Source organism: Bubalus bubalis, chromosome 19 (assembly GCF_019923935.1).
Source record: "Bubalus bubalis isolate 160015118507 breed Murrah chromosome 19, NDDB_SH_1, whole genome shotgun sequence".
NCBI classification, from domain to species: Eukaryota; Metazoa; Chordata; class Mammalia; order Artiodactyla; family Bovidae; genus Bubalus; species Bubalus bubalis.
The window spans coordinates 40,883,233-40,955,321 of NC_059175.1; the positions used below are offsets into that span (position 1 = coordinate 40,883,233).

At 41.8% G+C, this 72,089-nt stretch overlaps 1 protein-coding gene across 1 annotated transcript; it reads right to left on the bottom strand.

Moving 5' to 3' along the window:
* Positions 1 to 23,939: 23,939 nt before the first annotated feature.
* SUB1 (SUB1 regulator of transcription) lies at positions 23,940 to 43,346 on the bottom strand. Its single transcript, XM_006055805.4, has 5 exons — positions 43,201 to 43,346; positions 40,572 to 40,644; positions 36,943 to 37,065; positions 25,954 to 26,062; positions 23,940 to 24,272 (listed from the first exon to the last, which is right to left on the bottom strand). The coding sequence occupies exons 2-5, from the start codon at positions 40,641 to 40,643 to the stop codon at positions 24,193 to 24,195; spliced, it is 384 nt and encodes a 127-aa protein (XP_006055867.1). The 5' UTR covers position 40,644; positions 43,201 to 43,346; the 3' UTR covers positions 23,940 to 24,192.
* Between the last annotated feature and the right edge of the window lie 28,743 nt (positions 43,347 to 72,089).

Here is a 72,089-nt window from a genome sequence, read left to right on the forward strand (position 1 = left end):
CCAGGCGTCCACTGCTCAGTCTAACCCAGACCCCACCGATCCCCTAGCATAGCCAGCCCCCAGCTCATTTTGCTTCCCTCTCTGGTTTCTGAAAGCCTTTGAGTCCGAGGCCTCTTATCTGCATCCAGGGTTGCTCTGTGGATCAGGGGAGGACAGTAACACCCACCCACATTCCAGGTCACTAATCCAAACCTGCACAGTCCAACACGCCAGCCACTGGCCTCACTGAGTGTTTAAAACATGGCTAAGGTGGCACAGACAGATTTTAGTTTAATTTTTTTATAATTGTTTAAAATAATAGCATATTGGTCAGTGCGGGTCTAGACCAAGAGAGATCATAAGATTGAAAGACTTTGTTACTCGCACAGGAGTGTTGGTCTATTATTAAGCTACTTAACTTCTCCGAGTCTCAATTTTCTCTTCTGTGGAAAGGGAAGATATCAGTAACAGCACTGTGGAAGTGAAATGAGTGTCTCCTATAAGCGCATGTACGGTAAACAACGTATAAGAGATTTTTCCTGCTTTTCTCCTTTTGGGAGCCTAGGCAAGCAGTCGGGCAAGCAACTGATCAAACTAGCTGGTTCTGTGCTGCAACCAGCCATATTCCCTCACACGTTTCCTTTCCACAGATAAGAAAATTGAGGCTCTGAGAAGTTAAGCAGCTTGATAAACGCCCCCATGCTCATGAGTGGCAGACATAAGACTGAAATCCAGGTCTCCTGACATCAAATTCTATGGTGATGTCACAGCGAGGACATTATAAAAAGAGAACACTGCTGCTGCTGCTGCTGCCAAGTCTCTTCAGTCGTGTCCGACTCTGTGCAACCCCATAGACGGCAGCCCACCAGGCTCCCCCGTCCCTGGGATTCTCCAGGCAAGAACACTGGAGCGGGTTGCCATTTCCTTCTCCCGGGGAATCTTCCCAGCCCAGGGATAGAACCCGCATCTCCTGTGACTCTGGCATTGGCAGGTGGATTCATTACCACTGAGCCACCTTGGAAATCCCTCACCCAGGGCAGAGCTGAATTTAAACCCCCACTGACAGCCCCAACACTCTGCCCTTTCTGGATCTTTCACTCCCCAGAGAGACACATGTAGGGAGGAAATACATGTTTTCTTTACTCAGTTCTCTCCTTCAGCCTTTCAATTTGTTATTTCTTTTCTGTTTGGAATCAACAACTGAGCAGTGATAGACTAAGTAGACTTCACCTTGTCCTTGACAAATCAAGAGAAGGTGTAAAGGACAAAGCAAGTGGGATGTGACTGAGAAGGGTGGGCAGTGGGAAGGCTGGTGAGGTCTTGGCCGAGGACCTGCTGTTGACTCCACGCCTCCCACTGCGTCTCCTCAAACCCAGGTACTTAGAGTGCCTGAGGCCTGAGGGGACCTGTGGTCTGGGTTGACCTCACTGCCCTTACCTTTGGACGGATGGCTCACCCTGGGCCTTGACCAGAAGCTGCAAGAGGGAGTGGCAGCAAGACAGAATTTGGAAGAAATCTGGGTTTGGAATACAATCTTTGAGCACACCCTCTCTCCTCGGCTTCCTGGGAGCAAATGCAAGACTTTGTTACAAATCATAAACGTATGAACAGTGAGAGGGAATTACTCATGGTCTTGGTTGTGCTGAGGTGAATTAAGGGCCATAGGCAGGAGCACTGAAGTGTTGGGGCAGACACAGCCCCCATAAATGGAGGACGTAACTCCCCACACAGGCAATAAGGTAGTGATGCTGTAATTAGTAAGGGGGTCTCTAGGGAGAATGCCCAGGCAATTGAGCCAGCCTCCTAGGGAGACTTCCCCCACACAACCCCTGGGGACCCCCAGGTGGATTTTACCTGGAAACTGATGGGTTTCCTCATGTCAAAAGAAGTGTAGATTCCTATTTAGCTCTCAAAGCATAAAACTAGGTGACCCCCCTGAACAAGAAACTCCAGCTTGATGTATGGAGAGTTACTTCAACTTCCCCACTTCCAAAAATAGAATTGTTTATCTCATGAAGTCACAGTGGCCTTCCATTGCTTCACATGTTTCAGCACAAAGCAGATCTAACGGGCGGGTCAGAGAAGGGGTCCCTGGGTTGGGTGTGAGCTTTGGCTGATTGACCTGTAAGGGTCTTACATAAATTAGAGAATATTGGAGCTAGAAAAGCACATCTTCAAAAGTAATCCTGGGACTTCTCTGGCGGCCCTGTGGTTGAGACGCTGCACCTCCATCTCAGGGGGCACATGTTCGATCCCTGCTCAGGGAACTAAGATCCCTCATGCAGAGCAACAGAAGGAAAAAAAAGTAATCCTTTGAGACAGATTGTTCTAAAGCTTCGGTCCACTTTTTTTCTTGACAACTAGACTTCTTTGTCTCTCTTTACTGAGCTAAAAGGCATTTCTCATCCCAAGGCCTGCTCCACAGACACCTCTGGCAACAGAGCTTCAGTTTTCAATGTCTCACAAGTCTTAGAGTCAGCAAGTTTCATGGAAATCCTCAGAAAGCAAGTTAGAGTCCACGGCACACCTCTGAGCATGTAAACGGGGTGAGGTTTCTTCAGTGGGTGAGGATGTGAGAAGAACCAAGAATAAAAAGATGCTTCTCTTCATGGCACAATCACTGACTGATCAGCTCTGAAGAAAAATCATAAAGAGAAAAAGAAAGGTGTGGAACTGGTTCTCGCATTCGTGTCTAGAGCACAGAGGAATCCAGTCAGGCTTCAGTAGGACCTAGTTTGTTGCCTGACGGCAAAAAGAGACTAGGTTTCACAAAAGTCTAAAGGTCTAGTTATACAAGGTCTTAGGTAATAGGCTTATCCTCTGAAAATACTAGGTTTAAATTTTTGTTTTCAGTTTTGGATAACTATAACCAAAAAGATAGATGATAAATGTTGGTGAGAATGTAGGAAGGTTGGAATCCACATACACTGTTAACGTGCTGCGTGCTGTGCTTAGTCACTCATTCGTGTCGGACTCTTTGCAACCCCATGGTCTGTAGCCCACCAGGCTCCTCCATCCATGGGATTCTCCAGGCAAGAACAGTGGAGTGGGTTGCCGTGACCTCCTCCAGGGGATCTTCCAGACCCAGGGACTGAACCGGTGCCTCTTTACGTCTCCTGCATTGGCAGGTGGGTTCATTACCACTAGCACCACCTGGGAAGCCCTGAGTTAACATATGACCCAACAATTCCACTCCTAGGAGATACCCAAGAGAACTGAAAATATATGTATGCAAAAACCTACAGACAAATGTCCATAACAACATTATTCACAATAGCCAAACAAACCAAATGCCCATCAACTTATAAATGAATAAACCAAAGTGGCATATATGCACACAGTGGAATATTATTTGCAATAAAAAGGAATAAAGTACTTATAAATGGTATAACATGAATGAACCTTGAAAACTTTAGAAAAAGCCAGACCCAGAAGTTTATACTTTGGGGAATTCCATTTATATGATATGTCCAAGATAAGCAAACCCAAAGAGACAACCAACAAACAGGGAAGTGGCAAATGGCTGTGGGGAAAGAAAAGGCATGACTCCTCTTGGGTACAAGATTATCCCCCCATCCAGCATGTCATACCAACTAGAACACTTTTTCTCTCCATTTATCCTGTGACTGGCTTCTCCATGAGGTCGCACCTCATTTGTCATGCATACAAAGTCCTTCTCTGACCAGTGGAACTAACATTGCTTTCTTCTCCAGGTTTCCATCCCTTTATGCAGTTGAATTTTTGCACCTCTTCTCATTTTCCAAAATTCTCCAGTGTATTTGTTCATTAGCTTGCTGTCTATCTCACCCACTAAAACTTCTCTGTCTGATACAGAGGCCATATTTCAAGAGTTCAGTGGCCACATGTGACCAGCAGCTGTTGCCTGTTGTGCAGAAAGCATCGCCCGCACCTCGGGAAGCTCTCTTGGGTAGTGCTGCACTAGACGGTAAGCACCATCAGAGCAGGGTCCTAATTTTCTTGGTCACTGCAAGATGTCTAGCATCTAGAACAGTACCTGGCACACGGTAGACTCAGTAAGGAATAAGCAATGACAATGAACTGAATGAATGAATGAACTGGAAGTGGAAAGGAGATAAGGGAATGCTGAAAACAGCCTGAACAGGACAGAAAATAAGAGTAAGAAAATGAGACATTTGTTCAGATTCTTCTCACCATTCTCTACTTCAATATTTCATGTGGAGACTGTTAACGATGATGGTCTCCATAGAGAACATTTTTATCTTAATTTCTTTCCTACATTTTCCTGTTGCAGAATGTGTCCAGTCTTATAATTTGACACAAAATAGCATACCATTGTGAAATACATAGAATGCAGTGAACTTTATGGATTTACTATTAATTTCATTTTCTCATCTATTCAGTGGAGAGTACTACTAACAAGGTAAAAATTTAGTTTGATAAAGAAACTTTGATGGGACTTTCCTGGTGGTCCAGCAGTTAACATTCTGCATTCTCAGTGTAGGGGTTCTGGGTTTGATCCCTGGTCAGAGAACTTGATTCCACACGCTACAGCTAAGATCCACTGCCGCCAAATAAATAAAAAAACAATAAATTTAAAAAGAGTCTTTGACTCTTGAAGAATTTTTAAATAATCCTTTGTTTCATCAAACTTACAATCTAAGAATTGCATTTATTTTATAGCTTTTTTTCTTTTACTAATATTGAATGCAAACTCCAAGAGATGGTGAGGACAGGGAAGCCTGGCATGCTACAGTCCATGGGGTCTCGAAGAGTCAGACATGACTTAGTGACTGAACAACAATACAAGACTCTAAGATAAAAATAAAATACTAAATAAGGAGGTGACATTCCATTGTTTTCCCAGTTCTCTGTTGTTTTTTGTTTTCTTTTGGTTTGGTTTGTGTTTTGTTGAGTTTGGGGGTATTTTTGCAAATTTTTACCCAAGATCTGATTGTAACTTTGCTACCACCTTCTGGCAAAATAATGAATATCTTATTATCCTTAATTAGAATTAATTTCCACAATTTTGTTTATTTGGTATTTTATGTTTATTTCATCCACACCTATCATAGCTAAAACCAAAAGCTGTTAAAAGGGAGGCTTCCCCGGTGGCTCAATGGTAACTAGGCAATACCACCTTAACCAAGCGGTCAAATTTGGCACCATTTAATGGGACAAATAAACATCATGTACCTCCTGATAAAATGTACCAAGATAGTTACTTCCCTACTTTGGTATCCTTGCCAAAAATGCAGAACTTAAATGCATCAGCATACATCAGATAACTCATATTGAGAGATATTCTACAAAATAACCAGCCAGTATGTTTCAAAATGTCAAGGTCCAGAATGATTGAGTAGGTGTTTCAAATTAGAGGAGACCCAGGAGGCAAAATGAAAAAATGCAAAAATGTGTGATCCTGGATTGACTCCTGGACCAAAAATAAGAACATGATGGAATGATAACACAATTTGATTAATGTCTGTAAGATTACATAACTGTACTATATAGGTATTAGTTTTCTGATGTTTATAATTATATGGTCATTATATTAGATACTGACGTTTTAAGGGCTTCCCTGGGTCTAGTGGTTGAGAATCAGCCTTCCAATGCAGGAGACACGGGTTGGATCCCTGGTCCAAGAAGATCCCATGTGCCACAGAGCAACTAAGACTTGTGCCGTAACTACTGAGCCAGCGCTCTAGAGCCCGGGAGCTGCAACCCACTGAGTTCACAAGCCACAACTACTGAAGCCCAAGTGCTAGAGCCCTGGCTCCCAAAAATGAGAAGTCCTTGCAATGAGAAGCCAGAGCACTGAAAGGAAGAGTAACCCCGTTTGCCACAACTAGAGAAAGCCTGTAGCAATGAAGACCCATAAATCTTTAAAAACAAAATTAAGGATCTGAGTGGAGTGCTTATAGAAATCTATAGTGTTGCTTCTGTATCTTTTTAAAGTCTGAAATTATTTCAAAAAGAATTTAAAGGTTTTTAAACTACAAATTGAGGTCTGTAGGGCCCTCATTAAGCCTCTGAGTTACTGTCACTTATAGAATTCCTGGTCACTTTCTCCTTATGTCTCAAAGATGACTTCACCCACTCAATATCCTAGTCTTTCTTTTCCCTGACCTATTCATCTAAAGCAAATTTTCTGCCTCTTCTCGGCCATCTCTGAAATCTTGAATTCAAGTACCCAAATTATAGCTTTTTACCCAAAGTCCCAGTCCAAAAATTCTTTGAGTTCACTGAGACATCCAGTCCACTAATAATACCATTTTTCCAGTATCCATCACCTACCCCTCCCCCCTACATCATATACTGCCCTCCTCCTTTACCCAACTTCCAGGTCCAACACTTAGATATTCTCTTGCAAACACTCAACTCCCTTGGCCATCTCAGCTTCTGTCCCACTCACCTGCAAGACTCAATACTCCTTAAACTATCTACAGAAACAGCTAACGTTGCTGGTGAGGAGTTGGGGTTGGGGGGTGTGGAATCTTACAAACATGCCGACTGGCCCATTTAAAACCACAAATACAAACGGACACTAATTCTCAAGTGGAAACTAACACCACCAGACACCCTCTTTTCAAAGTCTCAGTCCCAGTATTGGAATCAAGATCTTTGGTTATATTTTCATTGTTGGCATTCCAATAATCATTGGGAAAGGAAGACAGTCAAAGTGTGACACAGAATGTCTTTGTGATTTATTTCTTTTTCATCCAGATAATTGTATTGTATTGTCATGATGCAAACAGAAAAAAAAAATTTTCATCTGGACTTTGTAAAATGAATTCCAATCCTTTCACATCTTTTTTTTTTTTTTAATTATTATTATTTGCAGGCATCACCCAGATCACCCAGTCTTCTTAGCGATTCTTTCTGACATTGCTCCAAGATCACGTCCCAAATTCAGAAAGAACACTTGGAAATGATTTGTGTCTGTCATGTAAGAGATACCTATTTGGTCTCCAGCCTGTTTGGTACCTGGATTTCTGAAGTGGTAAGTGTCTTGCTGTTTGCTAATGAGATGACTGGGAGCTCCTGGACAGCCTCAGGGTGGGGGCTGGTTGCCAAGGGAACCAAACTAGTGATTAGAGAGTTGGAACTTTCAGCTCCACACCTTAATCTCTGGGGAGGAGAGATGAGCTGGAGATCAAGTTAATCACTATAGGCCAACGATTTAATCAGTTGTGTCTACAGTAATGGGGTCTTCATAAAAAATAAATAAAAATAAACCCTAAGCGAAGGGATGTGGCGAGCTTCTGGGTTGTTAAACACATGGAGGTGCCCGGAGGCCCTGTTCTCCACCCTGGGCATCTCCTCCATCTGGCTGTTCCTGAGTTGTATCCTTGTACAATGCACTGTAATCTAGTGAGTCAACTGTTATTCTGATTTCTGTGAGCTGTTCTAGCAAATTATCGGGCCTCTAGTTTATAGCTGGTCCATCAGAATCACAGGTGACAATCTGGACGTGTCAGCATCTGAAGTGGAGGAGGGAAGTCTTGAGGGCCTGAGCTCTTAAACCTCTAAGATCTGACTCTAATTCCAGGCAGTGTCAAAACTGATTTAAAGGACCCATAGTTGGTGTCTATAAATAACTGGAGAATTGCTTGCTGTAAGGGAGGAATAAAAATTTGTATTACGAGACCAGACGAGTTTTTCCACATGGCGTCCCTAACACCAGTGCCTAACACAAAGCGTGGTACTGGTCCAAAATGAATTAAGTACAGAAACTGAGAGTAGGTGCCCAGAAACACTTTACAGGAACTTGACATTGGTGCAACATCCAAGCTTGGGGTCAGCAGCAAAGGGCAGAGACCACTCAGGTATTTGTTTCCCTCTCAGGGGGAGCTGCCGGAGAAGGCAATGGCACCCCACTCCAGTACTCTTGCCTGGAAAATCCCATGGATGGAGGAGCCTGGTGGGCTGCAGTCTAGGGGGTCGCTAAGAGTCGGACACGACTAAGTGACTTCACTTTCACTTTTTACTTTCATGCATTGGAGAAGGAGATGGCAACCCACTCCAGTGTTCTTGCCTGGAGAATCCCAGGGACGGGGGAGCCTGGTGGGCTTCCGTCTATGGGGTCGCACAGAGTCGGACACGACTGAAGTGACTTAGCAGCAGCAGCAGCAGCAGCAGGGGGAGCTGCAGGCCTGAGCCAAGCAGGAGTCACAAACAGCAGGACCTGGAGCATATGCAAAAATCTAAAAAATGTAAGCATTTCCTTTTATAACTTGTAGTTTTGACAATGATGTTGATTTTTAATCAGGTTGTTTTTTTCAGTTTATGGTTTTATACTGCCACCTAAATTGGGAAAGTAATTTATAAAACAAATTAGCTTGTTTATTTTAAAAGATCTAATAGGAATGTTTACAATCATGATAGTAGATAAATTTTGGCAGTTTGGTTATTTACCAGTCATTTTTTTTTTTTTTTTAGTTTGAAATACTTTGCAACTTTCAGAAGAGTTGCAAGAATAGTACAAAGAATCCCCATAAAACCTTTAACCAATTTTTAATATTTCACTAATTTGCTTCATAATTTTGTGTGTACTTATTCATATAAAATCAGATGTTCTAATATGCTTATTGATGGAACAAAAAATGTGAATGACATAAAAGCTAATGGTTTAACATCAAGAATATTATCTTTATTATATGATTCTTTATTATATGATAATACAAAAGCTGATCATAAACAACTATTATCATTTGCTGAAGTACAGTGGTTACTGAAATGGGAAGTTTTGCTAAGAATGTTTGAACTCAGGAACAAACTCTTAATTTTAAAAGTTGGTTTCTTAAGTGGAAAAAGAATTTGAAAAGGAATAAATACATGTATATGTAGAACTGAATCACCTTGCTGTACACCTGAAACAAATACAACACTGTTAATCCACTGTGCTCCAATATAAAATAAAGAGTTTAAAAACATAAAAATAAAAGTTTGGTTTTGCTTTTTAAAGATATAATTTAAACAGCTATGTTTACTTATTTGCCTGATAGCTTCAGTACTTTAAATGATGTTAATGCTTTCATGCAACTTTTTCAATGGCAAATAAGATCTAATGGTTATAACTTGGAAAAACAAAATTTATAGACTGTAATAACATTTACCATAACTTAACATTTATCAATGAATACTTTAGATAATAGATGGAATGTTTTTAATTATGTTTTCATCAAAAGATGCAAATGTATCTTGATTTCATTTCTTTCATCAATATATAATTTACTTTTAACTATAACAATACAGAGTGAATTGTTAGAATTGACTACTTACGAAGAATTGAAGCTCAGTTATGGAAATATAGCTTCACTTGCTTCACTGTACATTAAGATAAAATGTAGTATCTTGAACCTGTCCCTGTGAACTGACTTCTCTACTATATATGATACGAAAACAGAACATAGGAACAGTTGATACATACATTAATCCCTGTCAGTAATACTGTCATCAATCCAATTTAGATTAGATAAGTTTTAATAAGTGAGAAACAAGTTCATTTAACACATTAAAAGCCTATTATTTCTACATAGTAAACATTGATACACACTTATATCAAATACTTAGTACAAAACTTAAACAATGATACATATAGTGTTTGTTCAACACTTCATTCAGGCATTTAACATGAGGAACTAGCAATTTCACTCTATTTAGTTCTGTTTACACTTGCAATGAATTGTGTGCACAGTTATTTTCTTTGCCCTATGTTCTGTTTGTTCTGATTATATTTATAAAATGCAATGTGTTGACTCATTAAAAAATCGCAACTTGTGTTTTCTGTGTACTTTTATATAACTTTTCTAATAATTTTTTGTTGTATTTTGCAAACGTATTAGCCACAGCCAATTGGAAATGATGAATGTTTCACTACAGATAATTTGTGCAGCATGGCTATGCCTTGGACATTCCCTAGATTACCACTAGATGGTGACCAAGGATCTTCTCCCTGACGGCTTGCATGATCTTTGGAATGGCTCCTCCAATTGAGAAAGAAGGCATTTCATGTGCTAAAGCTTCTCCAGTGTAGTCTGGCAGAATTGTCAGACCTTTCCTATTTGTAAAGCCCATACAGAAGGCAATTCAGTCTCCCTTGTATGGAATGTGCTGCGTGCTAAGTCGCTTCAGTCATGTTCAACGCTGTGCAACCCCATGGACTTAGCGAGAGTAGCTCGCCAGGCTCCTCTATCCATGGGATTCTCCAGGCAAGAATACTGGAGTAGGTTGCCATGACCTCCTCCAGTCTTCCCAACCCAGGGATCAAACCTGCGTTGGCAGGCAGGTTCTTTACTACTAGGGCCACCATATGTAAGTGTTGAGATTGACTGATACAAATGAAGATATGGATGTTCATATTAATATGTTTTGCCAATTATTGATAGGCTTCCCACATGCACAGGAGCTTATCCATACACCAAAACTATTGAAACAATTGCCATCACATCTTCCCATGACACTTACTGCCACTCACTCAGGAACCACTCACAGAAAGCTCCTGTATTTAAAAATAAGCTGTAGGAGTTCCCTGGTGGCCTGGTGGTTAGGATTCTGGACTGTCACTGACTGCCATGGCCCAGGTTCAATCCCTGCTTGGGGAATGGAGATCATGCAAGCCATGTGGTACGGCCAAAATAAATTAATTAAATAATAAAAATAAACTTGATGCTATTACAAAAGCACAAATGAAATAGGCCAAAGCTTCCCATTCACAGGTATGAGAACCCAACCCTAGTGAGCCTCCATAATCTACAATCAGAGCAATTCATTCCTTCAGCCACTGAAAGGGTGATAAAGACCTGCTTATCACCATTTTTATAAACTGCCAAGGCCTTTAGCTTTCAGCACATTCCTCCTCTGTAAAAAGATCTGTAACAATGGGGCAGAGGAGGCTTCCCTGGTGGCTCAGCGGTAAAGAATCTGCCTGCAATGCAGGAGAGCTGGGTTGAATCCCTGGGTTGGGGAATCCTCTGAAGAAAGACATGGCAACTCACTGCAGTATTCTTACCTGGGAAATGCCATGGACAGAGGAGCCTGGTGAGCTACAATCCATGGGGTCGCAAAGAGTCGGACAAGACTCAGCGACTAAACAACAATCATGGGGCAGACAAGAAGAATGAAAACCTGTCTGTGGCCGAAAGTTTATAACATCCCCTGTAATAAATTACTCAGGCTTCCAGGTCAGCCACTTGTGGCTGGACTCCTGATGTCCAGCTTGGTTTTCCTGCCTTGGGGACTTACGCTGTCCACTCTTCAAGGTGGCCAACATCTCCTATCACCTTTTGAGTGAACAGAAACTTCCTCATCGCCTTATCTAATTCTGACCTCATCTGTTTAAGCCATCTGGCAACCAGCTTTGGGAGTTGAACATGCTGGAAACCTCTGTCAAGGGCAGTGTGTGGCAGACTGGCAGCCCCTGGTAATGACCCCTGCACAGCAGAAGGCAGTCACCCACTGATGGCAGTAGTCACGTTCCCGTGACAGCCATGAGCCGCTGTGGTACCGAGATGGGACAAAGAGAATATGTAGCTGTGTACTAGAGAGGAGTTTGCCTCATTAAATTAGGGGGCCCAAACTTTGAAAAACTCTTCCTTCTTGGATTGATGATTTCTAGTTGATGATTTTAGGAAATGTTTACTTTTTTAAAGGTTTTTAAAGTTAATTACCATTTATTTATTTGGCTGTGTTGGGTCTTCATTGCCAGGCAGGCTTTTCTCTAGTTGGGTGCACGGGCTTCTTTTACTGGGGAGCACAGGCTCTAGGGCGTTCAGGCTTCAGTAGCTGCGGTACCCAGGCCCCAGAGCTCAGACTCAGTAGCTGTGGTACATGGGCTTAGTTGTCCCTTGACACATGGGATTCTCCGAGACCAAGGATCCAACCTGTGCCTCCTGAACTGGCAGGTGGATTCCTATCCACTGTGCCACCAGGGATACCCAGGAAATGTTTACTTGTGGCCATTGATATGATTGTTTTTAGAAGCCACATAGTGCAAGAGGAACAAACACTCTAAGTGAATCAAGTCTTTTGCAAGGTCAAAGACCAAGGTTTAAAGACATACTTCCTTTGATTCTAATCTAGAGGTCTGGGCAACAGAGACTCTTCATCCCCAAAACAGTTCTCTCTGTTAATTGTATTTGCCAATTACCAGTCAGTTTCCCATTAGATTATTCACAAAAGTGTGGGTAAAGATCAGGAAAACCAGAGGGTAACCATGCTCTAACCCTGGGCTGCTAATAATAGAGGAGCTGTCACATCCCACCACCAAAAGGTGAAGGACAAGAGCAGTTACGGGAAACCCAACAGAAGAAACTCACAGGCAAGCAGCAGTGATGAGAAACACTGCCAGCCCGATGTGACCCCAACTCCACCTCACTTCCATCAGGGACCAAATCCAACCAGAAACAAGAGAGCACAGCCTACTGATGTAATCTATCTATATCAGCCTCCCAGGATAGAGAACAAGGTGCAATGGATCTGGAGAGGTAGAACATATTGTTATGTACATATATGTATACAGCTATATGTGTGTGCATCTGTGTCTCAGTCTCTGGGTGTATGTACATATGCACTCCAGAAGACAGGTAGGTGGGTAGGCAGAGATAGATACATAGACAGGGATGAGATAGAGACAGAGCTAGAGCTACCACCCAAGACTTTTTGCCTTCAGCATCCTTTCTGGTCCTTCATCTAATGGAAAGATCGAGCCCCTGTCACAGAGTGGGCATGAAGTTCTATCAGCTACCATGTCAGTACTAGTTGCTATCCATTTTCTTATATTCCCATCTAGAGAAAGGGGAGGGAGACAAGAATTTACACAAAACAGTTATGATACTCCTGACATCAAAAGGCCTTTGTTGGTCGTTGTAGCTGCCTTTTCCCACAGCCCATTCTATGTGCCCCTTAACCTTTCCCAGCATCTTGGCTGGATCAGGATTACTTACCAGATGGCGAGTCCAGACTCTTCATTGCTACAGTGTTTAAGTCCTTTTCTCTAAAGGTCATTGCAGTTTTTCACTCACCAGGACAACTGATCAAGGGAGTATAAAATATCAATAACTGCCCAAGACAATTCATCAAGGGAGTATAGTAAATGATCAATAAATCCCCTGGTTTCCAAACATAGTTCTCCACAGCCATCAATCAATTCAATCTTACAAAACCTCACTTCTCTGCCTCTGATTGGTCAGTGGCATGAGAAGCCCAAAGGGCAAACTCCACTGCCAATACATGGGAACCATTCTTCCCTTCCACACTAGGTCCCCAAAACTTACATGCTTTTCAAAGAACTGCATAGAAAAGATGAGGGAAGAAGGTATTCGAATTTAAAATGGAGAGGCCTGGCAATCCCCACCTTAACTAACCTAGCGACCAGAGTAAAACAACATGGCCTAAGGTGCCTTCAAGTGTGAGACCTGAAGTGCAGATCCTCACCCATGTATCAGCAGTGTTCTTCACCCATGTATCAAGAGTAGTGTTCTTCACCCATGTATCAAGAGTAGTGTTCCTCACCCATGTATCAAGAGTAGTGTTCCTCACCCATGTATCAATGGAAGTGTTCCTCACCCATGTATCAGCAATGTTCCTCACCATGTATCAATAGTAGTGTTCCTCACCATGTATCAATAGTAGTATTCCTCACCATGTATCAATAGTAGTGTTCTTCACCCATGTATCAATAGTAGTGTTCCTCACCATGTATCAATAGTACTGTTCCTCACCATGTATCAATAGTAGTGTTCCTCACCCATGTATCAGCAGTGTTCCTCACCCATGTATCAATAGTATCCCTCATCCATGTATCAATAGCATTCCCCACCTGTGTATCAGTAGTATTCTTCACCCATTTATCAACAGTGTTCCTCAACCATGTATCAGCAGTGTTCCTCACCCATTTATCAACAGTGTTCCTCACCCATGTATCAGCAGTGTTCCTCACCTATGTATCAGTAATGTTCCTCACTCATGTATTAATAGTATTCCTCACCCATGTATCAAGTATCCCTCATCCATGTATCAATAGCATTCCACCCGTGTATCAGTAGTATTCTTCACCCATTTATCAATAGTGTTCCTCACCCATGTATCAGCAGTGTTCCTCACCCATTTATCAGCAGTGTTCCTCACCCATGTATCAGCAGTGTTCCTCACCCATGTATCAGCAGTGTTCCTCACCCATGTATCAGCAGTGTTCCTCACCCATGTATCAGCAGTGTTCCTCACCCATGTATCAGCAGTGTTCCTCACCCATGTATCAGCAGTGTTCCTCACCCATGTATCAACAGTATTTCTCACCCATGAATTAGTAGTGTTCTTCACCCATGTAACAATAGTAGTGTTCCTCATCCATGTATTAATAGTATTCCTCACCCATGTATTTATAGTAGTGTTGCAAAAGACATTTCACCTGAATTGAGCCATGAGGAAACAGACAAATCCAGAATGTGGGATATCCTACAAGACACTTGGCTTGGACTCTCTTAAAAAAAATCAGTGTTATTGAAAACATAAATAGTAGGTAATTATTCTATATTAAAAAGACTAATAACCAAATGAGTGGCATGAACCTTGATTAGATACCGCATCAGGGGAAGAAACAACATTTAGGGGAAAAATTGGGGATAGTTAAACTGATTTTTAGGTAAAATTACCAAATTTTTTTAAGTTGTGAGAATAGTGGGATTCGGTAGAACAAAGTCTTTATTCTTGCGAAAGAAGCTGAAGTTCAACGGCTCTGTTCAGGAAGAGCATAAGCACAACTGTCTGGACCATGAACTTATCTACTGTTTCTTTCCATGGAGCACCGCCTTTATTTGCAAGAACAGCTGACAAATTACGATTACTCTGACTTGTAGAGTTAGTAGACATTTCTCAAAAATGAACAAACTGAACCCAACACTTCAAGGAAAACGACAGATAGAATTTCTTGCCAATGGTGTAACTCAAACTTTTAAGCAAAAATTACATAGTGCAACTGATCTTTAAAAACTACCACTTGTCAAGTTTTGCGGTTGTTATCAAAGTGAAAGTCGCTCAGTCCGTCTGACTCTTTGCAACCCCATGGACTATACAGTCCAAGGAATTCTCCAAGCCAGAATACTGGAGTGGGTAGCCTTTCCCATCTCCTGGGAAGGAGCCTTTCCCTTCTTCCCAACCCAGGGATCAAACCCAGGTCTCCCGAGTTGCAGGCGGATTCTTTACCAGCTGAGCCACAAGGGAAGTCCAATTGTTATCAAAGAGTATCCATAATTATCGAAAACTCTATTAAAATACTGCTCCCTTTTGCAACTACACTTTTCTGGGAGGCTGAATTTTTTTTTCACATACTTTGACTTCAACAACATATCACGAATAGTTCAGCAAAAAAGAGAGAATGTTCAGCAAAAGAAGCAAATAGGTGAAGGATATAATGGTGTTTGTTCCTTTTACTATTTTTTCAACTTATCTGTAGGTTAGAAAAGTTGCAAAATAACACGTGTGGAGGGAGAAATTCAAGTCCAAGTTCATGGGGATGGACCACAAACATTAAGTGGTCACTAAATAGAGAGGCCACTCCCATCTATGTGTGTTAGACCCCCTGGTCTAACACACTTAGCAGCTACTCCCCCAAATGCTCTCTAGGCTCCTCCAGTAGACTGGAGAAATCATCAGATATCTTCCTCTGTTTCTATAGGCTTTCTCCAGGAGAAGCCCTGGAATTCTAGCGGAAATGTTAGGATCTAATGCTGGTTATAGAACTGGAGGCAGTAGCGGGTGGTGTGGCCTGCTTCTGCAGGCAACAGAGGTCCAGGGAAATCTGGGGCCCAAATGGCATCTCCTTTCCCAACCAGTGCCCTTCACAGGTTCACAGGACTGGGCATTAATCGGTGCTACAACTCTGCAGTCCTTACAACCATCCTGGGCTTGTCCCAGAACCACTGTGACCACAGATGACAGACCCTTTCAAAGCTGCCATCGAGGCTCTCTAGCTCCTCATGTGTCTTAATGTTTGTATTCACAGCTTTTACTTTTTCTTTCCCTCGGTGCTGGAGGCCTGGGTTGGACACCTGGGTTCAATCCCTGGGTTGGGAAGATCCCCTGAAGGAGGGCATGGCAACCCACTCCAGTAGTCTTGCCTGGAGAATCCCCATGGACAGAGGAGCCTGGCAGGCTACCGTCCACGGGGCTGCAAAGAGTCGGACATGACTGAGTGACTAAGCACAGCACAGGTGCTTTCCCGAGAGTGTCAAAAGTGAGGTGTCCGCAAAATCTTTACAGTTAGAGCTAGCCATATTCATTCAGGTGCCACAGCCATTTGGTCTACAAAGTCTTGCTCTCTGACTAGAAGCTTCCATGCTGCCACACTGCTAAGTTTGAGTGGTTGTAGCCTCACCACATACCACAGTGACTCTTGTCCCACTGCCCCCACCCGTCCTCTGCACATCTCAGAATACAATCCTGAGCATCAGCTTCCTGGGGTCGTTTCTGGAGCCTATTACTGTAGCAGTCAGTGCCAACAGGAAAGCAGGTGGTACGCTCAAATCACAACTCGAGCAGAGCTTGAGACCATTTATAAACATGAGAAGACTACAGGAAAAAGCAGCAGCAGCAACAGACTTTATTTCCTTGGGCTCCAAAATCACTGTAGACAGGGACCGTAGCCACGAAATTAAAAGATACTTGCTCCCTGGAAGTAAAGCTACAACAAACCTAGACAGCGTATTAAAAAAGCAGAGATACAACTTTGCCAACAAATCTGTATAGTCAAAGCTATGTTTTTTCAGGCCCTCCCAGGGGCTTTCCTGATAGCTAGTTGGTAAAGAATCCGCCTGCATTGCAGGAGACGTGGGTTCATCCCTGGGTTGGGAAGATCCCCTGGAGAAGGGAAAGGCTACCCACTGCAGTATTCTGGCCTGGAGAATTCCATGGACTGTATGCTCCATGGGGTCACAAAGAGTCGGACACAACTGAGCAACTTTCACTTTCACTCCCAGATGGCACGGTGGTAAAGAATCCACCTGCCAAATAGGAGACTCAGGAGACGCAGGTTCGATCCCTGGGTCAGGAAGACCCCTGGAGAAGGAAATGACAACCCACTCCAGTCTTTTTGCTTGGAAAATCCCATAGACAGAGGAGCCTGGCATGCTACAGTTCATGCGGTCACAAAAAGTCAGACACAACTTAGTGACTAAACCACCAACCCATGATTTTTCCAGTAGTCATGCACGAATGTGAGAGCTGGATCATAAACAAGACTGAGCACTGAAGAATTGAAGCTTTTGAATTGTAGTGCTGGAAAAGACTCTTGAGTCCCTTGGACTGCAAGGAGATTAAACCAGTCAATCCTGAAGGAAATCAACCCTGAAACATTCATTGGACGGGCTGATGCTGAAGCTCCAATACCTTGGTCATCTAATGCAAAGAGTTGACTCACTGGAAAAGACCCTGATGCTGGGAAAGATAGAAGGCAAAGGGATAAGGGGGCAGCAGAGGATGAGATGATCAGATGGCATCACCAACTCAATGGAAATGAATTTGAGCAAACCCTGGGAAGTAGTGGAGGACAGAGGAGCCTGAAGGGCTACAGTCCATGAGGTTGCAATTTCCTGGTGGGGTTCTGCACTGGCCAAAGTCAGCCAGGAGCCAGAAGGCAGGGGAGCCTGATGCCATGTCCATTCAGGCTAGCCAACCAGGGCCAGAGTGGAGAGTGGATCTGAAGGTGCCCAGTGCATGCAGAGTGTAAAGAGCCTCTAGGTTCCAATTTCATGCCCATTAAAAAGGTGGGAGGAAGAAAATCAAGTCTGATTTTACATAATTCTCTCCTCTTTCCCTTATAATGTTGTGTTAGTTCCAGGTGTACAGCAAAGTTATACATATACGTATATCCACTTTTTTTAGATTATTTCCCCATAAAGGTCTACAGAGTATTGAGTAGAGTTTCCCAGTATCTTCATGACAAATTGTAAGTTTTTCCTACATGATCACAAGGCCTATGGTGCCTCAAGTTGGTGGCCAACAGGAAATCCTAGTCACTATGCTCAAGAATAATTCAACCTACCTGTTTGAGGAGCTGTGGCTAGGGGCAACATCTAACTGGAGCAAACCAATACCAACTTTCTCAGAGTTTAACCTTGACTAAAGGGTTCAGTGAAGTCATCCACCCTGACACGCTACCAGGTGCTAAGGATGCAAGTATGGACAACAGCCCCTTCTACCACGGCTGGGAATGTGGGGAAATGATTTTTTTGTCTGCACTGGGTCTTCATTAGTGTGCTCAGGCTTTTCTCCAGTTGCGGCAAGAAGAGGCTTCTCTGGTTGCAGAGCACAGGCTCTAGGGCACACAGGCTTAGCTGCTCTGAGGCGTGTGGAATCCTCCCAGACCAGGGATGGAACCCATGTCCTGTGCAATGGCAGGCGGATTCTTAACCACTGACCTACCAGGGAAGTCGGAAATGATTTTAAGAAACTCTGAACAAGATGTGCTGGGTTAGGCGCTAATTCTACCTTATGAAGACAGTGAAAATCAAGATGAGGGTTACTTTGAGAGGGTCCATTGCTAAATCAATGACCCACAAGTCAATTCTGCCATCGTCCAAGGTCTATGCTACAGGAACACAGGTAAACACAACCTCAGGTTTTGGAATGAGCCAGATGTGGATTGCAATTCTGCTTCTTCCACTTACTGTGTTGCTGTGACCAAATCAACTGTTTTCTGGAAACCTCAATTTCTACCTATAAAATATGAGTAACAAAAGTACTCCTCATGGAATGATGACTATTAAATAGAAAAATTAGATTCTCAGTATCTGACATTGTCCATACTTCTCCATCTTGGCACTCAACAAATGGAAGTTATTATGCCACTGATAGTTTACAATAAGAGACGTTTTAAAGGGGATAAACTTCCAATACTTACAGGAAAGTTGTAAGCACTCCGTAGTCTTTTTTTGCTGCCTGGAGATTGCTCGAGTTAAAAAGGTTGCAAAAATCCAGACTATAATGTATTTTTAAATTTCTTTTAAAGTTATCACACCCATTAACCTTCTGGAGGCAGTTTTCTAGTGGAAGTGGCTTGCTGACAACACTACTTTGAATACTTCTTTTACAGCAAGTAATAGCTTTCTTTCTACTTAGAAATTCAAGAGCCATTGTTATGGGACTCCAATGTACTGAAAGTGTTCTCAACTGTTTCTAAGAGCTTTCTCTACCTACCAGTTAATGACTCTATAGTGAGCAAGAAGCATTTCTCCATATTCAGGGGGAAAAACGTGTCATAGATCAAAAAAGAATCTACTTATTAGTGCTTAAATACCAAAAGTCCTTTGTTTCTGAACCAAGTTTTAAGGAAAACCATATGGCTTCTAAAATTATTTTTCAGTTAGTAGTCTTCAAACCTCACCACCAAAAGGTACTTTCGAGCCTAGATCAAGGGCTGAAATTCTTAAATTCCTCAAAATCCTCAGATTTCTGCTATATATGTCTTCTCACTACCGTTTCATCTTTTTGGATCACTCAAAGTGTGAATAAATGAAAATGCTTTCTATATTCCAAGGCCAACTGTGAACAGAGGCAGCAGACCTCAAAGGTTCGTGACTGGCTCATGCACGAGGTTTGACCACGCTGCCCAAACTGTGTTGGACAAGTCCACGGTCTAAACTTGAGAAGCTCAAGTGTGTGTGTGGTGTGTGTGTTGGGGAGTAGCAGGGAGTGGTTTGACAGCCAAAATGATCAGATTTCTGATGTCAAAACAGGGTGAAGTACGTAACAAATTTTTTCTTTAGAATTATTAAAAGTACTCACAGTTAAGGTTGCACTGAGGAGTAAGTCACCAGAAAATAAAAGTGGAAAGTAATTGAAATTGCAGCTGAGGTCAATTCAAACATGCACTGAAACCAGCCAACTTCTGCACATCAGATGCTGCACACACTTTCAGTCACACATCTGCCCCTGATTCACATGCTTCCACAGCCACCCATTCCATCTTTCATTCACAACCAAGCTGTCTCCAACGCCTCAGTCAACCAGCTTCTAGGCCTTGTCCACCCTTGAGAACATCACTCAGGACCTACAAACTACCAAATCACCAGAGATGTCAATGTTGTAAAAGTGAAGGAAGTGAAGAACTGTGTCAAAGTGGAGACTAACAACCAAATGGGTTGTAAGCTTTTCCTATAAAGATATTATTGGAACAACTGGCAAAATTTGAATGGAATCTCTAGGTGAAGGGATATATGAGAATTCTCTGTATTGTTCTTGCAATAACTTATTTGGGAATTAGAAGGGGGCCAAACTGGAACTTCATATCACTTATGAGACACAGGAGCTACAATACACAGTATTTTAGCTAAGTTCTGGCTTGGAGGGTAGAAGCCCCTCGCATACAGCATTCTGTTATCAAGGTAGGATATAGTACCCAACTGCTGCGACTCAGGGAAAGTACTTATTTTCTACCAGAGTTTTTAAAAAGTAAGTGGCCTAAATCATTTCCAAGCTAAAATAAGTTACCAAACAAAAAAAGTATTCAAACTATCAACAGCCAGAGAGTGAAATAAGGAGAGAAAGGAATGCTTCATTTGAGGCAGAAAGAGTAGGTCCTTGTTAGTCCAGGACTAAATGGAGGTCTGGGAAGATTTGAACTCTGTGATGAACTGACATGAGGTCAGGGGGGAGTCCTGTGTGGCAAGATCTTTGACACAGAGGGCCGCAAGTCTTGAATAAACTGCTATATTGTAAATAATTCTGCATAATATTTTAACATTTCATGCTTCTCAAACTCCTTGTCTATACCATAACTGCTTTGAGCCATACCACAAAACTTCAAGGTCAGTGATTAACTGTGTAGATTCCAAGTACTATTTTCTTCTTGACTGGATTTTTGAGTCAATGTTTTATTAAAATTTACAGTTGATCAAGTGGAACAAGAGTTATAAGTAATCTTCCATGGATCTCTCTATCCCAGTGTAAGTTTCTCTAAATGGAAATTTAAACAATGAGAGATCTTAACTAAGCAGAACTACTAATCAAGAAGGGAAAAACAGTCTTTATAAATTAATTATAACAAGGAATAATCAGACTGCAAAGCACTCTCACAGGTAAAAGAGGCCATGTACACCTTAATATTTTTCATTTTACCATTTGGATCAAGTAAATGAAAACAGACAGGACCTTACCACCCAGTCCCAGAGGTCCTTAGAAGATTTAACACTCAAAGGCTAATTCACATTCCAAAGCATTCACACAGAAAAGGTGTCCTAGTTAACAAAATCTATTCAACAGATAACTTAGCCATTCACCTTTGGGTTTGTGAAACTGGGATGACACAGAGGGCACATTTCTTGTTTTTATTTCAACATTTAAAATATTCACAGATGCAGTATTATATTCATCGACATCTCCATGGAAGATGTACCAAACAAAGCAGACAGGTATTCCACAAGTACAGAATTACATATTTGTTAACCATGTGAATGTTTACCACTAGAGTTTATCTAGAAAAACACCACTTTAAAAAAGAAAAAAAAGCAAAAAGTGTTTTGAGTGTTTCTCTGAATTTCCATAAAAAGTGAGTTGCAAATAATTTCAGGAGACATCCTAAGTATTAGCACTTTTAAATTTCATAATTTCATAGTACTCTTCTAATATACCCCCATCAGGAACACATAATAATTAATACTCAGTTCTTTCACTTTTTCCCTCAATAGCCAAGCCAGGATGTACCCTTTTTTCCTGTCTTTCTTCCTAAACACATTATGTAGAATAGGCTGATCATCACAGCATTTTGACTGGCTAATGAGGTAGGAGCATTCTTTTTTCAAAAGAAGTTCTTAGGCATTTATGAAGCAAAACAAGAACAAAATTATAAGAGTTTTTTTCTAGTGGTTGTTCTTTAAATAAAATGCCAAGAGCCCTGGAAATTGGTCAGATGCTACTTGTAGTTTAAAAAGACATGGAAGAAAAATTCATTAGAGAGGTCCTGCTACTGCACACATTCAAGGGCTGGCGTGAATTCAATTCATTTTGGCATTACTAGGTAAGAAACCATTGCCTCAAAATGCCATACTTTCTTCCTGGAAGAAATCTTACCAAGAAGGTAAAGTTGAAACAGAAAACATTACCCTATCTTTTCTTTCCAGCACAAGTTATTTTCTCTTCTTTTAACCCAGTTCTCATCCCTTTCTAAACACACACGAGATTGATAATTTCTGTATATTATATATTCAGTAATATATCAAAATGAATTTACCAAGAACCTTACCAAAAATCTGCCAGAGAAACACTCCTTAGGTGAAAGTGTTAATGACAATGTTAAACAGCTAGAAAATGCCTAGGTAACAGATTTCAGCACCATCTCTGTACTAGCAGATTGTTTCAAAATGCACATACCTCCTAATTTCACATAAACCTAGGAAAGTTACTCATTATTCCCTTTTCATTTATACCAAAATCAGAGTTATATGTTCTAACTAGCCTTTCTGTATATATAATAAGGAATTTACAAATCTACCCAATTCAGTTACTATGTTCCCAAATGACGGGGAAGTTTTCAAACAAGTATGATTTGTCTAAAATATGTATTCTGAACACTTTGGTACCTATTATGTGATATAGGCTAAAATATCAGAAAGGAGGATTTATTTCCTCAAGTAATGCACATATTAGGGTTACTGCTTTAAAACATTTCTAAAAATATCTTAAAAATGTCAAAGAAACATAGCTGCCATAAAAAAAAACTCCATGTGGCCTGGCAGATGGTTTTGAAATAAGTCCTTGACAATTCTACTATAAAATGTTTTAGACGTAGTAATCAAACTTGGTATTATAGTGCAACTCTCTGATATGGCAGTAACCATTTGCAATTTGCTACCAGATGTCAGAAACAATTTTTCACGTCTTTAAACCTTTCTTGTTAACTGTTCTATCTAGAACTATGTCCTGTCAATGTGATTAAAATATCAGTATGTCATCGTCTAGGGTGAAGAGAATTCCTTCCTCTTCACTGCCGCCTTAACCTGTTACAGTTCCTTTACATTCTAAGGCACACCATGCCCTACTTATTGCTACAAAACCCCTGAAATCTGTGCCTCAGCCTATTTCTGCTTCATCATTATGGCTCAATGAAAATCAATTCAGAGTGCCTGCTAAAACTTAGTAACATTAAGTCCAGAATGCCATTGTCCAGTAGATGAACTGCAAAAGAACCAAGTCTACTGAAGCAAAGGCCAAAAATCACAAATATGTGCTCAATATGCTCTTTCCCCTAAAAACTGACATTTACTATGACAGTTAAGCTCAGTGATATCTCTGGCTGTCCATAATCCATACTCAATGTTATAAAATGTTAGGCCAGTAAGCTTTCATAATTTCTATTAAATCCTAGTCTAATGTAACAATATCTGATTTTATAGACATCATCCCATGGTGAGTATGCATAATAAGTGAAAGCAAATCAGACACCTAAGTTATTATTTTCTGCAGACTAAGCAATAAGATAACTACACAGAATACTACAGGTTATGACATACATTTACTTGCTCAGAGTTTTCAAACAAGCCATGTTGTTTATCAAACTATATCTCCTAATACTTAATACAGTAGAATTAGTGATTGTAGTTCTCATATATTTTACTTACAAGTACCTTATTGAGATAACTAACATTTTGACAGCTTCAGACTTTCCAAATTAGCACAACATATTCAAGAGAAAGAGCAAAGGCAAAATGAAAATTGAACATGACAAGATAGTTATTAGAAAGAAACAGAAGTGAAGAAAAAGGGGTAAGTGAAATATCACTGAGGTCGGGGGGGGGAAAAAAATCAAACAAGTCCAGACATCTGATTAGAACAGATCAACTATGAATTTCACAACTCAAAAGTTGATAAATTCAATGCAAAGCAAACCCTTTTGAATGGAAAGGCTGAGCTGAAACTAAAAGGTAGATAAACTGTTATTTTTGGCCTTAAACAGTACCAACTCTTCTGATCAAAGAAGGCCACAACAGTTAAGATTGTATTACTTGATTTTATTTTACACTAGGTGGTGGACACAAAAGCAATCCTCCTTAATAAAACTGACAATTAGCTTCACTCAGAACATTTTTAATAATGCACATTTAAAAAAAAGTATTCATCTTACAAATTTTTCTGCAATCCAAATATACAACAGCTTGGAAAACAATGTTTAGAAAACAAAAGCCAATGTAAAAAGACAGATTAAAACAACTAGAACAGTACAGGTTTTATATGGCTCTGATTTTACAGTTTTCTTACTGCATCATCAATGTCAGAAATCTGTTCCTTCAGCTGGCTCCATTGTTCAGGATTTAAAGATATACCTAAAAAAATGTTTAAAAATCAAAAGTTGAAAAATCTACTTAAGCTTTCTTGAGGATTTTCCACTTCCAACTAAAATACTGTTTTATCAAAATTGCCATTTCAAATGGCACAAGGGCACACTAAGAATCAAATCTCTTACATTTATTTGTCATATTCATCACAATTACCTTTGTAGGTCATCCTTCTATCCAGTTTTACTTTCAACACCACCTCCTACATAATGCCTATTACACCCAGTGAGAATAAATAATGATCTGAAGATTTGGCTCACAAATGCTTACAAACTAGCATTTTTTAGCTAGTTTGTAATCTAGCCATACATGGCCAAGCTTATATTTGGTTTGTGACACCCCATTTCTACAACCAGCTGTTTCCAACATTTGCTCAAAATTTCCACAGGAATTCAGCATGAATGACTTTGTGCTTTCTTCCAGAAGCACTCATTTCACTCTGGAAAAGTCCCTGAGACATGGGCCAAACAGAACTTCTTAGACCATGCATACTGGGTTAAGAGTGCACTCTGGAGTCATGCTGCCAAGGTTCAAATACCAGCCTCACTGTCACTAACTCCATTAAACCTCAGTTTCCTCACCTGTAAAAAGATGCTTATAACACAAATAGCTGTTGTGAAAAATTCGCCAATGTGAATAAAATCTCAGCATATCACCTGGCAAACATTTTAAAAATTAGCTAATGACATGTTGTTCCTATTTAAGATGAAAAAGTATGAACAGAAAGTACTTTGTATTTTAAACTTCTAGTGTTCTATCCCTTGACACATCTAAAGAGAGAAACTAGAAGTAGAAGAATTAATAAATTTCTCAGAAAACTACTAGGAGGCCGTGGAATTGAGAAGAGGGAGGAGAATGCATTGGGACGACACTGAGGAAGGATTAATCAATCACTTTAGTAAATGTTTACAGTAACAAGAAATTTGCCATTGGCTACGTTGGGGCAACTTGAATGATCAATCCAAAAGTGGCCTGAAGAAGAAAAGGGTGTGAAAACTCAAAGGTTTTAAGTTTAATAAAGTCAAAATTCAATGAGGCAAACATGGTGCTTTTCAAAATGGCATGCAGGCAAAATAGAAAAAAATAAGGAGGCATTTTTCATTAGCTAAGGATCAACCTAAAGCAGCTAACTAGCCAAATATAAGGATTTCTATTGGTATACAAATGTTCTCTTGCTATTTCGTGAAAGACAGTGTGCTTTTGTGATGATGTCATGCTTGGGACTGGATGAAGCACAAATGGAGGACAAAGTGGTTAAAGGGTATCACCCTAGAATATCCTTTGGAGATGAATCAGAAGTCAACACTGTAAATCAGGATTTTCCATTCCTGATGCTATACTTTCCCAATGTCCCCACTCTAGTTAGGAACTGAGATAATCTTCTTAAAGATACATTCAAATTAACAGTAAAGTGGCAACCAACTGAAGTGATGTTAGGGGTATTACTGGGGGAGGAGGAGGCATTTCAACAGCTATATTTAAGACATCTCATAAAGTAAGCTAAATGTCATGTCCAAAAAGGCTATAGAAGACAAAGAGAATCAACTTGAGAATCTTTCAGTGCCAACCTATTCACTGCCAACATTATTTCAATTTCAAATAAAGTCCAAACAATTTCAAGCTTACATAATTCCAATATTAGGACCAAATTTAGGAAATTAAACCTTACCTTTTCTTCCTGGTTTCATTTCACCTTCGGCATCCATCCAATATTCTCTGATATCAATTAAGACTTTCCCTTTAAAGTCCCGAACACTAACATACCTCATTTTCCCAATCTACAATAGAAAAAAAAAAACATAAAACAGCTGTTCAACAATGATATCCATATTTATATTCTCACTTGCTGCACACTCACTCTACTTTTAATCACAAAAATAATTACAGTTCTCGATATCAACACTACATCAAAGGAGCTATCACTGTTCAAAAAGAAATCTTTCTAAGAAGATGAAACAAAGTACATCTCACATTTCTAATCATTTTTACATTAAATGTGGGACATACATTAATGAAGTTACTTGGCTTTAAAAGAGAAGGAAATACTACCACATGGTACAACATGCATGACCCTTGAGATCTTATGCTAAGTGAAATAAGCCCATCACAGAAAGCTTCATCCTGGATGATTCCACTTAATATGAGCTACCTGGAGCAGTCAGGTCATATAGAAAGTAGAATGGTGGTTACCAGGGGTTAGGGATTGGGAGGGGAGAAGGCAATGGCAACCCACTCCAGTACTCTTGTCTGGAAAATCCCATGAAGGGAGGAGGCAGGTAGGCTGCAGTCCATGGGGTCGCTGAGAGTCAACAAGACTGAGGGACTTCACTTTCACTTTTCACTTTCATGCATTGGAGAAGGAAATGGCAACCTGCCGGGAGCCAGCGTGAGGAATTCCGCCCGTGGCAAAGGTCATGAGGAAGGAGGCTCGGCATACACAAAGGCGGGATAGAGCCTCAGGAGTCCCCCTGGATATTCTCGAGCATCTACCCCCAAAACCAGAGTCTGCCTACTTTACTGCTTTGTGCTCTCACCTCTGACTTTACGGGGGGCTGTCCCCCACCACCATCTCGCTCTCTCTGAAAAAGAGTTAACTTACAGCTCCAGTTAATAAAGTTCCTGGGTATAATAGGAGTGTTTAAATCCAAACCCCTCAGATGGCTAACTTGCCTGACAAGTTTACCCGGACTCCTACAGCTATGCATAGGATTGTTTACAGTCTCCCAACTGTGAGAGGCAGGGGAAGCTTAAGATATTCAAATAGCTTAGAGCCTCTCGGAGAGTTAGAAGCTGTCAGAATAAAACTAGCAGAAGATTTCATTGATGAGCCAATGCTTGCTGCCAAGTTTCCACATCCCCTGTTTTGTATCCTTGAATGTGTATTAATTAATATAGTTGGTATGTATAAAAAATAAGTAGTGGCCTTGGTGTTAGCAACTTTAGACCCTTAAGGTAATAAATTCTTTCCTTTGTTGTAAACCCACTGCACCTCTGCCCTATAGGAATGCAACTTTAACTAACACCTTCGGAGGATGGCGCCAAACTTTAAAATAATTACTCTTAGAGAAAAAAAGTCTTATGGTTGACAAACCTTTGTCCGAGTCATAAAATGTTAACAGGCCTTCTGGCCAGAAGATGATATAAATCACCTAAACCATTTGTATACGATAAGTTTGCAGAAAAGAAACCCTGGTTTCGATAAGGATCAAAGACTGATGACTTTGCATGATTTCACACCCCCTATTATCCTCTATGTGCAACTTATGGTATAAAAGCCCCTGTTGAAAATAAAGCTATGGGCCTTGCTCACCGAAGCTTGGTCTCCCCATGTAATTCTTTCTTTGACCTTCTGGCTGAATTTCCATCTGGAGCGCGGAGGCCCACCAAGCCTACTAATTTTGCCTGGGCGTCTAAGATATGACTGGGGAGGCCTTAGTGTCTCCTCTCCCTCGGGAGAACGGGAAGACGCCTGTGGCCTACGTGGGTGGTGCAAACTTCTTGTCTTGAAGTTTTATTGGTTTTCCACATAAACCAAGTTATTCAGCCTCTTTTCTCCACTGACTTTTCTCCACTGACTTTTCTCACTGAGCTATCCCTATTTAACCACACTTTATATTTCTAATTAATACTCAATTAAGCTATTGTTTCACCGACGCCATCTCCCCTTCGAATTCCCTGAATCCACCAGGGCAGGACCCCGGCAGCAACCCACTCCAGTGTTCTTGCCTGGAGAATCCCAGGGACAGAGGAGCCTGGTGGGCTGCCGTCTATGGGGTCGCACAGAGTCGGACACAACTGGAGCGACTTAGGAGCAGGGATAGGGAGAAAGGGAGAGTTGTTATGTAATAGTTTTACAAGATGAAAAGCTCTGGAAATCTGTTTCACAACAAATGTGAAAATATTTAACATTACTGTATGCTTAAAAATGGGGAAGATGGTTAAGTTTTATGTTAAGTATTTTTTTTTACAATAAAAATCATGAAAAAGCAAAATCTAGTATAAACTACAACCGTAGGAATCCACAGACTCAGCCAGCTACACTGGTTTAGCAACCATTCTAAATGTAAGAATCCAGAGTTCCAGTCAATGGGAACAAGAGAGCTTTTTCTTTTAGACATTCATTTCAAATGACATTTTAATACACTCTGCTTACAGTCTCAAACTGAGAACTTAGAACTTTTCATAGAAAACTATTTTTCAAAAATCTTCTATTGCTGCTTAACTACAAATGGCACAGGGAAGGAAAAGGTTTTACTCCACAGTGTCTACATGCACCTTCCAACGTATCTTATGCTGCTGTAATGTACTGTCTAGCGCTTAAGCTAAGAAATTACACTTTCTAATCAAAACCTCTACTATCTCTACCTACCTCTTACCCATTTTAAACCTACTCTTCAATCTTACTAACTTAAATAAAATACTAGCAATGATTTTGTGCCTAAGACACATCAAAAAGTTCCTTTCCTTACAAACCTGGGTCCCTTCATTATTAGTCCCTTTTATTGGGATTGTGCTAACACAAGTACACACTTATGGCTTTCATCTTGCCTATGATCCTCTCAAGCTGCTTTTTCTTATCTCAGATCTTATTCATTTTGCTTTAGTTTTTCTTTCTCAAATAAGTTTCTTGTCCTGTTGGTGTGACCCCTACTTTCAGGGTATGTCTCATGCTTTGTGGAGAAAATACAGTCCATTGAGCATGGTTAAATGCCTTAAATCTCTTACCCACATAATCATGAATTCATAAGTTTTATACCTTTTGTATCCCATTTCTTGCATATATAGTTGATTCTTGAAACAAGGCAGGGGGGTTAATCCAAGCATAAATTATAGTCAGGCCCTCCATATCTGAGGATTAAACCAACCACAAACCATGAAGTATTTAGTATTGAAAACTATCCATGTATAACTGGACCCAGGCAGTTCAAATCTGCACTGTATTGTACATTCTTTCCCTTTCCATTGGTTTCGTATCTACCGTTTCCAAACATGTTCCGTCTTCCCTTTCTAAAGTTACCAGTGATCTTATTGTCAGTATTAATGGCTTATTTTTTAGTCCTCTTTGTATCCCTACTGCCTGTCATATTGGGTTCCCAGCAAACTGTTTTAATGGATGAATGAAATAAGACCAAAATAATTATCACAGTGAAACTCTCAATAGTGATTTATAATATTGACTTCAACGAACTGACTTAAATGTAAAGTCATCTTAGGCACCTATAGCACTGAAGTGAACATCATTTCATTCTGGTTTTGTGGTAAACCCATGTGACAGATGAATAGATATAATTAAAATACACTAAAAACCTCCAAAATTAATACTGATTAGGTAAGTCAATTCTGCATTCAGTGTGGGCTTGAGTAGTAGAAGAGACTGCAAGTGGTGGAATCTGACCTTGAAAAACTACAAGCCATTAATTAAGGAAAAAGTGATGAAATAGACAAAGGGAAGGAGAAAATACAATACTGATGAGATTCAAGGATAGGCTGAATAGATGGAGCGAATACTGAAAAGGACTTGAAATGCCAGTAAGAGAGTTCTGCAAATACTGAAAAGGACTTGAAATGCCAATAAGAGAGTTCTGAAGCCTTTTATATAGGTCTCTGGAATAAGAACCAAAAAAGAAAGAAAAACAAAGGAGAAAACACCACCTTTTCTGCAAATCTTCCTTATATTACTGAGAAATATGATGTAGAAAACGGTTACAACTTTAAAATCTCACTAGGAAAAAAAGTTAAAGATCAAGACCAAAAGCAATCTATTTTTAAAAAGAGACAATATAAGTATATAAATGGCATTTTACAGTCTTAAATTAATAACAGTACTCCGTTATTTTATGTAAACAGCATGGTACAATACAGGTAACAATACAGCTGTTTAACACTACACACTGTTGGCTAGCTATGCTAACTTCTACCTCGGTCCCTGGAAACTTCTCATAAGCTTCCTCATCCACAATTTCAATGATGTGCGTAATTGTTTTTTGTTTGCCAAAGTGCAAGTGAAAGTGAAGTAGCTCAGTCCTGTCCGACTCTTTGTGACCCCATGGACGTAGCCTACCAGGCTTCTCGGTCCATGGGATTCTCCAGGCAAGAATACTGGAGTGGGTTGCCATTTCCTTCTCCAGGGGATCTTCCCGACCCAGGAATCCCAGGTCTCCCACATTGGAGGCAGATGCTTTAACCTCTGAGCCACCAGGGAAGCCCAAAGATGAACTTAAAGAGGTATTTTCTTCCTCCCAAACATGGCTGACCATCACATATTTAAACCTTTATGATTTTACAATTTGAAGTCCCTAAACATTTTTCAAATAACTTGTGATTGTAATAAATAAATTATTTAAAGTAGGGGAAAAGTATAGATTAATAAACTGATACTAAAATTTGGCAAAAATGCTTCAGAGAACATCAGCACCAAAGAACTGTGGGGGTGAAAAGGAAAAGAAAGCCTGATGACACAGAATGACATTGCTCCACCAAAATCTGAAACTTATTGTAACCAAAACTTACTGTGCATTTTGTATACTCTCCCTTAATATATCCAGCATCTACTTTAACACAAATCTCCAAATAAAGATGGACCCTACAGATAACTGCACTGTGTTTATTCCGTAACTTTTCATTCTCCCAGTCCAAAGCAGCAAATCCACAGTGCACACATTCATTCCAGAGCTTAAGTGATAGACATTACAGGGAAAAGAGAGAATGCCTTGCCCCTGACATCAGGAATAAACAAAGGTGTCTGCTCTTACCACTTCTTTTCAATACTGTTCTAGAAATAATAGCAATAAAGCCAGAAAAAGAAAAGGATGATATAAAAGCAAACAAAACCATCAACAGAGAAAATTCTAACACATCATTAAAAAATATATACTTAACATTTATAAAATATAGAATGTTATAATTTACATATATTATGTAATATATATATTTTTAGCAACGAATGACTAGAAAATGTTAGGAAACAATACATCTGAGATAGAATCAAAACACACAAAATGCTTTGGAATAAATTTGACAGAAGATATACCAGAAAAATTACAAAACAGAAATTCAAAAAGATCTAAATTAATGGAGAAAGATACCAATATGATCAAGTTGTAGATTTTTTCCAAACTGTTCTTCAGCTTTCCCGATCCCAATCAAAATCCCAGTAGACTTTTTGATAAAAACTGACAAACTGTTTATAAAATGTGTATGTAAATACAAAATACATAGAATAGCAAAAATAATAATTTTGCTATTATTAAGTTTGCTAATAATAATTCTGAAGGTGAAAAACAAGAACAATGTTAAAGGACTTACACTACCTGACTGCAAAATTCACCATAAAAGTACAGTAATTAAGACAGTGTGGTACTGAAGACAGGCATATAGATCAATGGAATACAACAGAGTTTAGAAATAGATATTTTATATATTTACTGATTTTCTTTATAAATATCCAAGGTGAGTCCACAGGAAAAGAATAGTCTTTTCAACAAACGGTAATAGAACAACTAGATTATCTGTACAGGGGTGAAAAATGAGTCTCAACAACTACCTCACACTACACACAGAGAAAATTAATTCTACTAGTTTTCTAATGAGCAGACCTATTCTATTAGTGACCTATTTCTAATTAGTGACCTATTCTCAAAAGATGAGTATTTAGTTGTTTTTTTTTTTTTAATCTTGTCTTACGGCTAATGCTTAAAATTCTCCAGGCCAGGCTTCAGCAATATGTGAACCGTGAACTTCCTGATGTTCAAGCTGGTTTTAGAAAAGGCAGAGGAACCAGAGATCAAATTGCCAACATCTGCTGGATCATGGAAAAAGCAAGAGAGTTCCAGAAAAACATCTATTTTTGCTTTATTGACTATGCCAAAGCCTTTGACTGTGTGGATCACAAGAAACTGTGGAAAATTCTGAAAGAGATGGGAATACCAGACCACCTGATCTGCCTCTTGAGAAATTTGTATGCAGGTCAGGAGGCAAGAGAACTGGACGTGGAACAACAGACTGGTTCCAAATAGGAAAAGGACTTCATCAAGGCTGTATATTGTCACCCTGTTTATTTAACTTATATGCAGAGTACATCATGAGAAACGCTGGGCTGGAAGAAGCACAAGCTGGAATCAAGATTGCCGGGAGAAATATCAGTAACCTCAGATATGCAGATGACACCACCCTTATGGCAGAAAGTGAAGAGGAACTCAAAAGCCTCTTGATGAAGGTGAAAGTGGAGAGTGAAAAAGTTGGCTTAAAGCTCAACATTCAGAAAACGAAGATCATGGCATCCAGTCCCATCACTTCATGGGAAATAGATGGGGAAACAGTGGAAACAGAGTCAGACTTTACTTTTCTGGGCTCCAAAATCATTGCAGATGGTGACTGCAGCCATGAAATTAAAAGACGCTTACTCCTTGGAAGGAAAGTTATGACCAACCTAGATAGCATATTCAAAAGCAGACATTACTTTGCCAACAAAGGTTTGTCTAGTCAAGGCTATGGTTTTTCCTGTGGTCATGTATGGATGTGAGAGTTGGACTGTGAGGAAGGCTGAGCACCGAAGAATCGATGCTTTTGAACTGTGGTGTTGGAGAAGACTCTTGAGAGTCCCTTGGACTGCAAGGAGATCCAACCAGTCCATTCTGAAGGAGATCAGCCCTGGGATTTCTTTGGAAGGAATGATGATAAAGCTGAAACTCCAGTACTTTGGCCACCTCATGCGAAGAGTTGACTCACTGGAAAAGACTGATGCTGGGAGGGACTGGGGGCAAGAGGAGAAGGGGACGACAGAGGATGAGATGGCTGGATGGCATCACTGACTCGATAGACATGAGTCTGAGTGAACTCCGGGAGTTGATGATGGACAGGGAGGCCTGGTGTGCCGCGCTTCATGGGGTCGCAAAGAGTCGGACACGACTGAGCGACTGATCTGATCTGATCTGATCTGATGGCTACTCCAAACAATTTTAATTTAGATTTGTCTTTGGTAAAGTGTACCTGATAGCCCAGATCCTTGAAGATTCTAGCAATCTCTAACAAAGTTCCACTCTGGAAGCTATTTTCTAGGCATTTTCTTGGTAAATGAAAAATATAGAAAACATACAGTACTATTTTTAAAATTAAATAAAACTTATTACGAATTTACAAAATACGAGAGTAACTGATTTTCCTTTTAAAAACCCCATCCTGCACCTTTCTAATAAATTATCAAACCATTATTACTACTAAAGTCCTCATTTTATATAACCAATGTACTCACTCTAACGTGCTTTGGATTCAAATTACAAGTCAGTATTAACCACCGAAATATTTTTCTACGGCCAAAATACCATTTCAAGGAAAAATCTCTAATGGCAATGAAATTAAATGTATTATCTCTTCAATCAATCAATCCTAAAGGAAATCAACCCTGAATATTCACTGGAAGGACTGATGCTGAAGCTCCAATACTTTGCCATCTGATGCAAAGAGTCAACTCATTGGAAAAGACCCTGATGCTGAGAAAACTTGAGGGCAGGAGGAGAAGGGGACAACAGAGGATGAGATGGTTAGATGGCATCAACTCAATGGACATTGAGTCTGAACAAGCTCCAGGAGATAGATGAGAGGACAGGGAAACCTGGTGTGATGCATTCCATGGGGTCACAAAGAATCAGACTCGACCTAGCAACTGAACAATAACAATTCTCTTAGAATGCCTACACAGACTACTTTCACAGGCTAGATCTTGAAAAGTCACTCTGAAAGTAAGGCCTATGTCCCTCCCAGAGGCACTTTCAAAAGAATGAGGAGTCTATAAATAGCCTTTCAGGCTTGAAGTGAAGTGAAGAAGCTCAGTCGTGTCCGACTCTTTGCGACCCCGTGGACTGTAGTCTACCAGGCTCCTCCATCCATGGGATTCTCCAGGCAACAATACTGGAGTGGGTTGCCATTTCCTTCTCCAGGGGATCTTCCCGACCCAGAAGTCGAACCCAGGTCTCCTGCATTGCAGGCAGACGCTTTACCTCTGAGCCACCAGGCCCTTTCAAATGAAGGTTTAAGAACTGAACTCACTTTTTTTTGGTGAGATAACCTCCCCATAATAAAAGAACTAGTTTTCCCAGCCTGCTCTAATAGAATAACATCTCTAAACATGGGTCCTAGTTTATCTGTACAAACAAGGGTAAGGTAGACAAGATAAAATCCACTAAGAGGCTACAGAGGCTCTATTATTATCCAAGTACAAGTAGGCATATAGCAAACAGAACTGATCAGAGAAAAGCCAAAGATAGCTGCCAAGTAAATACTTGAAAGAAGTCTGTATCTTTAGTATAAACATTAAGTTGAAATATTCCAAAGTAGTCCTTCATTCCACACAGGAGGAAAGGCTATGAAAGGAAGTGATACTCTCTTGCAGATTTTACATTTCATTCTGCCCCTTAAAATAGCTTTCCAGTGCACTTAGGAGAAAGTTCAACTCCTAAAAATGGCCTCCCAGTAGGAAAGCCCTGCAAGAGCTGACCCTTCACCTTCTTTACCAACTAGACCTCCTACCTACACTCTCAGCCAACCTTCCTGCACAATCCAAGCTCCTTCCCACTTCAAGGCATCTGCACAATGCCCTCTACTTTGAAAATGCTTTCCTCTCCCCCACACTTGGCACAGCTGGCTGCTCCTTTATGTCGTAAGCTTCAAATGTCACTTCCTCAGGAAAGATTCTGAGCATTTTCTCACTCATAATCATCTGCACTTTAACTTCTTAGCCCTTATCATAGTTTTAATCATATTATCTACTCAAATAAATGAGGGCCCTTTCATAATTCTTCCTTAAAAACAGCAATTTATGTTCTCTATCAAATTAGTCTACTCCTAGTACCTCTAAAATATACAAAAGTCAGAAGACTAAAGCCCATAAGTAAATAATCTGCACTTTGTCATTTTTTTACATACTTTTTAATTTTAAAATGTATGTATTTAAAATGTACAATTTGATTCAATATTCAGACACTCAGAGTGAAAAAACTACTAGTATATTCAAGCTAACACATTACCATTTTTTGCATGACTGGTACATCTGAAAATCCACTTGCTGCTGCTGCTGCTAAGTCGCTTCAGTCGTGTCTGACTCTGTGCGACCCCATAGACGGCAGCCCACCAGGCTCCCCCGTCCCTGGGATTCTCCAGGCAAGAACGCTGGAGTGGTTTGCCATTTCCTTCTCCAATGCATGAAAGTAAAAAGTGAAAGTGAAGATGCTCAGTCGTGTCCAACTCTTAGCGACCCCGTGGACTGCAGCCCACCAGGCTCCACCGTGCATGGGATTTTCCAGGCAAGAGTACTGGAGTGAAAATCCACTTAGTACAGTTCAAATGTTCAATACAGTGTTAAGTACCGTTATCATGTGTCTTATTTCTTAATCCAGACATATAACAAGGCAAAACTGAATAAAAACATCCAATTTCTAGTTTCCCATTCTCACCTTAATCCTGGTACTCTGTCTTTCAAGGACATCACTAACTTTTCAAAAGAGTGCACACACACACACAAGCCTCGCTTTCTAATAAAAACATGTTTGCATTCTCATCTTGTCCAACCTTCTGGCTTCAACTAATACTAACGTCTTCTTATCTTTTTTATGTTCCCACAAAACATTTACTTTTTTCTTGCTCCCATTACCACACTCTTCTTACTTTCCTTCACCTTCTCTTACCTATATCCTCTTTTTCCTTTCATCCTAAGTTATCACAAGACACGTACTCAATCACCTCCTCTTCCCCCTCTGGTTTATGCTTACTTCAGTGGAAGGCTTCAGTCAACCGTACTAATGTTTCCCACATGAACATTTCCCAACTAAATCCTCCAGGTGCTGACGGAAAGACACTTTACCACACTATAATCAGGTCCCAAAGGCCAAACTTGACCACCTTTGCCATTTGTCAGTGAAACCATCTCTACTGTCTCAAATTTGAAACCAGTCTTCACTGATTGCTTCATTCCTCCAGTCCACTCTTCCTCACTAGCTCTCTTAATCATCACTATTCCATCTGCCAGGAAAACCATCTAAGCCCTTATCACCTCACATCAATTTATCATCACTGCCTCTCCCATAAATCCTTCTTGTACCATGATGCTAATAATAAGTCTCCCTAAAACAAGATAAGAAACCCAAGGGAAAAAGCTGTATTAGTAATGTCATCAAAGCCCTCTAATGCATTTCCCTCACTATACTCAACCTTATTTCTAACCCCCCACCCCACCCAATATATAAACAGAAGGCTCATTTTCTCATTTACCTTTTCTGTTATCAAGCCAAAATTAGGCAGGTCATATTGCAGTCTCCCCTCTAGTAATGTTCTATCCACACTGCACAGCCCAATGCTAGACCTACCTCCTCCAATGTGCTCTATAAATGTGCAGTTTTCAATCTTTCTTTTTTTGATTCCTCTAACTTTTAAACTCCCTGTGTTTTAAATACAGAAAAACCACAGAACTCTAGATCGTAACAAAAATCTAGCATCATAGAAATTGCTTTCATTTCTACCAACTTCTTCTTATATTTCAAGGACTATCCTTAGTCAAGAGAATAATATACAGAAGAGATTAGTAGGCATTATCAGATGAGGTACTTTTCATATTCTTCAGATCAAGTTGGGTAACACTTCTTCTGGATTAAAGAAATACCAGTTTTACCTGAAACATGTTATCATCTCTGCTGCTGCTGCTCTGCTTGGAGGATGACAGCGCTCTGGAAGTTTCACCAGTTTTTTGCTTCTTTACAGGTTTTTCTGGAGCAACTTGCTTTTTCCTCTTTAGCTTGAAAGAAAAACAAAAATATGGTTAAAATTTGCATAAGAACAAAACGTATCTCAGCTTCAGAAGATTGCATTACTTTTTAAGACTTAGAGGATCAAAAGATTACATTAATAAAAAATGATAAATATATACACAGGCAAGTTTTAAGTTTTCCCTGACAACAGAACTATGCAACTAACATACCACTGTTATCTAGTACAATGCTTTCAAACTTTTGGGCTTCTTGGAAAACCAAGATACTTCAGGCATTAGAGTGGTATTCACCAGACCAAAAGTTATATTATAGATTGGGATCCCACATAAAATTTCTCTGTGAGGAAAAAAAGACTGTGGGGGGCTACTGTTGCTTTTAAATGCACTTAAAACTTTTGGAAACCACAAGTCTACTAGTTATTTTTTACAAAGAAAAACATACTAATTAGAAAGACAACAACCAATTTATGGTTATTTATGCCTGCCTATTCCAAAAGGGACTTGGACTTCCCTGATGGTTGTGATCCCACTGCAGGGGACTGGGGTTCAATCCCTGGTCAGGGAAATAGATCCATCCCACATGCCATAACTAAAAAAAAGAAGAAAAAAAAATTCTGCATGTCGCAGGAAGACAGAAAATCCCGAGTGCCACAACTAAGACTCACTGCAGCCAAATATATAAAATACTTTAAAAAAAAAAAAAGGATGAGAAAACCAAAAGAGACTTAAATTGGTTCAGGGAGTTTATGAGTAGGCAAAGCTAAGAAAGCTATTTTGTACCGGAGACCACAGGTTAACAACTCATCACAAAACTTCCTCATCACAAAAAAATCACTTTAGACAGCAATGTGTTAGACCAGCATTCAAAATCAAAACGTTTTAAAAGCAGCATTACTGTAAAAGCTTTTTATATAGACTCATTATTAAAAAAAAAATGGGTCTATATAAAAAGCTTTTCATGTTCAAAAGCAGAGACATTACTTTGCCAACAAAGGTTCGTCTAGTCAAGGTTATGGTTTTTCCTGTGGTCATGTATGGATGTGAGAGTTGGACTGTGAGGAAGGCTGAGCACCGAAGAATCGATGCTTTTGAACTGTGGTGTTGGAGAAGACTCTTGAGAGTCCCTTGGACTGCAAGGAGATCCAACCAGTCCATTCTGAAGGAGATCAGCCCTGGGATTTCTTTGGAAGGAATGATGCTAAAGCTGAAACTCCAGTACCTTGGCCACCTCATGCGAAGAGTTGACTCATTGGGAAAGACTCTGATGCTGGGAGGGATTGGGGGCAGGAGGAGAAGGGGACGACAGAGGAGGAGATGGCTGGATGGCATCACTGACTCGATGGACGTGAGTCTCAGTGAACTCCGGGAGTTGGGGATGGACAGGGAGGCCTGGCGTGCTGCGCCTCACGGGGTCGCAAAGAGTCGGACACGACTGAGCGACTGATCTGATCTGATAGACTCATTATCTTGCCTGGAAAATCCCATGGATGGAGGAGCCTGGTAGGCTGCTGTCCATGGGGTCACGAAGAGTCAGACACGATTGAGCGACTTAACTTTCACTTTTCACTTTGATGCATTGGAGAAGGAAATGGCAACCCACTCCAGTGTTCTTGCCTGGAGAATCCCAGGGACGGGGGAGCCTGGCGGGCTGCCGTCTATGGGGTCGCACAGAGTCGGACACAACTGAAGCGACTTAGCAGCAGCAGCATCCTCAAAAAGAGCCAACAGTCCATGAAAATCGGTAGAGTTCCCAATTCAAACAGTAGAGGGCAATCATGTTCCTTGAAGTGAAGTGAAGTGAAAGTGGCTCAGTCGTGTCCCAACTCTTTGGGACCCTGTGGACTATACAGTTCGTGGAATTCTCCAGGCCAGAATACTGGAGTGGGTAGCTGTTCCCTTCTCCAGGGGATCTTCCCAACCCAGGGATTGAACCCAGGTCTCCCGCATTGCGGGAAGATTCTTTACCAGCTGAGCCACCCCCTGGTTCCCTAAACCCAACACTGGAGGGGGTAGCCTATCCCTTTGCCAGCTGGTGGAGCTTCCCAACCCAGGTGGATTTTCCCAACCCAGGGAATGCAGGGGTCTCCTGCACTGCAGGCAGATTCTTTACCAACTGAGCTATCAGGGAAGCTCCTTAGTTCCTTAGTGGAAGGTATAAATTATTACTGTTTTACCAAATTATATGATACTAGGCAAAATAAAATGTATATCTTTATGTACACAGACTTAAAGAGTGGATTCATCTAATGGAAGTACTTGCAGGAGTAATAGTACTATTTGGGATAAATAGCAAAAATTAGCTCACTAAGCAATTACTCTTTTTATCAGTTCTTTTTTTTTTTTTTTTTTTTTTTCTTTTTATCAGTTCTGTATAGTCCGTGTAGACTGGTGCATTCCCTGCACGTAAAAGCTCAATAAAGAAATCTGTTAAATGAATGTAATGTGTTCAAATGATATACTGTGTGCAAATTAAAAACTAAAAGACATTTCCTTCTCAAATATAGCTATGCATGCTCTTTGAAGCTTTTTTCAATCTTCCAAGCAAAATTATGATATGTATTTCAAGATTCTCATAGAAGCTCTCTTTTAACTAATACTATTAACTGAGCTCAGAACACAACTATGTAAGCTACTAGGAGATAAAGGACAGTTCTGTGTGGAAGAAGCCCTCACTACAGTGTGAGATGCTCAGTTCAGCAGAACGCACAGTTAAGCTTACAGCACAATTATCATCTAATGCAGAAAAACTCTTTTCTATCAAAATGGGTAATTTCATGCTAGCTTTGCTGAGTGCTGATTTAACTAAAAGGAGAGGATCAGAGTAAATAACATTCTAATTTAAAATGTACCAAGCCAAATTTTATGTAATCTTCAGAGGCTGGATAAACAAGGCTAAGAAGACTATCAAACCGATACCTGTTTTCAAAAAGTTCATATAATATGGCTCAACTACTATACAGAATGGGCTTCCCAGGTAGAAAATCTGTCTGCTAATGCAGGTAGAAAATCTGCCTGCGAATGCAGGAGACAAGTTTGATTTCAGGGTAGAGAAGATCCCCTGGAGGAGGAAATGGCAACCCACTCCAGTATTTTTGCTTAGAAATCCCACGGACAGAGGAGCCTGGTGGGCTACAGTCCATGGGGTTGCAAAGAGGCAGACATGACTTAGAATGCCCAAGCACTATAAAGAACCCCTACAGTTTAAGAAGTCTACTAAGCAATAGCTACTAGTGGCTTTGGCCTAAACTTAGTGCTATTCCCCCGGGGTCTAAGGTAGTGGTTGTAAGGCTCCTAAAAAGCCTCAACAGGAAACTTTGAAGTCAGAAAACTTGCTCAAGTCTGACTTCAGGGCGTGGCCTGCAAGTATACCACAAGCATCTAGGCATTTCAGTCAAGTGGGTCAGGGGCCACCTGCACTTTCAGAAACATCCATCCAGGCTCTCATTTTAAGGTTCTGATACGCTTTGCTGTCCTTCAGAACCAATACTGCTGAATTAAGTATCACAAAAACGACCTGCTGTAGTAATAGTCACCTTTTTGTCAACTTCACTGTCAGAATCGCTACCAGAAGAGCTTGAAGAAACAAGTTCCTTTGACTTAGGCATTCTGAAAGAAAAATAGATTATGTAAATAATTCATAAACTTTTTCATTACCTTCAACTTAACTCTCCCCCAAAGATTCAAAAGTTCCACAGTTCATTCCACCATTGTGTGGCAGAGTTGTTACACTGAGCACATGCTATAGAAGTTATGCTCTAATCTAAAGCTCTTCCATGTTGAAAATAACATGCAGAGCGAAGAGGTCTAAACCCAGCAAGGAACTAAATGTCATACACATCTCATACTCCTACATCTCTTTCTTTCTCAAAGTCAGTGGGTCTTTTTATACTTCATTTTAGCAGGGTTAGATGCTTATGGATAGGAGTTAGATGTTTACAGATAGAGTAAATTGCAAAGAGACAGCTGACAGCAATCATTGTCAAACCAGGAAGAAATATGAACAATTCTTTGCTTTATATTTCCCACCAATGAGACTTACATACAATTATTCATTGCAGGAATTAATCCCAATGTACACATAGCATGGTGGACAACTGTACTATACAGCTGTCTGTATCTAATTAGTTTTACCATTATAATCATACTTTTCATGTTCTGTATAGATTAATTTTTTCGTTTTGACCATTCCAATCAAACGAGCAAGTTCTGATTCCAAGTTATACATAATTAATGTTCACTTACATTTCACACTTGATTTTCTACTCTGAAATATAACTAAAATTTGAAGAACCTGCTTACAGGAGGGGTAAATCCTTTCCTCCAATTCCTACTATGACCCTAGTTCCCTAGATTTTGGAGATCCCCCCAGACAGAGGTACATAGGCTAGTGTCTTCCCTGTGGAGTTTACAGAGTGCTTGAACCTAAAGCAGAGTCTTGTGCCTCTATGTTTCCCAAATTTCAAGGAATTTCATGCTCTACCTCTTTTCAAAGCACTTGTAATACCAAGTGGTAAAACTCCATATATTTTCACAGCAAGTATCTTTTGCTCCCTACACCTCCAATTCAGAAGAGACTGAGCCCTATTAATTCTATATGCCCTCAAGGGCCCAATATACACAACAGACACTGTAAATGTTTGCTGAATAAAAGAGAAAAAAAAAAAGACTTCAAACAACTATAAATAATTCAGCTTTGGACTAAACTTGCATCGCAATGGCATTCAATGTGTCTCACAAGAGGAGGTCAAGGTAAAAGAAATGGGCCATCCCTACTCTAGTCACTAAATTCAAAAAGCTCAAACCATGCCACCCAGCCATGTTGATTTTAACTGGCAATTTCTTGACAACAAGAAGAGTAAATTCAGAGGGGAGCCAGCAACGTTTACAACCACATTTTATACATTAATCCAGTTACTGCTCCACTTTACAGCCTCATCTCCAAAATCAATGTAGTTGCTTCTGTATGCTAGCTGCTAATAATGCCAAGAAGCTTTTTTTTAAGGTAATTAAATTGAACATAACCTATTTTTCACTTTGAAACGGTCAAGCATAACTACACCATCTGCTCATTAAAGGTGCCCGGGGTGGCTAAGATCATTTCAAAGAACCACCTCGTGTTTAACCCAAATAAGTCCCTCCGTCATGAAAACCAGGTAATGGTAACTAAACTACTCTTTGAACTACTAACAAAATATATTTTCACTTTTACTTAATGAGCCTTTACAGTTCGGGAGCGGGGAGTGGGGACGGCGTGGCTCGTAATTCAGGCAAAGTAATACTGAAAGCGCTCGTGCGGAATATACAGAAATAACAAAAACAGCTTAAAAAAAAAAAAAAAAGGAAATCGATCTTTGATAAAGGCCTGGGGGAAGAAGGATTAGAAAATAAGAGGTAAAAATAAACTAGAACTAAAGGGCACTACAATTCGGTACAACACGAGGGTGGTAAGCACCCAAACGGGGGAAGCGGGTCCCGGGATGCCAGCAAGCCGCCCGAACCCCGGGACTGGCGATGGCTGGGGCGGTGGGAGATAGGTTGGTCGGAGGGGGCGTAGGAGGCGGCGAAATGCAGAGGAGACGGAGTGGGAAGAGGAGGGACTTGCACCAAGCGCCATTTTCTTCCCTCGAAGAGCTCACTGCCCCCCAACACACCAGCCGTTCACTCCTCCACCCCCGGACTCCCTCGCCGCACCCTCGGCCTCCTCCGACCCGGTCCGCTCCCTCCCGCCCCTAGAGCGTCCCTGCTCCGGGGAGCAAGGATGAGGACACCAGAGAGGCAGGCCCCGCACGCGCCCCCGCCCGGGACCGGGCCGCTGCTGCATTGTCCCGGGGGCGCCCCGGGTCCCTTCTCGCGGCTCCTCGGCCCCGCCCGGCCGCACCCGCCGCCCGAGATCGCCTCACGCGCTACCCAGGGGCCGTTCCCGGGAGCCAGCTTCAGGCGCCAAGGGGCCTGAAACGTGTGGGGCTCGTAGTCGGGGACGTAGGAGGGGGTCCGGGAAGGCCGAGGAAGGGAAGGGGGCGATCAGGCAGCGCCGCCATTTCCTGCGGCCGTGGCCGACAAGGAACCCGGGCGTCAGGCGGATAGCGGCCCAGCTGGGAAGGTAGGGGTCGGCCGAGCGGTGCTTCGACGGGTAGGGGTGGGGGCGGGGTCCCCTGCACTCACGCTCCGCTCCAGTAGCCGAATTGCCTCCTGCTCTCTCACTAGCGACTGACAGAGAAACGGAAGTGACGACAGCAGAGAGACGCCGGCCCCGCCCCGCTGAGACTACGCACACGCGATGGGGCGTGGCTTCCTCGCCAAAAACCGACACCGAAACCCTTTCCAGGGCCTTAAAGGGCCCACCCCTCATCCTGAAGTGATACCGGGAAAGATGCAGCGAAGATTGGATTTGACTGTGAGTGAAAGAGGGGTCGAATTAAACATGAATGACGAGCACCGATGGTTTTTCCAGTAGTCATGTATAGATGTGAGAGTTGGACTATAAAGAAAGCTGAGCACCGAAGAATCGATGCTTTTGAACTGTGGTGTTGGAGAAGACTCTTGAGAGTCCCTTGGACTGCAAAGAGATCCGACCAGTCCATCCTTAAGGAAATCAGTCCTGAATACTCATTGGAAGGACTGATGCTGAAGCTGAAACTCCAATACTTGAGCCACCTGATGCGAAGAACTGACTCATTTGAAAAAACCCTGATTCTGGGAAAGATTGAAGGCGGGAGAAGAAGGGGACGACAGAGGATGAGAAGGTTGGATGGCATCACTGACTCAATGGACATGAGTTTGAGTAAACTCCGGGAGTTGGTGATGGACAGGGAGGCCTGGCGTGCTGCAGTCCATGGGGTCGCAAAGAGTCTGACATGACTGAGCGACTAAACTGATGAGCACCGTGCTTTGCACTTGTTCCGTACATATTTCTTGTATTAAAGTGAAATGTCTGAAAAAAGATCTGAAAAAGTATAACACTTCTGGCCCATTTTCCAAGAAATGATCCTTGCCCACTACCCCCTACTCTGGTATTTGATCCAGGCTGGTAGAATTAAAAGGAAGAAAGCCACAGTCGTAACGTTTAATTCCAGAAAGTGCAAAAAAGTCTTCCCAGAAGTCCTTACCACACACCCACACACTTATTCCTAAACTGAAGTTCTGGGAACTCCCTGGAAGTCCAGTGGTTAGGACTTGGCACTTTCACTGCCAGATGCCTGAAGTTCAATCCCTGGTCAGGGAACTAAGATCCTGCAAGTTGTGGGGCAAAAAAAAAAAAAAAAAAAAAAAAAATGTACCTAAACTGAAGTTCTGCAAATGTGAGTTCACAGAAGGCAAGAGATATCCGTGCCATAAGCAGGAATATGACTCATAGAGTCTTTGAATCTATATTTAATTAATGCCTATTATAGCCAAGAATACATATTCAACACACATTTATCAAGCATCCACTATGTTCCAGGCACTGCAGTGAGGCACTTCACATATAACACTCGTCCTAATAAGCACTTTCCAGTGTAGAAATGATTGTTCTCTCCATTTTATAAAGAAACCAAGGGTTTACAAGGTTAATAAGTTCTGCTGTAGGTGATACAGAGAATGAGTCATGAGTCAAACCCTGGATGCTGCAGGCTGAGGGAGACCTCAAACGCTCTAGCCCACTTCTATGCATGCAACATCAGGCTACATGACTACTTCTTAAAAATGAAATACTTGCTGTCTAGTTCCTTTTATGCAAAGCACAAAAAAAGCAAAAATAATCCATAGCGATCTAGGTCAGGTTAGCCTCAGGGGACTATCACTTGGAGTGAGTATGAAGGAATCTGCTGGGATGCTGAATATATCTTGGTCTGGGTGGTAATTAGATGAGCATTGTTCAATTGCTAAGTCATGTCCGTCTCTGTGACCCCATGGACTGCAGCACTCCGGGCTTCCTTGTCTTTCACTGTCTCCTGGAGTTTGTTCAAACTCATATCCATTGAGTCGCTGATGCTATCCAGTTCATCCTCTGCTGCCCTCTTCTCCTCTTGCCTTCAATCTTTCCCAGCATCAGGGTCTTTTCCAATGAGTCAGCTCTTCGCATCAGGTGGCCAAAGTATTGGAACTTCAACTTCAGCATCAGTGCTTCCAGTAAACTTTCAGGGTTGATTTCCTTTAGGATTGACTGGTTTGATCTCCTTGCTGTCCAAAGGACTCTCAAGTCTTCTCCAGCACCACAGTGCAAAAGCATCAATTCTTCAGCTCTCAGCCTTCTATATGGTCCAACTCACATGTGTACGTGATCACTGGAAAAACCATAGCTTTGATTATACAGACCTTAGCTGGCAAAGTGATGTATCTGCTGTTTAATACGCTGTCTAGGTTTTATCATACCTTTTCTTCCTAGGAGCAAGCATCTTCTAATTTCATGGCTGCAGTCACCATCCACAGTGATTTTGGAGCCCAAAAAAATAAAGTCTGCCTCTGTTTCCACTTTTTTCCCATTTATTTGCCATGAAGTGATGGGACCAAATGCCATGCTGTTCATTTTTTTTAATGTTGACTTTTTTTTTAGAAATTCATTGAACACATTTTTATTGAGCACCTACTATGTACACCAGACACTGACCCAGATGCTGGTGGTACAAATACAGCAGAAGAGAAAACGGACAAAAACCTCAGCCCTTACAGAGCTCCTGAAGTTTACATTCCTGTGAAATTAAGGCAAGAAAATTAATCCATGGAGAAAAGGACAAGTTATGAGCCAAAGAACAGTTCCTCTGAGGAGTTACAAAATGGATCCCTATTCTTGAAGTCATAAAGAAACAATGAAGCCCCTATGGGGTCAGTCAAAAAGACACGGCCCTGCTGAGCTCCCTGACCCAAGTCTGAGAAAGTAAGGGCTCACATTCTCCCCTTTACTACAATCTAAGGGTGGAGGTCAATGCACCGTGCTCTCTAGTAGGTCCACAAGGCCATGTAAGAGTCTTATCTCCAAACCAGAGGAAAGCAATGGTCCTGCAAATTTGTTTCAATCAAGACAAGAGTCTCTCAAATATGAAATTCAATGAAGATGAACAAAACTGCAAGTAATAAAAAAAAAAGAACCATGAAACAAAAATTGTTCACAGCATAATAATTGAGAACATAGAAAAGGTTTTTGCCTAAGAAAATATTTAATCCTTAGCCCAAAAGTAATAAAATAGAAAATTACTCTGAACTAGGGTGGCAATTTTAAATACACTCAGATAATTTTGATTTTAAATGTTCTGCTTTTCTAAAGTAAGACAAACTTGAAAGTATTTAGTCAAACTTAGTTTTCTGAAATGGTTTAATGTACAAGCCATTTCCTGATTGTCTCCTAATGATTTATTTAGTACCGTCTGAGCTCCTGCATCCTCATTGTTTAATCAGGCCCCAGCCTCTTAATATTCCACCAAGCCTGGACTGGTTTGGACCCAGACGTGGAACAGAGTGATTCTTTTGATGTTTACATGTATCTGTGTGTCTCCATTTCAAAGTTAAGTGTACATGGTTTAGAAGAACTTATTTTATAAGCACTCCACTTGGGAGACACATTGAGATTTAATGAAAGCCATATTGTCCTAGATAATGATGGTCTATGTCAGTGTCTCACCTGATAGGGGAATGTGGAAGCTCAGGGTTCATATGTTGGTTGTTCTGGGTTTTATTTGCTCGATTATGCCTGTAATCATATCATTCAGAAACCTAAAGTGCAGACGCATCTTGCTCCTAATGTGTCGTGTTGAATCCTACCTAACCCCATTTCCGCAGCTCCCTACTGTGACTGCATTCAAAAATACTCCTCTGTCTCCCCACTGAGATGCTTACAATTTAGTGCCTCTTAATAAGCAGTGGTTCTACTGCTTGATTGTAAATTGCAGTTGTATTTCTAATGAGTAAAGGAACCAGTGGTACAGCACTGTGAGGATTTCCTGCTACTTACCTGGTTTTGCTTCCAGCTGTGTGAATATTTGGTTCTTGCTATATTGTATAGTAATAGCTTTCCAAACTGAAGATTCGTGACTAATTTTTTTGGTATGGGTGATGCTGGACTCTTTATGATTTGAAATGTTATTCTACTTTTACAGTAAAACCTCACTGATTCCTCCTGGAATTGAAGATAATGACTTAAAGTTGAAGGGCTTGCTAAAGCAAATTAATTGTACGTAAGGAAGCCTGATGGGTCTGAACTACTTAAATGCTTTTTAAAAATCACCCTTTTTCCACTTGATATGCATAGTTTTTAATCACTCTCGTCAATTATATTAAAATACCTTCCATGACGATCTTTATGTGGCCACAGCTTTATTTAGATGCACTGAATTTGTGCTTTATACCTTATCAGGTATAAATAAGGTGTATACCTTATCAGATATACACACATATTTAATGGAGGATTTAAATTGTTTTTTTAATTTATGAACATTTTTCACCTAATCAAACTTGCCTTGCCACAATGAATTTTCAATTAACGATGTTTTATTGTAGCTTATTTTTCTCTCAATGCATCTTGCTGAGTCTGAGTCTTGCTGTAGTCTGTTTCCATTCTGCTTTTCAAATTGTTTCTTTCATTTACAGTCTCTTAAAGCCAATGAGCCCTGTTCTATTTTGTGAAGGCACAAAGACTTCTAGGAAACTTGTACAATGAATGTTGAGTTTTAAGCCAGCTTATTCACTCTCCTCTTTCACCCTCATCAAGAGATAGGCATATATAGATGTAATGCATGCACGCATGCATGCTAAGTCGCTTCAGTCATGTCCCACTTTGCAACCCCATGGACTGTAGCCCACCAGGCTCCTCTGTCCGTGCGATTCTTCCAGCAAGAATACTGGAGTGGTTTGCCATGCCCTCCTCTAGGGGATCTTCCCAACCCAGGAATCAAACCTCCATCTCTTCTGTCTCTTGCATTGGCAGGCGGGTTCTTTACCACTAGCACCACCTGGGAAGCCCATTCAGATGTAAAATTTCATTTGATACTTGGGTATTTTACAATATATAAGATAGACTTCAATGAGAAAAATGAAAAAGTCAAAAATAAAAATATGAAAATTAAACTGTAAAAAGATGAAACTCACTCAGGAACCACTGTTCCAGCATGGTAGCTTGCGAGCCTGGAGTTTACACACCAAAGGTAGTTAGGGAAGCACCCTCACTGACTATGACCAGCCAACTAGAGTTCCCTTGGGGCCAGTAGTGCCCTGGGGCTTTGTAGGAGGTGTTTGATTGGACTGAGCTTATGTAGTGGGGTAACTAGAGGATCATTGGGTGGCCTGGACGCTGAAAGCCATGGATATGGTTCTCTCTGGCTATGGAAAGACAAGAGTCCAGGAAACTGGGTGGAGTCATTTGACTCACGGTATCTGCTCCCTCCCCTCCAAGACGGGCTTCCCAGGTGGCACTAGTGGTAGAGAACCCACCAGGTGGTGCAAGAGACATAAGAGACGCAGGTTCCATCTCTGGGTCTGGAAGATACCCTGGAGGAGGAAATGGCAACCCTGCTCCACTGTCTTAGCCTGGAGAATCCCATGGACATAGGAGCCCGGGGGACTATGGTCCATGGGGTCACAAAGAGTGGGACAAGACTAAAGTCACTTAGAATGCACACATTCCTCCAAGATAGAAAGAGCTACAACTCTCTTTACTCAAGTTCAGGAAACTGCCCAAAGGTCCTTCCCCAGTTTATTCCCTCATTTCATAAACTGTGTATTGAGCATCTACCATATGCCAGAACTGCTCTGTGCTGAGAATTCAGGAATGAACAAAACTGACTGGTTCACTGTAAATTCATGGAGCAGACAATAAGCAAGTAAAGAATTAAATAGAGATGGTAATTTCAAATAAGTGCTATAAAAAATAAAGGAAAAACAAGATGAAGTAGTAAAGAGTGTTGGGGTGAAGTTAATTTAGATCCTGAAAGGGGTGAAATGGGAGTATTCAGGCAGGGACCCTAATGAAAAGAGACAGCCAGGCTAAAATTTAGGTGCTAGGGGTTCGAAGCAGAGAAAGCAGCATGTGCTAAGGCCCTAAGGTTGAGACGAGTTTAAATAACAGCATATTCTCCTGACGTAGAACCCCACTGGAGACCATGGGCTGAACAGAGGGGGAGCCCACACGGCAGCTCCCCATGCTCAATGCCAGGACTGCCCAAGCCCCAGGAAATGCCAGCTCTGCAGAGTTACCAGAGCCCAGTTCTAGCCTTTCTCCAAGACGGCACCACTACCTCTTCCTCCTCACCCATCACTCCTCTTAATTAGCACCAAGGAATCCCGTAGCTTCCCTCCTGTGGGTTCTGTGCCCAGAGGAATAGATTGTGCTAGCCAAGAGTTTGTTCTTTGAGGTATCAGTATATGTGAAATGGGCTTCCCTGGTAGCTCAGCTGGTAAAGAACCTGCCTGCAATGCAGGAGACCCCAGTTCGATTCCTGGGTCAGGAAGATCCCCTGCGAAGGGATAGGCTACCCACTCAAGTATTCTTGGGCTTTCCTGGTGGCTCAGCTGATAAAGAATCCACCTGCAATGCAGGAGACCTGGGTTCAGTCCCTCAGTTTGGAAGATCCCCTGGAGAAGGGAATGGCTACCCACTCCAGTATTCTGGCCTGGAGAATTCTATGGACTCTATAGTCCATGGGGTTGCAAAGAATTGGACACAACTGAGCAACTTTCACTTCACATACATGAAATGGTACAAGACTCTGTGTAATTGTCAAGTGAAAGCTACAACCACAAATACTATAAAATTTCACAGAGACCTGGGCCTCTGAACTGGAATAGACTGAGAATGCTTTGAAGAGGAAAACAGCCTTAAGCTTGACCAAGGAAGAGGAGAAAGAACCTTTGAAGTGGGAATAGAGGAAGACTCTGAGCTAGGTATGACCACAAAATGAGTAAGGTACATTGAGAGGCTATGAGCAGTGGAGTCTATCAGTGTAGAAAGAGAGCATGGAGGAACAATAGGAAATTCATCTGGAAAATCAGAGTGAAGCCAGATGGCAGAGGGCCCTTAATGAAGTGCAAGGAGTTTGGATTTTGTCACATGGAAAAAGAAAGGACTGAGATGCGGTTTGGGGTTCAAGGCAGGCAGCCCTAAAATGTGCCACTTTGTTGCATGGATTACTTTAAGTTAAAATAACTTAAGAAACAGCTAATACGTGAAGGACATTCTGACCCTCCTTTGTCCCCTTGTGAGCAGGAAATAAATCTCCCATGTGAAAAGTACCCTCCCTGGAGCAAGAGATAGAGAGGCATGCTTTATCACCAGAGACAGGGACTTCAAGGCCAAGAAGTTGTAGGAAAAACCTTGTTACTTCTTTACTAATTCACTATCCCAAGCCCAAACTTTTTTGTCTTGTCAGTTCTTCACAAATTTATTTTTCCTTTGTCTAAAAAGGATTAAAGAAATTGCCCGCTTTGGTCACTTCTTTAAATCTCCTATTCTATAAGCTCCTGCACATACAAATTAAATTTGGTTTTCTCCTATTAATCTGTCTTGTGTCAATTTAATTATTAGACCAGCCAGAAGAACCAAGAGGAACAGGGGGGAAATTTCCCCTCTTTGATAGGCTGAAAAAAGAAGAAAGAACTGGAAACTAGACACACTACAGAGGAGGTGGTTCTGTTATGGTAAAATGTGATGAATTCCTAGAATATCAAAGTCACTTTCATTTGCACATAGCCTGAGCTGATGGGTTTCCCAGGTGGCCCTAGTGGTAAAGAATCTGCCTGCCAATGCAAGAGATGAAAGAGTTGCAGGTTCAGACCCTGGGTCAAGAAGATCCCCTGAAGGAGGGCATGACAATCCACTCCAGTATTCTTGTCTGGAGAATCCCATGGACAGAGGAGCCTGGCAGGCTACAGTCCATAGGGTTGCAAAGAGGCTGACTGAGGCAACTTGGCACGCATGCGTGCCAGCTGAGCTGTCTGTGCCCCTGTCCAGGTCCAACAGAGGGAGCACTAGGAGTAATAAGGGAAAGGAAGGTCTGTTCTTCTAAACTTAAACCGCTGGGTCCAAATAATTCTGCTTTGAAATTCATTTGCCTGAATGCAGAGAGGAGAGAGGCAACCTTCCCTCTTTGCCGCTGATTATTGCACAGCTGTGGAACTGTGTGGTCTCAAGGCGGCCACCAAAAATAAACTCCTAGGTCCCAATGTGCAACAGGAAAGGACATGTACCTAGGAGAGAAAGGAGGCCATGGGCCCAGCAGGATGACACTTGGTAAAAACAGCATTCCATAGTGATCAGCAGGCCCTGGGTCCATCTCACTCCCTGCAGCAAGTGGTCCAAGAAGAGTCCTCTCAGGGCCACTATTGCAGAGAATGTATGGGGTGCAGAAGTCCAAAATATGAAGAGGGAGGACAAGTGGAGGGATGTTCAGAGATTTGGCAAAATAGAAGCAGAATCCTGAAGAGTTCAGAATACAAACCTGAAATGGCATGGAAGTCTTGGGGTGCGGGTGGGGGGGTGAAAAAAAAAGGTGAACAATTTTTCCAGTAGTCATGTATGGATGTGAGAGTTGGACCGTAAAGAAGGCTGAACACCAAAGAATTGATGATTTTGAACTGTGGTGTTGGAGAAGACTCTTGAGAATCCCTTGGACAGCAAGGAGATCAAACCAGTCAGTCTTAAAGAAAACCAACCCTGAATATTCACTGAAAGGACTGATGTGGAAGCTGAAGCTCCCTTCTCCAGTAAGAGGAGAAGGGGACGACGGAGGATGAGATGGTTGGATGCATCACTGACTCAGTGAATGTGAGTATGAGCAAGCACAGGGAGAGAGTGAAGGATAGGGAAGCCTGGCGTGCTGCAGTTCTTGGGGTCACAAAGTTGGACACGGCTTAGTGACTGAACAACAATGGAGCAATTAGATCCATGGTGCACATCCAGCCCACCCTTGAAGGAGAAGGCAGTTAAATCTTTTTTGGGAGAAGGAGAGGGTCTGTGTGAAGAGTTAAGGAACAAATAGACTACCGAAGATGGAGTCAAAGTCTGAGCATTAATGTGAAAATATCCCTCCCCAAACTCTTTTCCCCCCTTCTAGTGCTATTTGACTTTTTTTAAAATATAGGCAAAAATACAAATTAATTCCTTAAAAAAACATACTTTATGAAACTCCAAAATCACTGCAGATGGTGACTGCAGCCATGAAATTAAAAGATGCTTACTCCTTGGAAGGAAAGTTATGACCAACCTAGACAGCATATTCAAAAGCAGAGACCTTACTTTGCCAACAAAGGTCCGTCTAGTCAAGGCTACGGTTTTTCCAGTGGTCATGTATGGATGTGAGAGTTGGACTGTGAAGAAAGCTGAGCGCCGAAGAATCCACGCTTTTGAACTGTGGTGTTGGAGAAGACTCTTGAGAGTCACTTGGACTGCAAGGAGATCCAACTAGTCCATTCTAAAGGAGATCAGCTCTGGGTGTTCTTTGGAAGGAATGATGCTAAAGCTGAAACTCCAGTACTTTGGCCACCTCATGTGAAGAGTTGACTCATCGGAAAAGACTCTGATTCTGGGAGGGATTGGGGGCAGGAGGAGAAGGGGACGACAGAGGATGAGATGGCTGGATGGCATCACCGACTTGATGGACATGAGTTTGAGTGAACTCCAGGAGTTGGTGATGGACAGGGAGGCCTGGCATGCTGCAATTCATGGGGTCACAAAGAGTTGGACACGACTGAGCGACTGAACTGAACTGAAAGTAACCATGTATGACTACAGCCTGCCAGGCTCCTCAGTCCATGGGATTTTGCAGGTAAGAATATCCGAGTGGGTTGCCATTTCTTGTTCCAGGGAATCTTCCCTATCCAGGGATTGAACCCTTGTCTCCTGCAAGTCTCCTGCATTGGCAGGAGGATTCTTTTCCACCAAACTACCAGGGAAGTCCATTCTTCTTGTACTTGCTGGTTTGTTTGTTTTTTTTTTAAGTGCCTCTAGTTCAAAATAATGTTGATGTCAATATTAAGGCATATTTTGGGATGACATATTTGTTCTCCTTCAAAATCATGCTTAATGTTCCAGGTAAACCAAGCAGGCATAAATGAACATAGACTCCTCTGCACCTCCATCCCTTGCCCCTTTAACAGAAGTTTTCATTCAGTCTGTGTCACTGAGGGGACCAAGTGGTGTGCCTGTGGTAGATTTGGGTTTCATTTCTCTGAGCCTCAGGAGGTGGAGAATAGTTAAGGAAGTATGAATTTTTAGAAGCAGGGAGATATGATGCTTTGCATGCAAATGTAGCTGGTTCCGTTTTCCTGGGTTGTGGTTCCTGGCAAAACTATTGGGAAATCTTTGTTCAGAAGTGATTTATATTATTTTTAAGTAAATATAATGTCAAAAAAATTTACATTTGAGTAAAAGAGAAAGGAGAATTTTATTTACAGCAAAATAGGATTGCAGTTGCTTCCAAAACCTGCATGTATTTCTACAGAATGGTGATGGGAGTTGCTCCTTTCACAAAAAATTCCTAGAGGGAACCTTGGATATGAAAGGACTCGAGTTCCTGGTTCAAGTCTGGGTCTAGATACAGTGGATAATGCAAAAAGGAGGTCAGGGGGCTTCCCTTGTGCTACAGTGGTAAAGAATCTGCCTGCCAATGCAGGAGACACAGGTTTAATCTCTGATCTGGGAAGATCCCGCTTACCTCAGATCAACCAAGCCTGGGAGCCACAACTACTGAGACCACATGCCACCAAGTACTGACCCTTACTCCCTAAACCTGAACTCAGCAACAAGAGAAATCACTGCAATGAGAAGTGCTCGCACCGCAGCTAGAGAGTAGCCCCTACTAACCACAACTAGAGAAAAGTCCACACAGCAGTGAGGACCCAGCCCAGCCAAAACTAAGTAAATAAATTAAAATTTTAAAAAACAAAAAAAGGAGGCTAGGGACTTCTCTGGTGGTCCAGTGGTTAAGACTCTAACTTCCAGTGCAGGGGGTTTGGGTTCGAGCCCTTGTCGGAGAACTAAGATCCCACATGCCTGGTGGTGCCACCAAAAGAAAGAGAAGAAGGCTAAGGAAATGAATTGAAATTGGAGTATCCGTAGGTGGACCAGAAAGGAAGGCGGTTTGGGGAGCTGAGAGAAGAAAAAGAGCTAGGGAAAGCACTCAGTAACCACGGAAGACCAGAACTTCAGGAAGAGATGGCTATCAAGAAACTCCTAGAAACCGGCTAGAGAGTTTGGAGAAACTTTCAAATGGTTCCTCACACTTCACTGCACTGTTAATACCTTCTATTACTCATTCCTCCCAAAACTTCAGGAAAAGATTTAAACAAGCAGCAGGATATTATTTTGAAACATGACCCATTTTGGCTCCAGTTCCCAGCACTTCCTCCCTCCTGACCCTCTCTCCCCCACCCCCACTTTCTCACTCCCATCATTCCACAAAGAGAAGAATGTCAGAGCAGAGCAAGGGGGTCGGATTCTTGGCTTTCAGCTTTCAAAATCTTAGGATTCCAGGCATAAATTATAGATTTTAAATAACATGTAATTAGTCACATTCTAACCTGTCTGCCCCTACTCCCACTGGAGATTTTCCCACTAGGGAAATCTCCCACTAGGAGATTTTCCCTAGTCTGCAAAAGAAGAGAAATGGAATGTCTTTAGTGCCTTTGAGAAGCAGTTGTTCTCTGTCCCCAGGCCAGCCCTGGGGAAAGATCCCCAGAGAGTTCGGGGATTGGGAGCAAAGCAAATCATTGCCTATCTTTCCAGATGGGCACCCTCTCAGAGGTCCCCTGCACCCCCAGGGTGTGCGTGGAAATGTCTATGTGACACGTCAAGGATGGCAGGCCTAAGGCAGCCTCGCTGAATCCTGGAACCCCTCGGGGTCCTGTAGCACTCAGCAGGATATCTTCCTCACTCACCAAGAGTAGCAAAGATGTGGCGCCAACAGCCAGAAGATCCTGACAAAGAGATCTCACCAGCCTTGATCTGAATAGAGTGGACAGAAGAAAGAACATATCAACAAACGCCAAGATGAAGAAGTAAGAAGGACAAAAACCAGACAGTATGATCCCTTTTTCTTTTTTGACCATGCAACAGGGCATGTGGGATCTTAGTTCCCTGACCAGGGATCAAACTCACAAACCCTGCGTTGGAAGTGCAGAGTTTTAACCACTGGACCACCAAGGAAGTCCAAGTGAGGTCATTTTCTATTTGTGAAAACCAAAAAAAAGTCTCAGATTCATGATGGATGAGTAATTAAGACATTCATAAAATGAAGTCTTTATATGGATCACTAATTTGCCTTGGTGACAATTCAGAAAAAGAGGTTGGTGTAAATATGTTATTACTGTTTGAACAAGTGCATAACCTCCCAAGGAGACTGCTATGGCAAACAGTACATATAGGTATCATCTTGCTTAGGTAAATTTTTTGGATTGCTCATAACTTAACATGCATCCTATGTTGCTATGCCTGTGGCATATGAAACCAGTATGAAAATCTAATCCAAGCGTTCTCCTCTGTAGCTGGGGTCTGATGCAAGAGTTTGCCTGGCTGGGTAACCATCACATCCGGAGGGAGACTGTTCAGAAGCACCACGTGAACTATCGGATATAGGAAGCAGTACGTTAGTCACAGTGATTAAAAGGACAATCCAATCTGTCAAGGTCTCTGCTGAAACAAGAACTCAACCCACCAACAGCCCTGTTAAAGACACTTAACCCAAAACCTAAATTGAGAAAACTCAAAAAAGAAAAAAAAAATAAGAACAATCAGGCAACGCTTTAGAATACTGGAGTTCGGGATGTCTGACTCTGGACCATCACAGAAACCAACAGCCTAGGGTCAAGATGACAATGCCACTTCACCTCACTGAGAACTGTGGTCTTTTCAAAGTACAGTCTCTTTAGGAAACATGTTGTTCAAAAAAATCAGCTATTACTTTCAGTTTCAAAAATTCAACTATGATTAACCAAGTAAGACAAGTGTATTGCTTCTGGTGTCTCTGTTTTTAAAAGGCCTACTTTTTAGTAACACTTTTTATATGTGACATGCTTATCCCTCAGTGACTTCTGCTAGATTATCAGGCCTAGACTGTAAGAACTAAATAGTTTTGCTCTTCCACAGTAGGGCCCAGGCTATTGTTAGTTTTATATCCCCAGTAATGCTGAATGTGGAAAGTCATGTGTAAGTATGTGTAAGTCATGTATAAGTCCGACTAGGGTATAAAACCAATGAGGAAAACATGACCTGCACACAAAGGGACATAGCAAAGTGAAGAAATCAACACCATCATTTCTGTCTTATTTATTTTTGATGAAAAACATGAATGAATACTTTTTCTCACCCTATTTAAAAGGCTACTTTAGAAATAATGCAATTTGCACAATGTGGATGGACCGAGAGATTATCGAACTAAGTCAATCAGAAAGAGAAAGACAAATACCATTAAATATCACTTATATGTGAAGAGAAAGAAGGATTAGAAGTGCCCGAACTCTGTTATTGTCACTCAGAATTGATATGTGGGGACTATATAGAGTGACAGAAAAATGCTGAAGAGCAGAGACCGGAGGCCAAAAGTGGTCTTGACCAGAAAAGGGCTGGGGCAAGTAATTTCACCTCTTTGACCCTCACTTTCCTGTTCTGTCAAAGGTCGGACTAAATATTCCATGTGATTCAAGACAACTGTGTAACCAATTGTAACCAATGGGCTGTTTTTATTTTCATTTTTGTTTCTTTATTCTGCCAGCAAGTTTTACTTTGATTGTTCCTCTTTTTTTTACCATTTTGTCATTGAGTTACTTACATCCACAATTAAGCATTTCTTTTCTGTATCTGTTCATTCTCAGGCACCAGGTGTTAAAATAATGGAACTACAGACATAACCTGTTTTGTTGCATTTCACTTCAATGTGCTTTGCAGACATTGCATTCCTTACAAATTGAAGCGTGGGAACCCTGCATTGAGCAAATCTATCGATGCCCTTTTCCAATAACATTTGCTCACTTCATGTCTCTGTGCCATGTTTTGGTAATTCTCACAATATTTCAAACCCTCCACCAGCAAAAACATTACAACTTATTGAAGGTTCAGATGGTTAGCATTTTTTTCTAGCAATAAAGTATTTTAAATTAAGGTATGTACTTTTTTATATATAATGCTATTGCACACTTAATAGACTATGTATAATGTGAGCATGCAATGCAGGAGACCCCAGTTCAATTCCTGGGTCGGGAAGATCCAGTGGAGAAGGGATAGGCTACCCATTCCAGTACTCTTGGGCTTCCCTGGTGGCTCAGCTGGTAAACACTCTGCCTGCAATGCTGGAGACCTGAGTTCGATCCTGGGGTTGGGAAGATCCCCTGGAGAAGGAAAAGGCTACCCACTCTAGTATTCTGGTCTGGAGAATTCCATAGACTGTATAGTCCATGGGGTCACAACGAGTCGTACATGACTGAGTGATTTTCACTTAGTGTGAACATAACTTTTATATGCACTGGGAAACCAAAACATTCACATGACTTGCTTCATTGTGATATGCAATTTATTGCAGTGGTCTGGAACTGAACATGAAATATCTCTTGAGGTCGGCCTATCTTTCGATTTTGATGCAGTGCACGCTATTTCTTGTTCCTTCTAAGTTGACGGCAGTTCGCACCCTTAAGGAAGGACCCAAGCCGGAAGGATGCCCTCGTAGCCACAGCAGATGCAAAAGAGAACTGGACTGTTTCAGCGTAAGAGCAATGAACCGTCTCCAGAATAAGTACAGTACGGTGATTAACCTTTTGAAACAATGAACCAAGCAGAGTAACACAAATACTAAATTGGGCTGTCTTCCAGGATGACCTTTCTTTAAGAATGTAAAGTAGGCAAAGATGTATCTGCTTCTGCAGCTGTCAATCTGAACAGAATCAGACCAACTCCCCCTATGACACATCCCATCCGGTTGGACAGGTGTGGAAGGTAGGCATTCTTAGCCAAGAAGAAGAAGTAGGCTATTTTCACTTTGACTTGCCCTTCTTTGTATGTGCCCAAAATAGAGCTATTTATAAAATGTTCTGAAGTAAACGATTAATACAAGTGAGGAGCTTTCGAGGCACCCTCCTGAACACTGGTTCAGTTTCTTCTCTTGCAGCCATAAGAGCTGCAGCGACTGCCAGCAGGAGAACAAGAAGGAGGTCAGTGCAGGTGAGAGGAATGTGGAAATCGGAGCTCCGCCTCCCAAACTCCCCAGGGAATCCTCTCCTGGCCGTGGAGAAGAGCCCCACAGCCTCACCACTCCACAACAGCTCCCTCGTGTCGTCTTCAATACACAGCCAGGATTACTACCAACGTCATTATGGTGCTTGTTATTATTTTGTCTTTTTATTACTCTCAGGTGGGGGAAGCTGACATCCTGAGCTTAAATGTGGGACGCCAGTGATCATGCGCACACCCTTATACTAAATTAGGTTATCAAATTGTTGAATAAACAAGGACTGCCTCTCTACAGTAAGGGCCAATAACATCAATAAATACTGAGTGGGTCCTATGAACCAGATATTCTCAGCCATTCTGAGATAAAGGTTATTCATTCAAAAGATAATTAAAGTGACTGCTAATTGGGTATATGGCTTCTCTGTGGGGTGATGAAAATGCCCTGGAGTTAGTGGTGATTTCTGTACAACTTTATGAATACACTAAAAACCACTGAGCTGTATGCTTTAAAAGGTTGAATTTTATGGTATGTGAATTATACAGATCTCAGTTTTTTTAAAGGTAATTAAGGAGTGGCTAGTATGTGCCATAGACACTGTGCTAGGAACTGGGTAAAAGATATTAACTCTTTGAGCCTCCTACTGTATGTTGGATACTATGCAAAGTCCTTTTATTGAATCTTCATAAGCTCCCTAGAAGGAGGGAGTATTAGTATCCCATTTTATAGCTAAAGAAATGGATGTAGAGAGTCTTTTGCTTAAAATCAAAATTAGGTAGAATCACATGAAACTGCTATTTTGTAGACTACTTTTCTGTTCAAATGTCAGTTTCTTAGAGCTGAATCTAATAAGTACCTCTATCTGTCCAAGTTCATAATTACATACACCAGAAAACCACTCTAATGAGACTGCTAAGGCACTTCAGTCATCTCTGACTCTTTGCAACCCCATGGACTGTAGCCCACTAGGCTCCTCTGCCCATGGGATTCTCCAGACAAGAATACTAGAGTGGATTGCCATGCACTCCTCCAGGGCTAATGAGATTAGGCATTTGTAAAGAGCTAGAAGATGTTAAGTTCCCTGAATGACAGCATGCTTCTACTGTGTGAGACCACAGAGACTTTGAGTTCCATCTGCTGGGGTACCTGGCACCACTCATCCTGACCCACACACCAGGTCTACTGGACCCCAGAGCCTGTGCTGTTACTTGGTAATATACCTCCTTCAGGTTGTTTAGGACCCAATGAGAGATCCAGGCACAGTGTACTAGAATACTAGAATCAAAGATAGAACAAGTCCCACAAGAGTGGAGCCAACAATGAATCATAGGATTAACAAAACACAGAGCACAAAAACAGGGGCTTAACAAAAGAAGGGGTTTATTCTTCTCACAAAGCAAGAAGACTAGAGGTAAGCAGATCAGGGCTAGAACACTCTATGATTCCATTAGGGACCCAAGGTTAGTCTCCCTTTCCCCTCCACCATTCTTAGTATGTGGCATTCTGAGAAGATAAGTCCAAGGACAAAGGAGCATGCCAGATAAATCAACCTCAACTTCTCTTCTAAAGAGCCTTCTCTGAAGTCCCTCCCAGAAATGACCACTGGCAAGAAGAATCCATGGCTGCTTGTAGCCTTGAGAGAGACCGTGCAGTGTGCTTATTTTTAAGATAGTCACTTTTACCACCGTATACAAAATCACAGCTCTGTTTGTAATGGAAAGTGGAAAATGCACACCTAACATTGTCTGCTTATTTATAAAGGACGAAAGTTCAAAAGCCCAATAGGCAAGTTATTTGCAAAAGCCTATTACATGCTTCAATGCTGAAGAAGCTGAAGTTGAACAGTTCTATGAAGACCTACAAGATCTTTTAGAACTAACACCCAAAAACATGTCCTTTTCATTATAAGGGACTGGAATGCAAAAGTAGGAAGTCAAGAAACACCTGGAGTAACAGGCAAATTTGGCCTTGGAATACAGAATGAAGCAGGGCAAAGACTAATAGAGTTTTGCCAAGAAAATGCACTGGTCATAACACCCTCTTCCAACAACACAAGAGAAGACTCTAAACATGGACATCACCAGATGGTCAACACCGAAATCAGATTGATTATATTCTTTGCAGCCAAAGATGGAGAAGCTCTATACAGTCAGCAAAAGCAAGAGCAGGAGCTGACTGTGGCTCAGACCATGAACTCCTTATTGCCAAATTCAGACTGAAATTGAAGAAAGTAGGGAAAACCACTAGACCATTCAGGTATGACCTAAATCAAATCCCTTATGATTATACAGTGGAAGTGAGAAATAGATTTAAGGGCCTAGATCTGATAGATAGAGTGCCTGATGAACTATGGAATGAGGTTCGTGACATTGTACAGGAGACAGGGATCAAGACCATCCCCATGGAAAAGAAATGCAAAAAAGCAAAATGGCTGTCTGGGGAGGCCTTACAAAGAGCTGTGAAAAGAAAAGACGTGAAAAGCAAAGGAGAAAAGGAAAGATATAAACATCTGAATGCAGAGTTCTAAAGAATAGCAAGAAGAGATAAGAAAGCCTTCTTCAGTGATCAATGCAAAGAAATAGAGGAAAACAACAGAAAGGGAAAGACTAGAAATCTCTTCAAGAAAATCAGAGATACCAAAGGAACATTTCATGCAAAGATGGGCTCGCTAAAGGACAGAAATGGTATGGACCTAACAGAAGCAGAAGATATTAAGAAGAGATGGCAAGAATACACAGAAGAACTGTACAAAAAAGATCTTCACGACCCAGATGATCACGATGGTGTGATCACTGACCTAGAGCCCAGACATCCTGGAATATGAAGTCCAGTGGGCCTTAGAAAGCATCACTATGAACAAAGCTAGTGGAGGTGATGGAATTCCAGTGGAGCTATTCCAAATCCTGAAAGATGATGCTGTGAAAGTGCTGCACTCAATATGCCAGCAAATTTGGAAAACTCAGCAGTGGCCACAGGACTGGAAAGGTCAGTTTTTATTCCAATCCCAAACAAAGGCAATGCCAAAGAATGCTCAAACTACCGCACAATTGCACTCATCTCACATGCTAGTAAAGTAATGCTCAAAATTCTGCAAGCCAGGCTTCAGCAATATGTGAACCGTGAACTTCCTGATGTTCAAGCTGGTTTTAGAAAAGGCAGAGGAACCAGAGATCAAATTGCCAACATCCGCTGGATCATGGAAACAGCGAGAGAGTTCCAGAAAAGCATCTATTTCTGCTTTATTGACTATGCCAAAGCCTTTGACTGTGTGGATCACAATAAACTGTGGCAAATTCTGAAAGAGATGGGAATACCAGACCACCTGATCTGCCTCTTGAGAAATTTGTATGCAGGTCAGGAAGCAACAGTTAGAACTGGACATGGAACAACAGACTGGTTCCAAATAGGAAAAGGAGTTCATCAAGGCTGTATATTGTCACCCTGTTTATTTAACTTATATGCAGAGTACATCATGAGAAACACCGGGCTGGAAGAAACACAAGCTGGAATCAAGATTGCAGGGAGAAATATCAATAAACTCAGATACGCACATGACACCACCCTTATGGCAGAAAGTGAAGAGGAACTCAAAAGCCTCTTGATGAAGGTGAAAGTGGAGAGTGAAAAAGTTGGCTTAAAGCTCAACATTCAGAAAATGAAGATCATGGCATCCGGTCCCACCACTTCATGGGAAATAGATGGGGAAACAGTGGAAACCGTGTCAGACTTTATTTTTCTGGGCTCCAAAATCACTACAGATGGTGACTGCAGCCATGAAATTAAAAGACGCTTACTCCTTGGAAGGAAAGTTATGACCAACCTAGATAGCATATTCAAAAGCAGAGACATTACTTTGCCAACAAAGGTTCGTCTAGCCAAGGTTATGGTTTTTCCTGTGGTCATGCATGGATGTGAGAGTTGGACTGTGAAGAAAGCTGAGCGCCGAAGAATCCACGCTTTTGAACTGTGGTGTTGGAGAAGACTCTTGAGAGTCCCTTGGACTGCAAGGAGATCCAACCAGTCCATTCTGAAGGAGATCAGCCCTGGGATTTCTTTGGAAGGAATAATGCTAAAGCTGAAACTCCAGTCCTTTGGCCACCTCATGTGAAGAATTGACTCATTGGGAAAGACTGATGCTGGGAGGGATTGGGGGCAGGAGGAGAAGGGGACGACAGAGGATGAGATGGCTGGATGGCATCACTGACTTGATGGACATGAGTCTGAGTGAACTCCGGGAGTTGGTGATGGACATGGAGGCCTGGCGTGCTGCAATTCATGGGGTCGCAAAGAGTCAGACAGGACTGATCGACTGATCTGATCTGATCTGATCTGATTACATGGGTCAGCCAGAATTTGAACCCAGGTTTGATTGGTTCTAAACCAGTACTTTTAACCCTGGGCTACACTGATTCACGAGTACGTGGTCTAGAACACCATGTGTACTATTTACTAAACTACAAGGATAGTGTATTGGTTCCCTGGTGCTGCCATAAAAAATAGGCATAAACTTAGTGGTTTAAAACAACACAGATCGGGACTTCCCTGGTGGTCAGTGGTTAAGAACCCACCTGTCAATGAAGGGGACACAGGTTTGATCCCTGGTCCGAGAAGATTCCACACGCCATGGGGCAACTAAACCTGTGCACCACAACTACTGAGCCTGCGCTCTGCAATAAGAAAAGCCACCGCAATGAGAAGCCTGAGCCACTGGCTGCAACCAGAGAGTAACCCCCGCTCACCACCACTAGAGAAAACCCGCGCACAGCAACGTAGACGCAGTGCAGCTAAAAACAGATAAAAATTTAAAGACAAAATCACAGATGTCTTCTCTTGTAGCTTCAGAGTCCAGAAGTCTGAAACCAGTCTCACTGAGCTAAAGTCAAAGTATTGACGGGGCAGCTCCCTTCTGCAGTCTCTGAGGGGAGAATCTGTTTCCTTGTTTTCCTCACTTCTAGCTTCTGGAGGCTGCCCACATTCCTTGGCTCATAATTCCTGCTCAAATCACTCCAACCTCTGGCTTCCATCATCTCCTGCTTCTGTAGTCAAATTTCCCTCTGCCTCCCTTCTATAAGGACATCTGTGATCATCTTAGGAGCCCATCTGCATAATCCAGGATAAACTCCCATCTCAAGATCCTTAATCACATCTGCAAATCCCTTCTTTTACCACAAAAGGTAAAAGGCCCAGGTTCCAGGGATTAGGACATGGCCATTATTTTGTTGTTCTTGTTCAGTTGCTAAGTCATTTCCATATTTTTGTGACCCCATGGACTGCAGTACACCAGGCTCCTCTGTCCACTCTCTCCCAGAGTTTGCTCAAATTCATGTCCATTGAGTCGGTGGTGCTATCCAACCATCTCGTTCTCTGTTGCCCCCTTCTACTCTTGCCCTCAATCTTTTCCCAGCATCAGGGTCTTTTCCAATGAGTTGGCCAAAGTATCAGGGCTTCAACTTCACCATCAGTCTTAATCAATGAATATTCAGGGTTGATTTCCTTTAGGACTGACAAGTTTGATCTCCTTGCAGTCCATTATTTAACCTAACACAAATGGTAAGTTAGAAATTAATAATGTGCCAAGAAAAAGAGGATGACAACGTTGGCAAGTACCTTAAATAAGGAACAAACTGAGCACTACAGAGATTCAGAAGGTCAAAAGAAAGATACTGCTTGGATAGTCAGAAAGAGGAGTATATAAATGACTTTGAAGTGGAAAGATAGTACAGACAACTTAGAGAACCACATAAAATAATCCTGGACTAAGAATAGGCTCGGTGAGAGCTGGGAAGAAGAATGCGAGGCTAAGAGACCTTGTTAGGGTTTATTTCCAAAGCTGGACAAAAGGACGTTTGCCGTCACTCACAATCCTGGGGAATTTCACGTTTTGTATCCTCCTATGTCCTGCCAATGGCATGAGGCAGCTCCAGGCCCTTGTGAGGATTGGGCAATCTCAGGGTCAGGACTAGAATGAAACAAGAGTTGCCTGGGGCACTCTCAGGCTGGTGCTGCCCTGAACCTGAGCTTTCGGGACCTTGAGAGTGAGTGTCTCCATGAATTTTGTGCCCTGAGCAAACCACTCTCTCTTACTTTAGTCTCAGCCCTGGAAGCTTCTAGATAAGCAAGGCTTGCTTAGGCTCTGAGGAGTACAGCAAGGCCTAAGCCACATCAAGAAAGATATTGTAAGCAGTGTACTTTATCAAACTTCCTCCATCTTGACTCCTGACAGACACCTTTATTTCTGAGTCTAGACAATTTTGATGGAAGTTAAAGAGGAGAGTGAAAAAGCTGGCTTAAAACTCAACTTTCAAAAAATGAAGATCATGGCATTCAGTCCCACCACTTCATGGTAAATAGATGGGGAAACAAAGGAAACAGTGACAGACTTCATTTTCTTGGGCTCCAAAATCACTGCAGGTGGTGGCTGCAGCTATGAAATTAAAAGATGGCTTGCTCCTTGGAAGAAAAGCTATGACAAACCTAGACAGCATATTAAAAAGCAGAGACATTACTTTGTCAACAAAGATTCATATAGTTAAAGCTATGGTTTTTCCATTAGTCATGTATGAATGTGAAGAGTTGGACCATAAAGAAGGCTGAGCACCGAAGAATTGATGCTTTTGAACTGTGGTGCTGAAAGAGACTCTTGAGAGTCGCTTAGACTACAAGGAGATCAGTCAATCCTAAAGGAAATCAACCCTGAATATTCACTGGAAAGACTGATGTTGAAGCTGATACTTTGGCCACATGATGTGAAGGGCTGATTCATTAGAAAAGTCCCTGATACTGGGAAGGATTGAAGGCAGGAGAAGAAGGGGACAACAGAGGATGAGATGGTTGGATGGCATCACCAAACCGATGGCATCACCGACATGAGTTTGAGCAGGCTTCGGGAGTCAGTGATAGACAGGGAAGCCTGGTGTGCTGCAGTCCATGGAGTAGCAAAGAATTGGACACAACTGAGCAACTGAACGCAAGAATGACAGTTTTGATGAGGCAAGGCATCCTCTCACCCAGGGGAGCCCTCAAACAAAAGCTGGATGTCTGCTGCCATTTGCTTTAAGTTCACATTCTTCAAATTTCAAGTGCCTTTTTAAAAAAAATAATAATAATAAAGTAAAAGGAAGCCCCGGCCTGATGGAGTCTTCCCTGCACTGGGGCCTGCAGGACCCTTGCACACATCTCTCTGAGGACCAAAGGAGGCATATAGGAAGCCTGGCCATTCACACACCCATGTGACCTTGACCCCTTGGACTGCCTGTGCATAGCTCATTGGTTGATTCAGGGGCAAAACAGAGCAAGCTGGAAAACACAAGGGTTAAAGGTAGCAAAGTCTAAATAGGAGTATTTGTTTTTATTCCTTTTAAAAACGTGCCATTTCTCCTGAGGAGGCTGTCCTGGAGAAAGGAGAAGAGGGGCCAAGAATGCAGGAGAAAGAGAGAAGCCAGGGATGTTTGTAATTACACCTTAAGTTCATGTTTCCCACAAGGGCTGGGAAGAGGGGCCCCTCTGAAGAATTTGTTCTTGGGAATGTTTTCTCAACCCTGACAGTGTTGATATGGGGCCAGATAATTCTTTGCTGTGGGGGCTGTGCGCTGCCGGCTGTTTAGCAGCAACCCTGGTCTCTCCTCACTGTGGCATCCCTCCCCCAGTCCTGAGTGGTGCATTCCCGGGTGGCTCGGGGGTGAAGGAGACACAGGAGACGAGGGTTTGATCTCTGGCTGGGGAAGATCCTCTGGAGAAGGAAATGGCAACCCATTCCGGTATTCTTGCCTGAAGAATCCCATGGACAGGGGAACCTCTCAAGCTACAGTTCATGGGGTCGCAAAAGGCAGACAGGACTGAGTATACACACACAGAGAGTCACAAAAACCAAAACATGTCTCCAAACATTGCCAAGCATCCCCCTGCGGTGAGGGGGGTAAGATAGTCTCTGCTTGAGAATTCCACTTTTGGGGGGTTGCCAAGGATTTGGTTGACTTAAGCAGAGTAACTTGCCCATTATAGGACATTCCTGTGAATTCTGAATGAGAAGAAAGGAGATAGTATTCTTTCCATGACATATCACAGCATAGTAACTCATTCTAGTCATCCTAAAATGATATCTAAAAGAATATTACAACTGTTTATTTTTATATATTATATGAGATCTCTGACTTAGTAAGGAGGAATGATGGAGAGGCCCTGCTATACCCTTCACAAAGACTTCCAAACACCACATAACTCTCCGTCCACAAAACCTCACCCACAAATGTCCCCTCATTCTGTCCTTCTTGTCTAAAAAGTGATGTCAAGGGCTACAACTAATTATCTTTTAAAATTTATAATTCAGGGAATTTCAATGAAAATCATCATAGATGATTTATAGATGGTAATTCTTTATTACCATAGATGGTAATTTTTTAAAGTGCTGAATTATATATATATAGTTCAGCAAAGAAGTTCAGCAAAAATAATACATATATATATGTATATATATACACATACATATAGTTCGGCAAAGGAGATATATATAGTATTGGGCTTCCCTGGTGGCTCAGAGGGTAAAGAATCTGCCTGCAATGCAGGAGACCTGGTTCGATCCCTGGGTCAGGAAGATCCTGTGGAGAAGGGAATGGCTACCCACTCCAGTATTCTTGCCTGGAGAATCCCATGAACAAAGGAGCCTAGCAGGCTACCATCCTTGGGGTCACAAAGAATTAGACAGGACTGAGCAACTAAGCATGCTATTGCTTGTATGTTGCTATGGCAACCCACCTATAGGTACCAAAGATAATAGTAAAATGGATGGTGTTGGTCCACCTTCAAGTGCTTCCACATAGTCATTTCACTGGGTGCAGGAAATTGATTAGTAGCATGTCTTGTGCATCTGGCATCTATGATGGTTTAGGGATAATGGTCCCTTAACTGTCTCTGTGACCAGAGAGGATGTGCAAGGGGAGAAACTGCCTGTCAGCCTATCCCTCTCTGCAGCCCTATGTCCTGTCTCATGGCTTTCAAGGTAATCACATTGCTCAAAAGGAGGCCCTGGCCCACCAGGCCCACCTTCTCCCTCTGTCCCTGTTCTAGCCCAGTCCCCTCCCCTACTGATTCTATCTGCAGCTCCAGCTCTGCGGCTGTCTCCGCTCAGGATCATCAATTTCAATTGCATTAAGCCAGCCTCTGAGCATCCGTATAGCACTTCCCCTGCTGCCTCCCATACAGCTGGCCTGGTGGTGAGCTCTGGTATAGAACAGACATGGGCTGTTGTTGCCTTGACTATCTACCCCATGAATAAGTCTGGGAGGGGGGCTGCTATATGGCAGATTCCCCACAAGAGTGGGAGAAACAAACAGTGTCAGAAAGATGAATAGAGAGAAAGCTATAATGCGGGAAAGGACACAGTTTTTTTAAAAAAAGGTTCTTTCAAAGCAGGCTGCTATAAAGGTTCCTGGTACTGTTTAAACTGGGCTATCAGTGTGCATTGTATTTCCTCCCATGCCTCCTGTTGGTTTTTCCTGCAGGCTTATCCTCAATGAGATCAGGCCTGAGAGCAAAGCCACCCCCACCAGCTATAAATATCCTCGCTGACACCAAATTATAGAAAGGCCATGTATGTTTGGACTTGAGGGTAGTTGTATTAGGGTTCTCCAAAGGAAACAGAATCAATAGTGTGTGTGTGTGTGTGTGTGTGTGTGTGTGTGTGTGAGCGTGCGCGCGCGCGCACGTGCGTGTATGTGGAGAGAGCGGGAGGGAGAGAGGGTGTAGTGAGAGCAAGAGAGAGAGATTGATTTATTTTAAGGAATTGGCACACACGATTGTAGGGGATGGCAAGTCTGAAATCTGCAAAGCAAGCTAGAGACCCAGGGAAGAGCTGATACTGTAGTCTTGAGTACAAAGGCAGACTGCAGGCAGAATCCCCTCTTTCTTGGGGAATTTCTGTCTTTGCCCTTAAGGCCTTCAGCTGATTGGATGAGGCCCACCCACATTATGGAGAGTAATCTGATGCTCTCAAAGTCAACCAATTTAAACGTTAATCACATCTTAAAAAAATGCCTTTACAACAACATCTAAACTGGTGTTTCATCTAGACATGACCTATTTAGGTTGACACATAAGACTGAACATCAGGGCACTCCTAAATTCCCACCTAGTGGAATAGGACTAGATTCAATGGGACTTGAATCAGAGCTGAAGTACAGGCAAACTGTTTCTAGGGAGTCTCTCTGAAATGGTCTGGGTATGGGGAACCTGTAGATTAATGAGAGGCTCTGCCTTCCACATGCCTTCTCCACTGCCATCTTGTTCAAGGCTGCTCTTGACTGCTTGCTGGTCTTTATCACTCATTCAAAGTCAGGAGGGTGAGCTTCAGCCTTCAAGTTGGGTCTAGTCCAAAAATTACTGCAGTGCCAATGCAAGAAGCCTCATGCCTTCTCCACTGCCATCTTGTTCAAAGCTGCCATTCCCTTCTCCAGGGGATTTTCCCAACCCAGGGACAGAACCTGGGTCTTCTGCATTGCAGGCAGATTCTTTACTGTCTGAACCACCAGGGAAGACCACCCAGCAATCTAGCAATGGTCTCTTCCAGCTCTAAGACTCTGATTTCATGAGCCTACTGGCATGTGGTCTCTGATTGCAGGACGCTCCACCTAATCCATGGCCAATCTGACCCATATTTTAAGAGGGAGCATTGTGGACAGCTATTATTTATTCTTCTACCTATTCATGTATTACTTCAATAAATTTGTGCCTACTCTATGGACAAGAACCTTCTGTGGTATTATGACAGATGCAAAGATATTAAATGCAGTATCCTGACTTCAGGAAATTTAAAACCTGGCTGGGTAATGAATTGGTTAGGATGTATTTGACTGCACACAGAATTCCTGATCAATGATGGCTTAAGGCCCCTAGATCTTTGTTTATCTGCAACCTCAAGAAGTTTGGAGGTCCACAGTCCTGGAGCCAGTTCTGGGTCTCAGAAATATCTGCTCTCATCAAGGACACAGCCTCTATCTAACATCCTTTTGGCTTCTTATCCATAAGTTTGTCACCTCACAATCACATGGTGGCTGTTACAACTCCAAGCTCTATATCTTCACACTAGTACACTAAGAAGGAAAGTAGAAGGCATAAGGGAAAAAAAAGAGTTTTGCAAGACAGGCTCCAATTTTTTTCTTAAAGGAAAAAAATTTGCCAGGTGCCCATCAAAAGACTTCCCCTCTGTCTTCTCACCTGGAATTGGGTCATATGCCCAACCCTAGTCTCATCTTGAAGAAGGGAGATGGGTTCCATCACAGTTCATCTCTGAGTACCTTTAGCTGACCAAAAAGTCAGGGACTTCCCTGGTGGTCCAATGCTTAAGAAGCATGAATCAGCAATACAGTCCTAGATTAAGCAAGAATCAGCCTTGTCAATAGGCCAACACTCAGATCCCGGCCCCCACCTCTTCCTGTCTCCTTGTACAGCACTTGTTAAGACACAAGCTAGGAAAAAAAAAAAAGACACAAGCTAGAGGTCTGGGTTCCTTTTTCCCTCTTCTGTGAAAATAGCAATGGAGAGGATGGAAGGCACCTAGGTGAATTCTGTGTCCCTTCCTACTTACAAATCCTGCTCCAGTTCTAGATAGCAGAATAAAAGTGTATCATAGAAGATAACTAATGTGTCAGATGTGGGCCCTGGCATTGTCTGTCCTTTACCTCTGAAAGTGGAGCGTGTCCCTCCAGCCCTGCAAGATCAAGTTAACTTCATCCTCTGATTAACAAAGAGGCTTCAGAATGAAAGGTAGCTCACCTAGGCTTTGAACTCTGGCCTGGACATATTTGGTAAATCCCTGGCATGTCTCAGTGTCCTGCCCTCTCAGGTGGCAGCGATCATATCTACCTCACAGGACTGTTGGAAGGACTAAACGAGAGAAAACACACTAAGACTTGGGCACAGTGTCTGGCACATAGTAATTAATTTAAAATCTTGAAGTTAAAATTATTATCTTACTTCCCTAAATGGATTCTAAGATTGAAGCAAGGATCAGGACTTCCACGGTAGTCCAGTGGCTATGACTCTGTGCTCCCAATGCAGGGGGCCTGGGTTCCATCCCTGGTCAGGGAACTAGATCCCACATGTGGCAACTAACTAGAGATACATGCCTTAACTAAAGATCCCACATGCCTCAAAGACAATCAAAGATTCCTTGTGCCACAACCAAGACCCAAATAAACCAGATAATTAAAATTTTTTTTAAAATTTTTAATAAAAGACTGAAGCAAAGACTCTGTTTACTATCTTGCTTACATGTTTTCTTTTCTGACAGCACACCCCCCACCCCACCGCAACTCATCTAGCATGACATGTCAGATGGCCATTGAGAATGAATGAATGGGATATTATTCAGCCCTAAAAAAAGAATGAAATTCTGACACATGCTACAACATGGATGAAACTGGAGGATACTATGCTATGTGAAAGTCACAAAAAGATACATACTGGCCGATTCCACTCATTTAAGGTACCTAGAATAATCATTTTCATGGAGACAGCAGAATGGTTTCTGGTAGTTGGTTTTTCCTGGTGGTTGCCAGGAGCTGGGAGGAGGGAAGAATGGAGAGCTGTTTTTTAATGGGTATTGATTTTCAGCTTTGCAAGGTGAAAAGCCTTCTGGAGATTGATTGTACCACAATGTGAATGCACTTAACAGTACTTAACTACACACAAAAATGGCTACAACGGTACATTTTATGTTAAATGTATTTTACCGTAACTTTAAAAAAATTTTAATGAATGAATTTTTTTAATGAATAAAATCTTTAATTCATGCTGCCGTATGAACGAACCTTGCAAACATTAGACCAACTGAAAGAAGACAATAACGAAAACCCTGCATATTGTATGATTCTGTTTATCTAAAATGTCCAGAAGAGGCAAATCCATAGAGACAGAAAGTAGATTTGTGGTTTCCAGGGGTTCAGAAAACTACTAAAACTGAAAACTACAACTACTAAAAACTACTGAAGTATACTCTTTAGAAGGCGACTCTTTTGGTATGTGAATTATATTCCAATAGAGCTGTTTTTAAAATGAATGAACAAATGAGATTCTAATTATATCTGGATTGTTGGGATCATTTTATTTCAGTATCAGTTCCAGAAGGGAGGTTTATCTTGAATAATTTGGATCAGAAATGCAGAGAGGTTTAGACAGGTCTTCTTGGCAATCCTCAGTCTGGCAGCCCCATCAGCCTTTGAGATTTGCTGCCTAATGACCTGATGAGGGTTGCCAGCATACCCCAGGCTTCAGTGATTGACCGCAGGGCCCTCATCTCCCTGGAGCCACTGGCTTATCTAACAGAGGAGTCTCCTCAGGGCACTAGGACTGTACATCTCTTCCCCTAGAAATGCCCTGCTGGGAATTCAGTTTACTACTTGCCATTATGATGATGTAATTTCATGCTACTCATTGATAATGTGCAAAATAATCACGAGAGCATATAAACAAACAGATGGTGAGCACGCTCCTTGCAGAACACTAAAGGCAAACTTGAGAGGATTTCTTTGTTTAATCCGTTTCGCAAACCTGACACAGTCATCCCAGATGTGCAGCAGAGCATGTGCAGCAGCTTGGAAGTGACAGTGACATATCCAGTAAAATGGATTGCCAGAACCATTCACCGGGAAAAACCCAAAGGCAATCAGGAGCCGGAGAGCGGAATTACCATTCACTAGAGGCCTTCATTCCCATCCGTGATCCAAATGCCTCATGCTTAAAATACTGTCTGTCCCCCTAATGCATTTTCATGCAGCATGTAAATCTCAAGTTGCTTCTCCTGAAAAATAATAATACTCCCAGGAGGAGCCCGTGAGACTTCTTCAAGCAGTTCCATGTGCTGTCATCTGGTGGGCTAGCATAAAAGATTACATGTAGGGACTTCCCCGGTGATCCAGTGGCTAAGACTCCATGTTCTGAATG

What these genes read in the sequence shown, in the direction of transcription:
- SUB1 (XM_006055805.4), bottom strand. Translation starts at nt 40,643, where the DNA reads ATGCCTAAGTCAAAGGAACTTGTTTCTTCAAGCTCTTCTGGTAGCGAT. An exon ending in GAGATGATAACATGTTTCAG is followed by an intron (nt 26,063 to 36,942) that starts GTAAAACTGGTA and finishes TTTCTATTGTAG; the next exon opens with ATTGGGAAAATGAGGTATGT. An exon ending in AATGAAACCAGGAAGAAAAG is followed by an intron (nt 24,273 to 25,953) that starts GTAAGGTTTAAT and finishes ACATTTTTTTAG; the next exon opens with GTATATCTTTAAATCCTGAA.